The 60948-nt window shown below is 47.0% G+C and overlaps 2 protein-coding genes across 2 annotated transcripts; one reads left to right on the top strand and one right to left on the bottom strand.

Moving 5' to 3' along the window:
• Positions 1-3258: 3258 nt before the first annotated feature.
• On the bottom strand, positions 3259-17745 carry KLHL36 (kelch like family member 36). Its single transcript, XM_041400805.1, has 4 exons — positions 17192-17745; positions 12578-13651; positions 11527-11684; positions 3259-5274 (listed from the first exon to the last, which is right to left on the bottom strand). The coding sequence occupies exons 1-4, from the start codon at positions 17249-17251 to the stop codon at positions 4719-4721; spliced, it is 1848 nt and encodes a 615-aa protein (XP_041256739.1). The 5' UTR covers positions 17252-17745; the 3' UTR covers positions 3259-4718.
• A 3683-nt stretch (positions 17746-21428) lies between these two features.
• COTL1 (coactosin like F-actin binding protein 1) lies at positions 21429-42101 on the top strand. The gene is made up of 4 exons (XM_041400616.1): positions 21429-21591; positions 21916-21998; positions 32456-32613; positions 40769-42101. The coding sequence occupies exons 1-4, from the start codon at positions 21515-21517 to the stop codon at positions 40877-40879; spliced, it is 429 nt and encodes a 142-aa protein (XP_041256550.1). The 5' UTR covers positions 21429-21514; the 3' UTR covers positions 40880-42101.
• The last annotated feature ends 18847 nt before the right edge of the window (positions 42102-60948 follow it).

Below are 60948 nucleotides of genomic sequence, written 5' to 3'. Positions count from 1 at the left end.
TTCCTACCAACACGCGGATTTATCAAAGCCAAATGAGGTCCATGGCTGTGGAAATAAAGGATTGTCTGACAGCAGCCCGGGAGCTGGACAAACCACTCCCAGGGTATCTGTCTCCAGGTAATTGCTCTTTATCCTGCTGGAAATGCAAAGTGCTGGGGACTCCGTGGGACTTCACAAGGTCATGAGATCTGTGCTGGTGACAGTGGCAGGAGATGTGTGCACGTGGCTCCTGAGCGCTTCTGAGGGTGGCTTTTGGGGAGCTGAAGCACTCGGGACCCTCACACCCACTTTTTCAGGGACAGAGGGAATAGTCTAGCACTTCAGGAGGTTTAGTGCTGTCCTTGTACAGCTTCATACGGGTGCCAAGAGCTTCAGGGGCTCCCAGGACTTTTTTCTTTTTTTTCAGAGATGCAGAACCTTTATCCCAACAGTTTCTAGGTCCAGTAAGGGCTTTGCCTACATAAAGTATTTGCAAGCCCTGGCTGGATCTCAGGGAGGGTCAGTTGGCTCATATTAAAAACAGGATGTTTAAGTTTTCAATAAAGAACCAGACAGCCCTAGGTCAGCATCAAAAATTGTACAGTTATCAGCCTTGGTAATATTTTTTTAACTTTCTGAGTCCTAAATATCCCAGGCCAGCAGCAGGCACTGGGAGTGGGCAAGGGGAACCTGAGAGCAGAAGGGCAGGAGTGGTTCTGCAGGTGGAAGACTTTAGACAGGTAACACAGGCAAACAGCAGCTATTTAATTCCAAAAATGGGTTAATGCAAACCTGACTTCAAATTCCATATTCCTAAATTTTCTGGACACTTGTAAAAGATTTGCTGATGTAAAAAGCTTAAGCATGGACTAGGTCAAGCAGAAACACATTTGAAGTGTGGACAAGCCTCTAGTAGATCATGTGGATGCTTGACTCAGTGTTTCCATTATCTATGCAGAACTTCTGGCTAATTAATTGTGACTTATTCATCCTTATCTTAAATATAAGTCCTCCCTCTTCTCATTAAATCATCTCTGTCAGTTCTGGAGCATCAAAAGAACCAGCAAGTCTCCATCTCACCTTCCCCTCATGTTCTGTCACCGAACTCATCATAAAAAAAAAGGTATATTTTTTCCCAAAACTACTCTGAGTTCCAGGAGGAGCTAAAAAATGTGTGTAGCATCAACCACCCCGTGACTGGGCTGTGTCCTCCCTGTGTGGAGTCACCAGGAAGGAGGAGGAAGCTGTGAGTAGCTGAGCTGCGCTCTGACTCTCACAGCGTGGTGACAGAACCTCTCCATCTGCCCTGACCTGATCCCTGAGACACCCCAAAGCCATAAGTTCATGAAGGAATAATTAGCATCTCGCTCATTATTACATTCATGAGAACTGAAATAGCTCAAGAAGCTGAAATAAAATAATATTTAAAGCCTGTCATTCCAGCTTTTTTTTTTTTTTTTTGTCTTACTGGTCAGAGCTTTGCTAAGACATACCAGCAAGGGAAGAATCACAATTCAAATCTGGGCTTGTTTTCGGCAAGTTAAATTGCTCTCAGAAAGAGTACTGAAGGTTAAATTATTTCTTTACATTCCCTAGACACACAACCCCTTTTTTTGCTGTCATGCAAGAATCCAGAATCCTAAGCAGCGCCCAGAAAATCAGCAGTTTTTGGAAGAAACCACTGAAAGCAGTCAGATCTCTTACACAGAAAGACACCAGCACATTTTTCTCAATTTAAAATTTCTACTCCAGAACAAAAATATTTCCATCTTCTTTCTCAAGCCTTCAAAACAACTGCATCTCACAGCAGGCTGTGATTTTTCCTCAGGGTACCTCGAGGGATTTGTTATCCAACGTCAGAGTTATAGCAGCAGCTCCTTGACATGCCAATGCCACAATACAGGCATGGAAGTGTGGGAAGAACAAACCTGAGGTTTTTGGTAGCTGCTTTGTTTCAGGTAAAACGAGCTTTCCTCAGAATCTGGCAATGGAAACCTTTTTAGAAATGAGGTAGAGCAGTAGTTATTTTTCCCTGGGGCAGGAAGAAAGAGCTGTGCTTCCTGGCAAGAGTAAAACGCTCCACAGAGCTTGGGGATGAAGGCAGTGGGATCTGCAGGTTCAGGAGCCAGGCCGAAGCAAGAGAATACGCCTTTCCTCTGCCAACCCTAATTCCTCACCAAGAGGATTGTTCAGGCCTCAAAAACCAGAGCAGAAATCTGCTGGTGTCACACAAATTCTCCCTTTCATTTTTCAGAAATTCCAGCACACCAATTCCCCAAAGCCATGCAGCCCTGGGGAGCGAGGGTGATCTCCAAGGTCCCTGAGCTCTCTGCTGACACTTCCCGAGGGGTGATCAACCACATCTGGATCCACAACATCCCAAATCCAGGGCTGAGCAGCCACATCTGGATCCACAACATCCCAAATCCAGGGGCACTCTGCCAGACCTTGCCTTTAGGAGTGCTCCCTGCCATGGGCTTGGAGGTGCAAATGGGGATCACTTATTCCTTTAGTAATGGAAAAATGCTTCTGGCAGCAATAGGTAGGATCCCCCAGTGACCTCTAATGACACAGGACATGTCCCACACTCCCTCACAGCCTCTGGCTTTCGTATTTTCCCCAACACACAGGCCAGGGGAAAGAAAGCTTGCTTTGATGAGCACTGAAGCTGCCTTTTGTTCACGCAATGAAGTTTAACGTTAAGAAATTGTAAATTGCTTATCTACGCTCCATTAAATACTGTCTTTAAAACCACCCTACAAACTGGATTGGATCTTTTGTCAGACCTACAAAAATGTGAAAAGGAATTTCATAGAATTACAGAATGGTTTGGCTTGAAGGGACCTCACAACTCATCTTGTTTCACCCCCTGCCATGGCAGGGACACCTTCCACTGTCCCAGGGTACTCCAAGCCCCAGTGTCCAACCTGGCCTTGGACACTTCCAGGGATCCAGGGGCAGCCACAGCTCCTCTGGGCACCCTGTGCCAGCACCTTGCCACTCTCACAGGGGAGAATTTCTTCCCAATGTCCCAAATAAATCTGCCCTCTGGCAGTGGGGAGCCATTCCCCCTCGTCTCTTCTGACTGTCTGGAGCAGAAAAATGCAGAAAAATGAATTATCTAAATAAGTTATATTTCTACTTCATATTGTTAAATTTACCTTCCTACTAAAATGTTTCCACCATTATGAATTTCACTGAAAAATGATTACAGGATTATTTTTTTCCAATTAATCAAAAAGGAAAACCTCAATGAAATCAATACACAAGACATCAGGCTGTGATGAATAGAATATTCTAAACGGGATTTATTGTTCCCAGACATTAATGTAATACATAAACACATTAAAAGAGGGGATATAGTAACAAGCAACCCAGTAACAGAAAAAAAGCAAGTCTTTGAAATTTTTGTTCTATACTTACACATGAAAATGTTCCCAAAAAGTTAAGTAGTTGTCAGTCAACATAGCAAGGATTTCAGATATTTAAAAAATAACCCCAAAAACTTGTCAATGAGTTTGTCATAACCAAAATGTTTCATTTGGGTTTTTTTTTTGGTTTTGTTTGAAATTTATTTTTAGGCTAAAAAAGAATAACCATTACCTCATGCAGTACACAAAGGCTTTAAAATAAATCCATTAATGCAAATGAAAGATTGACTCCTGAGGCTTTTTTTTAAATTAAAGGAAAACACCAAAAAAAAAAACACCTCAAAGAGTTTCAGAAAATTAATTCCAACTAGTTTTCTTAGCATTGAAGAAACAACCTATAACCTCCTTGCACTCCAGAAATTTATTGTTACCTCTTTTGATACACACGTGCTTGTAGTAGGTTTTTGATTCACCAGAGTTTCAAATGAAATTAAGTGCAAAAATGTTTTCTTAGTGTTTTCCAATTATTGAGGTAAGTAGTTTGAGGGGGGAAGAAAAGACAAAAGAACGAGGGTAGCAGGATATCACCTGCACATACACCAGGTGGGAGAAAAGGCAAATCTGAAATTCATGGAAAGGAACGTGGGAGAGGAGGACTGAGGAAAAAATAACAGCAACGATCAACAGCTGAACTTCAAACCAAAGCCCTTGAAATCCACTCAGCAGATCAGCAGTCACTGAAATAAAGGGTGTTTATGGGCATGGCTGGCGAGCTGGGCTCTGGGGGAGCTGGAATTGTGACAATAGTCCCAATTCCAGCTGACTGCCTGACAATGCTGGGAATGCCAGCGCTGCTCCAGCAGCTGCACCGCGTCCTGGCCAAGCCACACAGAGACCAAAGATCACCACACGAGGATCCTGACACCAACAACGGGGTCACGAGCACGGAGCAGCAGCTTCCACAGTCAACAACGTAATATATGGCAAACGAGAGACTGAGTTAGCAAAATGTGGTATAAAAAAGTATAAAAGTTGTTTTTAAAAATTTCCTTAAAACGTTGATATAATACGATGTATGTGGAAATGCCATGAACCACAGAAGGAGAAGCCTAAGCCTTGACATTCAGGAGAGCGGCAGAACCTCTCTGGCCGCATCACCCTTTGTAGAGCAAGAGGGGGAGTTTTTGGTTTCTTTTGTTGTTTTTACCTTAAACATGAGTTTAATCCAAAAACCACATTCAAGTGTACATTTTCTGAGGCTTCAGAAGATGCCCTCCCCACCCTGTTTAAAAAGAAAAAGAATAAAGGTTAGATAGAAATGTCTAAATACAAGGAGCCCACCATCCAAGGGTGGCTATCCAGGAGTGGTCATCTTCCTCGATCTTGATGTTTTTTTGTTTTTATCTTTTTCTTTTTGTCCTCTGTTTTGGGTTTCAGGGCGCAGACACACGCGGACACTCCGGCAATCGCTTTGGGCAAGTCCGTCCCTTTGCACCACTTATTTTTCTCCTTATCATAGACCTGGACTGTTTTGGAGAAGACAGCCTCCTCCCAGCTGTAGCCTCCCAGGATGTAAATCTTGCCTTCCCAAACCGCCTCGCCCGACTCGCTGTTGGCTTGCAGCAGAGGGGCCACCCTGGTCCACTGGTTGCACTGGGGGCTGTAGGACTCCACGCTGAGGATGTCAAACCGCGCCATGGTCTCGATGTTGTCGTCGCTGCCGCCGATGGAGTAGATGTTGTCCTGCAGGGTGCACATGCTGTGCCAGCCCCTGGCGGTGATCATGGGCCTCTTCTCCTCCCACACGTCCGTGCGGTAGTCGTAGCACAGCAGGTTCTTTCTGTAGGGGCCGATCTGGTAGTCGTGGCCTCCCGAAATGTACACGAATTCCTTGTAGACGGTGCCAGCGTGGCCGTAGGTAAACCTGGGGCAGGCAAACAGGGACAGTCCTTGTGGGTTTTATCAAGGCACACAAGCATGCAGCAGGGACTGTGCTAAAGAAGCAAATAAACAGTAACTAAAGGCAGAAGAATCCCAGATCTGGCGGTTACCCAGTAACTCCTCTCATTCCCAGGCCTCACGCTGCACTGCAGAGTGCACAGCCTGACAACCACTTTTAAATCACCCTTTCCATAGCTGGTCACTACAGAGCACTGAGGTATGACAATCACTTTTTAATGCATCCTCTAGAGTGTGTCACACAACAGAAATAGCCCATCCTGCTCTACTGGCATGACCTTCACTCCCATATTTCTGCTCCAGTGCTCGGCTTGCATCAGTCTGAGAGGGCCTGAGAGGAAAAAAATCCACACGTCAGTAAGGGTTTCTGTGACAGAAAGGGGAAATAATCATTACACCTCTCAGATTTACCAGTAGGGATAAACCAAGAGAAACCAAGAAGAAAATCTGCTGCTGCCTTGTCCTTGCACAGCTCCAGGATCACTGGATACATTTCTTACCACGCTCTCTGCCTGATTCACCAGCAGTCCCAACACAGGCAGTGTCATTTTCATGAGCCATCTGTCTGCTCTACCACCTCTGCCCTACAGCTGGGAACTTCTTTGGTCACCCCAGGACAAGGCAGCAGACCCCAGCCCATCACAGATCATGGTAAGAGAAAATGAGATGGTAGAAGCAGCACCACGCATGCTGCATCCACAGGGCAGAGGGAAACCCCCTTGGATCATCTGTAATAAACCCACTACAAACCTAAATCTCCAGGCTGTTCTTAACTTCACGCTAGGCTATTCCTGACCAAACCCCTTTGAGCCAAGGTGATGAACAGCATCAGCTGCTTTGTCTTTGAATACATCATTTCTAGATATGTTTTTTCCCTCTTTTGGGGGAGTTGGGGTGTCAAAAGATGCAGCACCAGCCACAGCAAATTGGCTCTCACAAGGAGCCCGAACGATTCAATCCCCACAGGGCACAGAGCAATGTACTCATCAGGCTGCACTCACGAGCCTCTACCACCATCCTTTGTAGTCCGGCACCAGAGACCACGCAACCTCCACGGCAGACAAACCTCTGTTAGCACTGCTGTAGCCTTTGAACCGTGCCTGAACACGCTGCAGCTCTGTGTGGAGAGAACCTTGAGCTGTTTTTACTTCGCAGGCTAATGGTTTCTCTGAGCCACACAAACGCTATCGGAACATCTTCCACGCACCTTGAGTGCCAGCACTTCTGTGCCAAGGGAGAAGACGGACTAGGAAAGAAACCCCACATTTACCCTGAAAGCACAGTGCTTCTGAGACAAGCTAAAAGGTGGTTATTATCCTAGATGCCTACCAAAACCTCTGATCCCTGTCTGAATCAGATATTTTAATAGGTTCCTGCTACAAGAAGCAGAAAAATCCCTGACACGCTTGGGCTGACAGAGCTGAGTGACCAGGACAGTCTGTTCAGCTATGGGGGCTGCAGCTCCAGCCCTGGAGATCTTGCAGAGGTGACTTCACAGCTGTTCTGCTTCTTGGCCTCTCAGGGAAAAGATGGGAAGAAAAAAGGAGGAGCTTTGGTACAGTTATGGACTTTATCCAAAAAGGCAACTCAGAATTTCCACAGCTCTCAATGTGCCTCATGATGGAAGTGGTTAATTCACACTCAGTGCTTCTGGTGGACACGATGTACCTTGAGCACGTGAACCCCTGGCTTTCACCCTGACAGAAATACCAGGCAGGTGAAGTGCCCAGAGATGCTGCTCTTTGGCTGAGGTCTCTTCCAGACAAGAACAGGGAACTGTATCTCCAGTGGCTCCTGGGCTGCTTGTCAGAGCCTGTGTTTCTCTACATACACAGGAGTGGGTTTAAAATGCTCAGTCTGGGGATGGGATGGACAGCTTGCGTTCAGTTTATTTCAAACTGCAGCAGATTTTAAACCCACATGAAACCAAGCTGCCTGGAGGCTGTGCTGTACCAGGGAGTTTGGAGGAGTCAGGAGGAGGACAGTGTGAGGACATGGAATGTCCTCTGGCACCCCAGAGCCCTGCACTGCTGCAATCACACTGCATTCACCGTTCAGGGAAAAAATTACCCTGAGTTAATAAAAACCTGCATGGCCTTTGGAGAAGTAGGTTAAATATTCTCCTGCTCTGGAGCTCTGAACAGGTAAGCAAGCAATAGCCATTGTCTCTCAAGCACAGGCATGCAGCCCAGCACAGGCAGCTGCAGAAAAAGCACTGATCTGGTTCTTTTGCCTCAGTCAGTGGCTGTGTCCAGGAAACAGCAACAGCTAGAGAGTGCTTTGACAGAAGCCATCAGATCTGAAGCACCAAATCAACCATCAATTTGTTATTGTACAGTATAGGACAATTACCCATTGAAAGGCACCAGAGGTGTTTCACTTTGAGACTTTCACTCCTGAAAGCTCATCCAAAACAGCGTCACTTTCCTAGGAACTGCATGAAATAGATGCATAAATTGAAACCAATCAATACAAATCCTTTCTACAAGCCCTGTGATTGAGAGAGGGGCATTTCTAAATGGGCAACAGGACAGGCACATCAATACAGTGGGTCTAGACATCCTCCAACAGAGAACATTGAGCATTTTGGCAGCGTTATCTGCAAGAGTGGCCAGAAAAAAGCAGAGGCATTAAGAGAAAGGAGATTTGATTTTAACATCTGCTGGAGCCTGGTGCCGATTTTGAATGCCTTAACCCAGATACAGTGCTGAAAAATTAGTTCCTGACCCAGTAACACCATTCAAATGCCAGAAAACCTACCATCTACTGCCCAAGACAGAAGAGCACATAACTCAGTAAAGCTTTGGGAATCCCCTACTCCAACCAAAGTCCAGGTGAGCTGTGGCTGCTCTCAATCTTGGTGTCCACCTGTCGTAGCCCTGAGAGATCGTTCATGACGCAACTGGCAGAGCAGATACCATCTCTCCCCAACCTGTTCCAACAGAGCTCCTCACACAGCAGCTTTCAGTTGTTCTGCCAAACTTTAACCTAGGGCCACTCAATTAATTTTGCTGCTGTCTGCAGCAGACTTTTTTATGGTCTTTTGGGGATGAGAACAGGCTGCCCCACCTCCTGCTCTGCTCAGCCACCGCTGCTCCCTGCCGGGCTAGAAACTATGACAGAAACTGCTCCCAGTTTCTGGGAAAAGGGGCAAAAAATATAGGACCTCTCTGAAGAAAGGGAAAGGTATCCCACAAGCAAGGACCCTAATGAGCATCAGGAAAATTGAACTCCTTTGTAGCAGGCTTGGACCTGGTCCACCCTTTAGACAACTTGGCTGAAGTTTTCCCCACAAAGCATCTGCCCCGAGAGGCTGTTTGCTTCTCCAGCAAGACAGCCTAAGTTCAGTCAAAACAGCTCAGCTCCTTCCAAGAGTGTGCTTAGGGAAAACAACGTGTTGTTTTGACCTTATAGGGTGGGAAGGAGAGGGGGGTAAGAGGAGATAAAGAAGAGCTTGTAAAGCTCTTCCTTGGAGGAGCGAGACTGCGAGCAGCAGCACGGACACGGGATTTGGCGCTGGCATGTGTGCTCAAGGACACAACCACTGCCTTTCCCTGCAAATCTCCACACACGTGGCAAGCTCTGCCCCTTGAGAAGCAACAAAACAAACCCAGTTTTGGGATGTTCAGCATAGAAGCTTTAACAAACAACCTCTGGGAGTCCCACCCCACACAGCTCAAGTAGAACAACACAAGCCCACACCCCAGAATGACCTCAACACGAGCCTGTCACTCCAGGGAACAGGATTCCAGGCAGTTGCTGGCTTGGGGCAGTCAGGAATGGCACCAAAAAGCCTGCTGCTGGTGGTCATGCTCCCAAGAGGACCAAAACACCTGCACATGTTCTCTTCAGAGGGAAGAAGACAGAAAAACACAGGAAAAGAAGAGGTTTTGTTGGGATACAGTGCCTGATCAGGCAGTCAGGAAGCAGAGGACTGGAGCTTCTGGTTTCCTCTATGAGAAGTCTTTCTGCTGGAAGAGGGCTCGGGGAGATGTTGAGTGAAACAAGAACTTAAATCTGTTTGAGGAACAAAACCATGTGGTGAGGAGGATCACAGAGATCAGATGAGGAGTGTGTTGAAGGGAAGAGTGGAGCAGGCTGGAGGAACTGCAGCTGGAATGCTTCTAGTCTTGAATGGATCACAGAATCCTCTCTCATCCTTCTTCCACTGCCAGTAAATCAGAGACTCACAGGGATGGGGCAGCCACAGCTTCTCTGGGCAACCAGAGAAGGGCCTCACCATCTCACAGCTAAGAATTTTTTTCTAAAATCTGATCTAACCCTGCCCTCTGCCCGTGGGAAGCCATTCCCCCTTGTCCTGGCACTCCAGGCCCTTGTGAATTCTCTCTCCATGGTTCCTGTGGGCTCCCTTCAGGCACTGGAGTGCCACAGTTAGGTCACCCTGAAGCTTCTCTTCTCCAGACTGAACAATCCCAATTCCCTCAGTCTTTCCTCTTAGGAGAAGTGTTCCATCCCTCTGATCATCCTGGTGCCTCCTCTGGACTTGCTCTAACAGCTCCACCCCAAGTACCTCAAGGAGGGGCTGCCCAGACCCTTTTCAGCAGCCCCAAATCTGCCAGAGCCACCCGGCTCAAGCAGTGTCAGAAAGGTTCCTGTTCCTCACCTCTGAGTCTGGCCTTTTGCAACCTGCATAAAGTTCTTTTTGCCTTATTCCTTCTGTGCAGAAACAATTCAAACTCAAACAATTCACTGCCCAGCACCAAATGGAAAAAAAAAAGGCTGAAAAGACAAAAAATCCAAAAGGACCAAGAGTCCACTAAGATCTAACTAAAGACACTTAAATGTGCAAAACAGCAGCTGCATGGAAAAGTGGGGAGCTGTCACCACACAGCTGAGCTGACACAAGGACAGAGCAACAGGAAGAGAGAATGCAGAATAATTTATTTGGATGCAGGAATAATTCATCCTGAGAGGGGTCTATCCCCTAAGAGGGGACTTTTGCCTTGTCCAAGAAGACCAGCCAGGAAATCTAATAAAAAATTAACACCCACAAGTCAAAGTTCACTTTAAATGCTGCAGCTGCAGAATTCCCAAAGCCAGCACACAGGCAGCAGTTGGAATATGCAGGCAAACTGCTCCTTTTAGAGAGTCTGGGTGGATTAATCCAACTGTGTGAACTTCCCCAGGATCAGTTATGAGTAAAAATATCCACACAGGATACACCTCACAGGTGACCCCAGTTTACAGAAGGATTTAGGACCTGAAGATATTCTCCTACACGGCTTCCTAGGAAGGGCTGTGGTGTTTAGCCCCAGCTGCTGGATCTGCCTAAGTGAGCAGAAATAAAAAAGCATCCTGCTTGTGAAGAGCACTCGAGCCCAGCTGTTAGCCTGGATCAGCCTTGCATTGCAGCACCTGCCCAAAATAGAATTGGGCAACAGGCTTCTGTGCCTTCACTGGCTGCCTCTGGCTCTGCAGCTCAGGGAGCAGGGAAAAACCTGAACTCTCAAACCAAACTGCAGGATCCTGCTCTGTGGAAAGCCAGCACTGCTGCTGAGCTTTCAGACATCATGGAAACACCATCCATACAGCAAACATCCCTGTGATTCCCACAAATGTAAAACAGCACTAAATCTGAGTCACTGCTAGCAAATGAAATGCTGTCCTGCAGTCCTTACAAAGTCACTGCTCTGACGTTGATTCAAAACACAGCAATGTCCTGTCTGCTACCACAGAGCTGCAGGGCTTAAACCTCTCAAAAGCAGAACAGCCAGGTTTTAACTCAGACAGAGAGAGAGAGCTCACATTTGCCAGGGTTCTGTATTTCCAATACAGGTAAATGTGTTTAGCTGTGACGGCCATCCTGAGCAGACCAACACAAACACCCTACAAGGAAAATCATCACACCAAGGTGACAAAGTAAGGCCAAAGAAATGACCAAGATGTGAAAAGTGCTTCTGAAAATATTCAACTCCAAGTGGCCTCAGGAAAAGCTTTGTAAGAATTACAGAATGAAATGATCAGAGCTCTCCCTCCCATCCTCCAGACGCGCCTTGGGATGAAAATTAAAACCCTGCTGACACAAGCACACTGCCTGCTCAGTTCCCAACTGCTGCTGTGGTTGGTATGGCTGATGCCACATTGCTTTTACATCCCCTTCCCTCCCCTCCAGGGTTCCCTTCATCAACTAAAGCCACACAAGCTCCCTTTACTACCACTCTTCAAACACAGGGGAGCTTCCAGGCAGCTCACTTACCTGGGCAGTCCTGCTATGTAGGTCCAGGAGTCCTTCTGAGGGCTGTAGGTCTCAACTGAAGACAGGGCTCCGTTTTCATTCCTGCCACCAACAGCCACCAGCATGTCAGTGATGGCTCCCAGGTAGAAATCCACTCGTCGCTGTCTCATGGAGGCAACCTGGCAAAGAAAATGACCTGCTGGCATCTTCCAGTGTCTGGTAAGCGAGGGATTTAAGGACTATTCATGTCTGAGGATGGGAAAGTTGCTTCTTCCCCTTTATTTGGTAAGGAGAGATTCTGGCTTTGACCATTATATTCATAAAACACTTCTGTTTTTCTGCAGGAGCATCCATTTCAAACAAGGGGAAAACACGAAACCTCTAAGAGACAGGTTACTCTATAAAAGTTGGTGTTTATAGGAACTCCTTCCCAACTCTGCAAGAAACAGGTATTGGAACCACTGAAAACCACAGGTGAACCATCCAGGATGGCTGATCCATAGAGCAATCATGACTGGTTCATATGGAACCATAACTGGTCCATACAGGAACAATGATTGGTCCATATAGGAATAAGGAGTGGCTGATGCAGTAACCCACACAGATGAATGGTTTTGTGGCAGCACTGGGAGCAAAGAGCTCGTTCTAAGGGACATTTAGCACAGAGACCCTTGACAATTGTCAGAGACATTTCCTTTCTACATCACACCCATTTCTGATTTATATCAGCTTGAGGAAGATGAACCAAGCAATCAACTCCAAGTCCATTCCAGAATTATTCCAGAAGTAATCTAAAGAATTGCGGGTGGATTATGATCAGGAATTTCTCAGATGAGATGCCCAAATCCCAAACGAAGCTGAATGTCTGCCCCAAACTCTTTTGCTCTTTGTGTAATTTGAGCATTCCCACAAAGGACTCAAGCAGCTGCTTCAACTTAGCTAACTTGACTTTTCATTTGCAAGCGCTGCCATGTTGACTACGCCAACAAGCCCTGTCCTTCCACCGGCAAAGGAGAAAACACTGTCAACATAAAGGACTTTGAACAGAGAAATAATACAGCTCAAGCCTCACCTTTATCCACTGGTTACAGCGGGGATCATACCTATATAGGAGATTTGATGCCGCATCCCCTCCATTGTCCCGGGAAAAGCTGCCCCCGGCTATGAAGATGAATCCTCCCAAGACCGCCACGCAGTGATGACTCCGCCGGGCCGGCAGAGGCGTTTCTGCCACCCACTGTCCCTTCCTGGTGTCCAGGAAGCAGGTGTCATCGCAGAGCTCCAGGCAGCGCTCCGACACCTCCCCGCCCACGAAGAGCAGGCGCTCCTCGCAGGTGCGCAGCGCCGTGCGCTTGCTCTGCAGCACCGGCTGCGCCGCCACGTTGTTGTGGTAGTTCACGGCCTCCTCGATGAAGCCCTCGCAGTTGGCTTCCTTGGGCAGCAGCGAGCACACGGCAGGCTTCACCCGGTGCAGGAGGTCGCTCTTGGGGATCAGGGGGAAGTGGATGTTGTCCAGCACTTGGTAAGCCTCGTTCTCCCGCTCCGGGTACTGCGTGAGCCACTGCAGGGCGGCCTGCAGCAGGTCGTGCTCGCACTCCTGCTGCACGTCGCTGCTGTCCAGGTACTGGCACAGCTTCTGCAGGGAGATGTTCTGCAGGAAGTCCGGGGTGAAGGACAGCGTGCCGAAGTTCTGCAGGATGAAGGAGTCGATGTAGGAGTCAAGGCGCTTCAGGTTGTAGATGGAGGCCAGCTCCTGCAGGTACAGGTAATTCTCCTCGCTGACTTCGTTCTCCAGGTACTCGCAGCAGAAGTCCACCACCTTCCAGATCTGCAGCAGGTGAGCTGTCTCCAGCACGTAGTCGATGTTCCCTCCGTCCAGAGACAGCTCGCTGCCGTACAGGAAATCCACCACGGCCTTGAGACCGATGTAGGAGGCTCCGAAAAGCTCCACCTCCTTCTGGTGGGCCTCCCTCATGCCGATGGTGAACATGGAGTTGAAGTAGTCACTGCACACAGCCAGGAGGTTCCGGTGGGCCGGGACCCTCTGCTCGTCCACCACCAGCACGATGTCACAGAAGAGGCCTCGGTGCCTCTGCTCGTTCAGGCTCTGCAGAACCAGACTGGAGTGGTCATCCCACCTGTACACCTGCAAAACACAGACAGCATCAGGCAGCTGGCACCTCCACCAAGATCAGTTCCACAGTGTGTTTTCCCACTAAGTGCAGTCACAAATAAGTCAGAGACAGCTTTTTTGTGTTGTACATTCACATTTATAATAAATTCTGACATGAAGTAGTTGGCAAGTGACACAGTACAAGCCTGAGCTCCTCACCTACACTTTGAAAGGCCTATGGAGACTTTTACTGCTTCCTACTCCCCTTTTTTTATAAAATTTACTCTCCCTTCCCCCACAATGCTGCATTGAAACCTCCTCCCTGATGAGTTGTACAGGCACAATTTTCTGAAACTCTTCCACTCATTGTCTCAGAGACATCTTGCTGACATTTCCTTTCTTCCTTGTCCCCCAAATGACTCCTTGCAGAGTTCTCCCAGCTAAGCTACTCACAGAGCATTTAGAGTGGGAAGCAGCACTACTCTGAATTTTCATTCAGCCCATGTATTGTTTGGGTTACTGCTTGCTTGACAGCTACCCCCTCTTAAATCTTTCCAGAACTCTGCATTTCTAAGCCTGTTAGGGTAAAATCCCCCTCTTTCTTCCCACATTATTCCAGGCACACACACAGCACTCAGAAGTAATGGCTGTTTATTTATGTGCAAAGCCACACATGTGGAGAACCGATTCCCACAAGGCTTCTCCTCACTTCCAGAAGCTGAGGTAAGTTTTGTTTAAATGAATAGGAGCAGATATTTTTCTTTTAAAGGAAAGGGAAAATGCCCTCAGGACACATCCATTAAGTGCCCTTCTGGGATCCCTCTGGTGCTCACATTCTAAGCATCAGCTCTGGATGTGTCACCAAGCTTTTGTGGCCACCAGCATTTGCTTCTTTTCCCACAGACTCACATCAGCAGCCTTAGGGTGAACCAAGATGGAAACATTTTGTTACCCCTCAAATGTCCTGCAGAACATGAACTGAACACTGCTGGTCAGTCCAGACTGTCTAGTGAAGTTTTAGGACCACCCTCTGGAGGAATTAAATGTGTGATGGCACAGCCAGGTACCTTGTGAGGCCTCTTAGTAAAAGCCAGGTTAAGGTAATTGCAAATACCAAATACTTTAATTGCCAAATCCAAACCAGGCAGAGCCTGTAAGAACTTGTAAGAGCAGTGAAAAGGGGTGGAATGGAAGCACATCCCTGTGTCCTACCTAAGGCAGCTCTGAACAGTCCTGGCTGTCTCAATCTTGCCCAGTCCTAAACCCCCAGGCTGCATTCCCAGAGGTGACACCTGGAAAAGTCACACAGGTGACCTGAGCCTCCCAGACACTCCCCCTTCCCTTCCCCACCAAAATGTTGTTTTTCCTAGGAATCCTCATGGCCTGTGGCTCTCCTGGCTGCCCAAGCAGAGAGCACAGCAGTCTGGAAAAGCCATTGCTGGGCTGGTTAAACCACAGTGGGACCCTCTCTACCCTGGTTTGATTCTCAGACCCAAGAGGGCTTCTTGAGAGCCAAATTAACAACCAAATGTGCTGCTCTTACTGTGACATCCCAGCAGATTCTCTTTATTTCCTTATGTTCTTTTCTAAACAATGGAGCCCAAGCTGCCAAAAATCCTGCTGTTGGAATGGTTCTGAACACTCAAGTGTGCATAGTTAAACCAGTCTAAGGGAAGAGGCTTCAATAATTAAAAGGTTTCTGGATCAGAACTCTTTAATTTGCCTTCTATTCATGAACACACCTCTGAATTTAAAAAGGGATCTATGGCATAGACAACAAAGTGGCTTCCACTGAGGAATAAAACTGCCAGAGATTTGTAACAGAAAAAAAAAATTGTGTTTAAGGACCGTAAAGCTTTTTATCTGAATTTTCCTGAGGCTGGGAAAAGCTGATATTGTACATGAGCCTAAGCAGAAACCAGGGGGTGGAGAGGAGGGAGATGCAGAAAAATAAATATGGCAAAGGATAAACCACACTTCTGTGGCAGCTGTAATCAGGGGTAGTTGATGGTGGCAGATGAACAGACAAGAAACAACAACTTGCAGCACCCTCTCCCAAATCTGACTGACGGGGGATAGGATTGATCCAAACCCTTGGACTGAACCAAACCCATCCTCCCTCTCATCCCTGGGAGCTGGCTGATCATTTCTCTCTAATATTCCCTAATACCACCGTCATGCATAACGAGATTACAGCAGAATATAAGATTTGCCAGAGATCCCTCTCTGCTGAGCTGGATGTTGAGGCAGCAGCGTAATCCTGCCCTCAGATCCGCCTGGCAACTCGCTCTCCTGAAATCCTTGTTGCCATGTGGGACTGCTGCTGCTCCAGGAATCATTCCACACTGCACTGGAGGCACTCACAGCACAGCAGCTCAGAATTTCAGCCCACTTGGTGACTTCATTTGTTCAGGGAGCAAGAAACAGGAGCTGAGAGCTGCACATTTCAGAACCAAGACCAATTTCATTGAACTTGAACATCTTCCTCGAGCTATTTATATTCTGTAGAGCAGCCTTCGCATTATCCAGCGATTCTAACTTTAACAGATAGTGACAGCTGCTGTCTAAGCAAGCAAATAAAACAATGCTGTCAAGTTAATTAATTTTTAATGTGATGAATTATCATTACATTCAGACTAAACCATTTAAGTGGCAGACAGGAACAGCACTGAGGGAAAGATTATATTGGTAGGGATGCATTTAAAAATTAGTCCTATTTATCTTTCATCAATTGTGTTAGAGCAGAATTTCAGCTTCTCTTGGATTCGAAGATCTAATTTCTCTCAGACTGTTAATGCAGCACTGCTGCTCATCAATGGTGCAAAAGAAAATGAGATCTGGCTCGTTCAGCTTTGGTAAGGAAGCACTGAAAAGTTTCTTTTTCCAGCTTTTTTTCTGGTATTACAAGGTACCTGTTCTGCAGCTCCTGTAACTACAGCACAAAAGCAGCTTGCACTGGCATGAAACAAAGTGAACATAATAATTACAGCTGTTATTAGCATTTTATAAGTCATCCTGAGGACCTGCATAAAGAGCTGCCCGAGATGGATTTCCGTGAATTCACAAATAAAAACAATGTATTTGTGCAGACAGAGCTTTGATACAAAGAAAATGAACCCCACAAACTTGAGAAAGCAACCGAGGTTCTGTGAGTTCACTGGGCTAAGCACAGTTTGCAGAATCAAGGCTCCCATTTTGTACAAAACCAAGCCTGAATCTAAAGAGTAATCCCAGCTTTGCTTTTGTAACGAGCTTGGATTTTACGAGATGGATCAGTTTAAAAAACAAACACACCGCATTTCATAACAGAATTTTTAGTACAGAGAAACTACTGTGCTGCAGTGATGTGGGTTTCTAAGTTATGAGTCATGATGAGCAGATGCCCATTTGCTGCTGCTTCTTTTCCTTTTTTCCCCTTAATCACTAGGCAGCAACTTCTACCAAAAATACTTGAGCAGGTAAACCACCATTTCCATCCCTCTTTTTAAAAGCTCAGCATTCTCACATTCCCCCCAAAGGAGACCCTCTACCCCCAGCGGGATTTTTTTGGTCGGTGCCACAAACCGTACGAACCTTCGAGGATTCACTTATCTTGTGCGGGCGGCAGATCCTGCTCTGCCGGGTTCCCTCCATGACCGCCCGATCCGCAGCACTTCTGCAACAAAGGCACAGGAAGATGTTCAGCAGCTCGCCAGCCCCTCCTGAGCGCTCACACGCATCTTGGGCTGAGCAGGGAATGCAATTCCCAGCCCGGCTGATCCGGGAATGCAATTCCCAGCCCGGCTGATCCGCCCCTTGCAAATGCCCGGGTTAAAAAATATTAATTTTCCCTTCTCGCTGCTGTTCCCCGCTGTTGTCAAAGGTCGGTTGTGTCAACAAGTTGGGCACAGCCCAGCCCAGCCGCGGCACCGGGCTCAGCGCTGGCTGCCGGGGGAGCGCCGAGCGCTGCCCGGGGCCGGCCGGAGCCCCCCGGCCGCGGTGACCGACCGGCCCCGGCCCCGCTCCGCCGCTACATCGGCCGCGGGGACGAAATCCGGGCGGAAAACAGCGGGGAGAACAAAGCGGTGACAAATTCCTGGAGGCTGCAGACACCCCTCGCCCCGCGGCCGGGGCAGGAAACGCCGGCGGGGCGGGAGCGGAGCGGGGCCGGAGCGCGGGGGAGGCGCCGGGGAGGGGCGGGCCGGGGCGGGGATCCGCCCTGAGAGAGAGCGAGAGCCGGGCCGGGATGCTCGGACACATCCCGGGAGATCGGGGCCGTTCCCTGCCCCGGGATGCTCGGACACATCCCGGGAGATCGGGGCTGATCCCTGCCCCGGGATGCTCGGACACATCCCGGGAGATCGGGGCCGTTCCAGCCGGGTCAGGGATGGCGCTGGCAAGGCCTGAGGCAAGGCGGACATGGATAGCCGTGCCAGGGGCATTGGCTGCAGGGAATGTGGGGTTTTTTTTGTGTTAGTTTGTACAGCGGTAATAAACCGTGCAGCGGCTGTGGGAGGTGCAGCCTGAAATCCCATCACCATCTCCTCTTGCTTACCTGGCATGACACTCCCTGACCTCAGAAATTCACCTCCCCAGCGGGGCTTTCCCTGCTTCTGTGGGACTTTCCCTCATTCCTTATGGCCCAGGAGGCTCAAAATTAAGGACCTCCCCCTGGTGAGCAGCAGGATGAAAATTCCCTGCCCCAGGAGGAACCCAGAAGCAAAGACACCACACAGACGGCCCGGGTCCAGGTTCAGTGCAGTGGTCCAAGGAGAAAAGCCCTTTGCTAACCCAGCACCCCGGGCATCCTCCAGAGGTGACCGTGGGGACAGCAGAAGGCTGGGTGTGTGTCCAGGCTCTGTCTGCTCTCATCAAGGACAGCCCAGCTTGGACACATGTCCTGGGTGGTGAGGGGCTGCCGTGGCTGGCAGAGCGTGATGTGCACAGTGTGTGACACCAGGGGAGTGTGACACCAGGGGAGTGTGACACCAGGGGAGTGTGACACCAGGGGAGTGTGACACCAGGGGAGTGTGCCACGGCTGCCTGGTGCCAGCACTACACCTGCCCCAGCCTCTGCAGCCAGCCAGCTCCAGGGACACCCCAGGAAACCAGAGGGGATGATGGGCTTGTACTCATCTATTGATTATTGAGTCTGGAGATGAAAGTGATTTCTGCCAGCTTTGGTCTCTCCTGTAGCCCGTGTGACCATGAGGACCTGGGTAAAGACCCTCAGCTATCTGAGTGAAATCCCACTCTGCTGCCAGCCCCAGTGCTAACTGTGACCTGAAAATTGACAACCCCAATGCTAACTGTAATCTGAAAATTCAAGGCAGCCTCTTCCTGAAGGAAAGCATTGTCCTCTCCATTCCTTCCTCTGCTTCTGCACAGAAAAGACAGGGATGGAGAAGCAGGATTAGGGACAGACATATTGTCCTCTTGGAGAAGAAGCAAAAAGTGGGGGAGATGGCAAAGAGACACAGGGACAAGGCACTCTCAGGGGTGTATTTTAAGATAGAGATAATGTTCCTGGGGGCCCATGGCTGTGCAGAGCTATCCTGTTTGCTCAGCTCCCTCCAAATATTCTGAGACCCTTCCTGAATCTCATGATACATTCTAGACAGCTGAAGGTCACTCAGACTCCCAGGCCTCCATGCCTGCTGGAGATGTTTTTTTGAGGAGGTCCATAAGTCCTCACTTTCTCTTGTGCTTCCTCTCCTGTGACATGGACAGGTATTTCTGCCAGGCCAGTGACATCTTCCTCACAGGATGAAAAGCCTCATGTTCTGGAGGTCTCAGAATTGTCACACAGAAAGCAAATCAGAGCTCACTAAAGTCAAAAAGTAGGTAATTTCCTCACTCCACTAACAGCATGTTGAAACTGAGCCCAATACTTATACCATTGTCACACAGAAAGCAAATCAGAGCTCACTAAAGTCAAACAAGTAGGTAATTTCCTCACTCCACTAATAGCCTGGTGAAATTGAGCCAAATACTTGTATCTCCATGCATTAAAAAAAAAAAAAAAAATCCATGAAAAAGTGACTCCATGCATTAAAAAAAAAAAAAAATATCCATGAAAAAGTGGGAAAAGACAAGGAAGAGAAGCAAAGAGAAGAGGTTTGGTCCCACAAGGAAGATGTGCATTTCTGATGTTTGGATCTGGCACTGAAAAGTGTGAGGCATGAAGTCCCTAATTAAGAGAATTAATGCTCCAGCCACTGGGTCACAGAGACCTGCACAAGGATGAGGTTCTCTCCTCCTAAGGGGATGACATTGGAGTCACCCACCTCTGCCCTAGGAAACATCAGGGACAAGGGATTGAAGGGACAAGGACAAGCAGCAGTGTTACAGGTATAAACAGCAGCAAGTGCCAATGGATGATAAAAGCAGACTACAAAAAATACATTTATGAGCAGATAATGCTCAGCATAAAGGCTTTAGAAAAAAAATGAAAGTGTTCCTAAAAGCAAAGAAAATCAATATAAATCCAGAAGTATTAATGTGTGATTATATTATCCTCCAGAGCCTGCAGATCCACCCGGTGTCCTACACTTGCACTGACTTCAGAAACATTTCCCTGTTCCCTATGACCTCATCGGCTCAGAGATGCACTGCAGCAGTGCCCCGGAGCTCCGGGAGCCTCACGTCATGCAGGGACGGACGGGGATGCAGCTGGGAGGAGCTGCGGGCAGGACTGGTGGCACTAAAGGGTCCCTGGCAGTCAGGGCTGGCTCTGGAGCTCTTGTCCCTCGGGTGTGACAGCTCTCAGTGACAGCGGGGTAATGAGGCTCCTACTGCTCAGCCTTCACAGGGACAGCACTGATGGGAAACGAGCAACCGTCATCCCCTGCAAACGTTAAAAGAAACAAAATGTGATACTTTTTATCAAGGAATGCAGATTTTTTATTAAATGGCAAATCCAACCCTAAAAAGAGGGTTAGTTTTAACGGGTTTTGAAACCCACTGAAATGCCGAAGGACTGGTTAATAAAACTCCAGTCCTTGGGCACGACATCACCTGGTGCTGTTTATTCCCAGCCGGGTTCTGCAAAGCAGAGACCTGTCTCTATTTCCGTGGAACTGAAACGCAGCCCCACAGGCAGCTTCAGCCTCTCAGCCCGCATCTCCCCGGAGCGCAGGGACTGGCGGGGATGCGGGATGGCTCCCGGGCATCTCCCCGGAGCGCAGGGATGGCGGGGATGCGGGATGGCTCCTGGGCAGCGCCGGGAGCCCGGCAGGGGGAGATCGCTGCATTGGAACGGGGCGAGCCGCTCAACACAGACACGGACACACACACAGCCAGACACACGGACAGACACACGGACAGACACACAGCCCCCCGCACACACCCGGCCCAGCAGCGGCTGTCACCACCCAAAGTCACCCCGGAGCCGCCGGTCGAGGCCTGGGCCGCCCTGAGCGCTGGGGTCCGGGATGCGAGTGATGCTCAGCTCCCGCTGTTCCGCACATCCCCGGGCCCCCATCCCCATCCCCATCCCCGGCCCCGATTCCCCGCTCACCTGCTCCGCTCCGCGCTACCTCCCGTGCTCCCGGCCCGGCCCCCGGCCCCGCCGCGCCGCCGCCGGCCGCTCCATCCCGGGCGCCGCCTCTGCCTCCTTCCTCCTCCCGGCCCTCAGCGCCTGCCGAAGCATCGGGGCGCTCCCAACACGGCGGCGGCCGGGAAAAGCATCCCCGCGGCGGGTCCGTGCCGTGCCGTGCCGGGCCGAGCCCCCCGCGCCCCCGTGCCCGGGCTATTGCATCACCGCGGTCCCCCCGCCGGGCCGGGAGGGGCCGGGCCAGGCCCCGCAGAGCCATTGGCGGCGGCGGCGGCGGGGGCCAGCGCGGTGCGGCAGCAGCGGCGGCCGCGGCCCCCCCAGCTCCGCGCCGCTCCGCGCTGCCCCCCCTCCCCTTCGCCCCCATGGCCACCAAAATCGACAAGGAGGCGTGCAGGGAGGCGTACAACCTCGTCAGGGACGATGCCACCGAGGTGAACTGGTAGGTGGCCCCCCGGCATCCCCCCGGACGGGCAGCGGGGCGCGGGGGTTCGCCGTCCCCTCTCCCCGCTCCCCAAAGGGTGGCTTCTACAGATCTTGTCCCCTTCTCCTCTTCCCCTCTTCCTAAAGGATGGGTTTTCCACAGCCTATTCTTCCCCATCTCCTCCTTTCCCTTCCTAAAGATTGTGACCGTTCGATGTATTCTTCACCTTCCCTTCCCCCGTTCCAAAGGGTGACTTTTAAACGTGTAATTCCCCTTTCCTTTCCCCCATTGGAAAGGTGACTTTTAACTGTATTATTCCTCTTGTCTTTTCCCTCCCCGAAGGGTGACGTTTAAGTACAATGGCTCTACAATCGTCCCTGGAGACCAAGGCGTAGACTACGAAACCTTCAAAAGGAAGTGCACAGGTAAGCTCCGTCTGCGGTGCTTTGGCACCTTTCCGCCCTTCCTGCTGCCCGCGGCGAGGGGGAAAGGACGGCAGGAAATTTGGGGGGACTGGGATTAGTGCTGCTGCTTCCCCGTGCCCGCCTGTCCTGCGGGATCGCCTTCCCAGCTCCACACAGTGCAACTCCCCCAAGTCCATAGTCCAGCCGGTCCTTTGTCTCACCCTTAGACTTCCCGTCCTCTGGGCTCTTTCTCCCCTCTTTGCACAATCTTTCACTGCTCCTCGGTTATAAACCAGATAAAACGCCTGATAAGCAACGGCCGCCTTGTTTGGCAATGCAATTTCGGGGCAAAACCGGCTCAGTTGTCGTGGCTAGAAAGATGCGGTCGTGCAGATCGTTGAGAATGAAATACTTATGAAATCCTTCTGAAAATCATGGCACGAAAGTGACTGCAGTTAGAAGGCTTGCTGGGATTTTTTTTTTAAAGACACGAAACCTGAGCGGAGGGTGGTCGTTCAAAGCTGGGCTGAACAATACAGCCATGCAAACAATCCAGCAATCGCAGATGTGGCGTTGCACAACCACAACTGTTGCGGCTCCAGGTTTAAACGTGGCAGTGGATTGTTGGGCTGCCGGCTGTGGGACGTGCAGGGCAGGAACAAAGCCTGGGGAAAATGAAGATAAATTCAGGAGTGTTTAACTGCGTCTGATCGTGACTTTTGATGAGTTTCACAAAAGCGGGTTTTGATTTTTATCTCAGTTTTAGTCAGTTTTCCTCCTATCTTGGCTGCTAGTTAACAATGTCACCAAGCGAGGTGAGATATGGAGTATTTTTTACTAATACTGGGTTACAACAAAGACTTACTCAGCCAGTTACTGTACAATCCAGTGCTGTGATTCACCTGTATTTTCAGAATTCTGTGTCTGAGCTGTGGAGGAATTGTGTTGAGCAGTCTCTGCCCTCCTAAGGTGGGGCAGTTCCCAGGGACACTGTGGGGCTGGGAGTCCCAGGGCTTGGCTGTGCTTTATTGAATGGAAAGGGAGAACTCCCAGGAAAGTAACTGAGGGTGGGACAGCTCTGATCAATCACAGGAGAAAAGTGTATTTTAGTCTTTGGAAAGGAGCCCTGAAATGAAGACGGTTTAGGCTGCTCTGCTACAATCTCACTGAGATTAATGCAGCCACTTGTTTCCAGCTGTTCCTGAGAACCTGCAGGGAAAATTCTCAGAATTAGGAAAGATCCTGTTGTGGTTGGTGTCAGAAGAGCTGATCCTGCACTGCAGGAACTCCTTCCCACTCAACTCTTTTTTAGTGGGCAACAGAAGGGAATAGCAATTACCTGGAACCCAGGGAGTCCCGGGGCTCAGCACTTTGCAAGTTCATGGCAGTGGTTAATTGTTCCCTTGGGAGGTCAATGACTTCAGGATCTGAGTTCTCTGTCTCCTCTCTTGGCCAACATAACTGAGCATCTCTGGTGTTTCCAGATATCTGAGGCTTGCAGGGGAGCCTTCCCATTTATTTTCTTTCCTTGCCTTTATACAGTCCCTGTCTTTCTTTTCATCTGAGCTGATTTTTAATGCTTTTCTGGAAGGGAGCCCCTTAAGAACTTCTTCTCCTCCATCCTGTGGCAAAGGGAATCCTTTTCTGGAGTGGCTGAGCAGGCAGAGGGGCTCTGGCAGAGCACAGGCAGGGGTTGGGTTGGGTAGGGTGAGGATGACAAATAGTGGAGGCACACACTGCACTCTGGAGTGTGGCCACATCTGTGTTCTTTACACACTTATAAACAGGGTGCTCAAACCAAGCTGGCCCCAAGATAGAAGAAAAGGAAATGTTCCATATTTTATAAATAAGCTCAGTAAGGAAAGAGTTAAATATAGGGCACTTGTGGGGTATTGTTAGCCTTTAGAGGGGAGCTAAATCCTTTAGAGCTGCTGCATTGCTCCCTGTTCCTCCTTTCCCTTTCCCCTGGCATGCACCTGCTGAGGGCTGTTCCCTGCCAGACCAGGGCCAAGAAGTTGTCCTCAAACCCACCTCTGGAGCACAGCTGCTGGAGGCTTTAAAAAAAGGCAAATTGAGCTGCCAGGTCCTTGGCTGAGAGCTGAAAAGGATCTTCCTCCACCCACGAATTTCGGTGCTGCAGTTGGGAAGGAAGAGATGCAAGTTTTGGAGGCTCCATCTGTGCAGCAGACCTTCACCTGGCCTGCTAGACATAGTCAGGAATCAAACCTTGTGCCAGCAGTGAAGTTGGAGCTTTCCTTCCCATCTGGAAGCGAGTGGAAGTAGAGTTGGTTGGAACATTTCTACTGGAACAAAGTCAGTGAAAAAGAGTAGCAAGGGATGGGGAAAGCTGTTGAATATTGTTTATTCTTGTTGCTACATCTCTTTCATCCTGATCTCTTCCATCTCCTTTTACATTTCATTGGAGAGGAGAAGAGATACTATCAGTGCAAACAGCTTCAGAAAATGCAATTAAAAATTTTAAAAACCTTGGTATCAGAACAAACTTCTTTGCTTTGAATTCCTGCTGAGAAACACTGCCCTGAAAGCCACAAAGTGCTGCAGCTGCCTCTGGTAGAAGCTGAGCATCATTTGGTGGTTGGAGGTGAGAGCAGGAGCTGGGAGTGCAAATCTCAGCGTGCAAAGAGTCACCGTCAGAGCTCGCTCTGCTCCACTTTCTGCACAGCTCTTTCTGAGCTGCAAACACCCGTGTCCCTGCTTTCTTTGAGAGCCATTCTTATGAAAAGCACCTTGGTACACGCTGCTCCCCTGCCGGGCCCTGGGCGGGGTCGCTGTTCCCTGGTTCCTGTGGCTCTAGGACCAGGAGGAGTTTTTGTAGCAGTTTGGAATCGCTTTGCCTGTGGTGGATGTCTTGCCTTGTGCAGTGGCAGAGGTCAGGGGGCTGGAAGGGGCTGTTGGTAACAAGGCTGTATTTTTGGTTTTTTCTCCCCTATCCATAACCCTTTCCATGCCCATCACTGCCTCTGCAAACCTGCTTGGGGAACCAGAGTGGCTGGGGACAAAGAGAAAGGAGAGAAACTGAAATTGCTGCTTTTAGAGGAAGTAGCAGCTGAGGGAGGCTGTGTCAGAAACCAGCTCTGCACACCTCTGGGGCTGCTGGGGGATGTGACACAGGTGCTGAGCTGGGCCAGGGAGGCCCATGCCCTGAGCCAGGAGCTGCTGCTGGCCCTGCTGGGTTCTTTCCTCTGCTGTGCTCTCACATACACCTCCCACATCAGACCTGCATCTTACAGATCCTGGCACAGGATCTTTTCTTCCTTCCATATTCACTAAGCTTTGTGTAGGAACAGAAAGGTTGAACAAACAGCATCATTAACCTATCACATTTTCCCCATCCCCGTTTGGGGACAGCAGTTGCCACTCCTAGAGGAAGGAAACATGGAAAGAAGAGCTCCTTCAGTGCCCTCTTGTTCAGGGTCCTGGGGTGATGCTGCAAACACAGCCTGACCCTGGACTTCTGCATGTCAGTCGCTGTCATGCTGTCCCTGTCAAGGTCTGTTTGTCTCAGACAACTCAAACACTGCCTGGGAGGCAGCAGACCCTGCTCTAGAGCCAGGCATTCATCTTCCCTGGCCTCCAAAGGCAGCCCTGCGTGTGTGGGACCTCTCCTCCTGCCTATCTCAAAGCAAAGCCAAGGAGATTGGTTTAAGCCAAGAAGGTTGGTTTAAGCCAAGGAGATTGGTTTAAGCCAAGAAGGTTGGTTTAGGCCAAGGGGGTTGGTTTAGGCCAAGGAGGTTGGTTTAGGCCAAGGGGGTTGGTTTAGGCCAAGGAGGTTGGTTTAGGCCAAGGAGGCTGGTTTAAGCCAAGGGGGTTGGTTTAGGCCAAGGAGGTTGGTTTAAGCCACTGGCACATCCTTGGGTGATTCAGAGGTGGCTCCTGGGGGTTCTTCCTCTTGCAGTCCTGCCTGATGGCCAGTGTCCTGTTCAATGGCCAGTGTCCTGCCTGATGGCCAGTGTCCTGTTCAATGCCAGTGTCCTGCCTGATGGCCAATGTCCTGTTTAATGGCCAGTGTCCTGCCTGTGCTGGCCCTGCTCTGACCCACAGAGTCAGGAGACCAAAGCTGAGGACATTCATTGTGTCAGGGTCACTGAACACTCTGTGTAGACCCCCCTGTCTCTTCTGGCTCAGGACTGTTTTGGTTGGGTTTAACAGCACAGATTATCTCTGCATTAAACAAGGACTTGATTCAAGGCTTCTGATCCATTTTACTTCCCAGTTCCAGCTCTTGCCCCTGCAGATGGCCTGGCTCCAGAGGAAGCATTAATTTGGTGGTTAGTACTACGTGCCATCAGTACACTTTGAAAAAAACCAGCTGAGCTGGTGCATTTGAAGCCAGAAAGAGATAAGAGTTGAAGGTTATTGTATGGAAGGATGTGACAGCTCTTAGGATTTTTTTTTGGATGTTTTTAATTTCAAAGTCAGCTGGTGATGCTGTTGCTGAGAAGAGCAGAATGAGTTACAACTGAAATGACATCCTGTGGAACTTTTGTGTGTGTGTGTTGTACCTGACTGCCCTGGACATTGCCTCAGTGTCTGTATTATGAAGCAGCAGAGCATCACATTGGCTCTGTCTGTGGTTTAATTTAATTTCTTTTTTAGTGTGTATTCTGCCATTAAAAAAAAAATGGAGTGGTCAGAAGGCTGGATTTCCCCCCACCTCCCCCCCTTGCCATATGTGAACAGCTGTTTCCAATGCATCTCTGACAAAAGAAATAATGAGCCTTTTATTTGGAAAGCCTCAGTGCAGATAAATAATTGCAATGACAGCATGAAATGGGATAGTTATTCATGTGTCTGAAAAGATCAGCCCAAAACCACACTGGGCATTCAGCAGCAGGAAGAACAGAAAAGCTTTAGAAGAACAGAAAATAAATACCCTGTAAAATCATTTGGGGTTGACATAAAATATTAGAAAATAGAAATAGAATTGGCTCCTAATAAAAATACAAGTTTTTTGGGGCTTAGATCAGTTGTCCCAGAAAGCCTGGGCTGCACATTAAAAACGTAGGAGCTGAGTTGAGAGATCACCAAGGTTACGTTGGCACCTGAGGTTGTAGGAAAGATTTGTAAAAACACACGAGGACATATAATGAGATAGGTGCTTATCTGCATTTGGCTGCATCTTAAGTTGCTAAAATGGGCCTTGTAAATCAATCTCCTACTGCTTTTGTTTTTCCTCTTCAGTTCATCTCTCCTGCTTTCCCTTACTGGCTATTTCAGGGAAGACCTGGGGCCACGGCTGGCTTATGGAGTTTGTCACCCTGCCCCTGTGCCCTCCCTGCCTGTGTGGACGTGCTCTTGGCAGGGTCACAGCGATCTCCTGGCTGCCAGCTGCAGCCCAGGCTTAGCCTGGCCCTGCTGTGGACAGGGTGTGGGTTTAGGGAATATTCTCACTGATTTTTGTGGGAGCAACTCATCAGGTCAAGGCCTGCAGTGATGGTAACTCTTGGGGGTTTTTTGTAACTCTTGGTAACTCTTTGGTTTTGTGAAGGTAACTGATGGTAACTCTTGGTTTTGTGATGGTGACTGATGGTAACATTGGTTTTGTGATGGTGACTGATGGTAACTCTTGGTTTTGTGATGGTGACTGATGGTAACTCTTGGTTTTGTGATGGTAACTGATGGTAACTTTGGTTTTGTGATGTTTAATTAAAATGTCATGGCTGTGGGTCTGCCTTTGCCATCCGTGATGGGCACAGGAGCAGGGAAAGAAGAGCTTTGTACCTTTTGCCTGCCCTTTGTTTTGGGGCCTGCCTGGCCCTTCTGGCCAACCAACAGCACCATTCCTTCCTTCAGGGAAGAGCTGGGTCCCCTTGCACTCCACTCTGCCCCCAGTATCCACCCAGGTCAGGAGAGGAGCCGTGACTGTCACTACCCCCTGGAGCAGAAAAGCCACTGTGGGGTCATTGTCCCCGTGCACTTGTGTCCCTGCACTCTCATCAGCCACCCCGAGTCACCTGGAGAAGGTTTGGTGCCCCAGCAAAGCCCTGTGGTGGGCTCAGACACGTCTGAGATGATTTAATGAACACGCTGGGGTGGAGCAAGGCAGCCCTGCACGAGAGCTGTGGGCTTGGTGCAGGGTTTAAGAGGAAAAAAACAGTGTAGGAGAGGTAAAGAATATTTCTGTCTGCACTTGTAGCCACGTGACCACAGGGCTGACTGAAGAGGTGGAAAATTGACAAATTAATCTAAGATTAATCCAATTGAAGCAAACAAATTAAATCTTCATGGAACCTATCATGCACTGTGGTACTTCATGTTGGACAGAAGACAAAAGCAGGTCAGTCCATCACCTGCCTTGCTGCCTGTGACCTTGATTCAGCAGGCAGGTGAGGCTGGGAGCAGTGTTTTTATCGTGGCACATCTCTGGCTTGGCCACTCAGAGCCCTCAGCCCGAGAACTGTGATGGTTTGGCAGTGTATTTCTTTCCTGCAGCTATTATCTTTTACTGATGACTCACTGCATTTTAATCTCATGGGGAATTTTTCAGTACAGCTGAACCAAAGCACTTGAGTGGATGTAGAAAAAGGGAAAGATACCGTGAAGGAAATCTCTGTAGCTTGGCATCAAGCTTTGTTGACAGCCAAGGGCAGCTTAATCAGAATATTTGGAAAATCCTGCCTTAGTGATAAATAAAGAGTTTGGAGAGAAATACCAAGTGATGCTTGTTAAGGCATTCATTGTGCCTCTCATTGTTTGTCCAGCCATTGTGAAGGGAGTCGTGGTATTAATTGAATAAACATTGTTAATTTCTGCTGTTTGGATCCTGTGCGATCTCAAATAAAGCTGCTATTTCCATTCTCCCCAGATCAGTTATTCACTTCTCTCTGCCCTGAAATTCACGTCTCGGTGGCTGGGAAGGGGATGGCACAGCTCTAGGCAGGATTTCCTCCTTCAGGGCAAATCTGTGCTGTCTCTCTCTGATTTGTTCTGCTCCCCTCACTCCCAGCAAATTCCTAAAACCACCGTGAGTGCTTTTGTGTGAGCAGGGGCTGGTGAATGTTAATGCCCTGAGATTTCTCGGGGAATTGGCACTGATGGCATTGATGACTTCCAGCGTGGGGAGTTGATGTGGTAGGGTAGAACTGATTAACTGTGAAAGAGGAAAGCTGGGAGTAGGGCAGAACTTGGTTCTGATCCCCTTATCACTCCGAACACGCTCCAGACTAATTGTGAAACTCAGCCACTTCTGCTCAGGGATTTTGACCTGCACTTGGAGAGGCTTATACCCAGGCTGAGCTAGCGCTAAAAACCTCTCCATCCGTCCCTGATGCCCTTTTAGGAACTGAGACATGTTAATTGCTCAGGGCTCCAATTCACATTCCCTCTCGGCTTTGTGTGCAGCGATTCACACCCGGCACTGCGAGCTGAGGCATCACGTTTGTGCTGAATACCCTGTGGCAGCTGAAGAGCCTGCTGTGCCTCCAGTGGGGATCTAAACCCTTGGGGAGACAGGAGGAGACAGCACCCAGCTGGGGTGTGAGCCCTTCAAGCCCACACAAGTGAAGCAGCCCCAGGAAAACCTGCCCAAGGTGACTCAGAGCCCCAGTCCAAGCTCAGGTGCTCATTGAACTTACTGGGACTGAACACGGTGGAGTCAGGGTTGTTCATGCTCAGGTGATCTCATGGATAAAAGCTGGAATTGCTGGATTTGGTTCTCTTTAGTGTCATGGAGCTGCTTTCAGCCAGGATGGGCAAGCACTGAAAGTTCTGCTGAGAAGCAAATCCTGCTGCTGCCAGGGAGCTGTGGGTTAATGTCAAAAGGAAATTATTCTGACAGACAAATTCATAGAATCCCAGAATGGTTTGTGTTGTAAGGGCCTTAAAGATCATTTCATTCCAGCCCCATCATAAGCAGAGACACCTTCCACTTTGACAGACAAATTCATAGAATCCCAGAATGGTTTGTGCTGGAAGGGCCTTAAAGATAATTTCATTCCAGCCCCATCCTTGGACACTTCCAGGGATGGGGCATTCCTGGAACTTCCTCTCTGTGCTGCTATGAAAAAGCACTGGATTTTCACATTCATTATTTTTTCCCCACTATCTTTATTACAAAGGGCACGCTGCAGTGTTCAGGCTCTGTGACAGCCTCTGTTAGAGGGGGCAGGGATGAAAAAACCCACAGGCTCAAGGTGGGGACAGACGGCTCCATGGGAAGGACAGTTTATGTTTAATATGCATGTGGTATGGCTTAATGGATGACAGCAGGAAATAAATTTTGCCTTGCTGCTGGTACCAAAACAGCGACCTAAGAATTCACTCTATCCTTCAGCTGCTGCTGCAGTGCTGAAATGCACAAATTCTGGACACTTAAAATTTTTTGAGACTATTATTTATTGTAAATATTACCAACTTAATGGCAGCAGATGAGTTTACTTCATTGCATAATCCCAATGGCAGTAGTCTCTCTCCCAGAGAGAAAGGTTCTCTAAGTGAGCAGGATTAGTGCAAGGTGTGATTTTTCCTGCAGCATCAGTGTGGTACCTTCAAACTTGATGGACCATGAAGAGAGCCAGGGAGCCTTTGTATTGCAACAGATCAGTGACACAAGCTGGGGAGTGCTAGGGCAGTGACACCATTGCAGTGCAGCAGCTCCCAGCACCCTGGGACTTCCAGGACTGTTCCCAGAGCAGCCACAGGACAGTTCTGGGCAGAGCGTGGCCTCCTTTGCTGTCAGAGCTGGGGAAGCAAGGCTGGCTCCTGGATCTGTTAATTGTAACATTAGGGGATTTACTGTCTCGCTTCACCTCGGGTATTTCCTGGCTGTCGCTTCATTTATGGTTCTAATCAATCTTGGGAAGAGGATTTACTGTCAGAACCAGCAGTCTCCACGTGCATTTCCTACACTCACAAGTAGCAGGGCAAATGAGAGAGAAGTTTTGTTTGCCTGCATGGTTGATACACGACTCTATCTCTCCTTCCAAAGATCCATCTGGATTTTTCCTCTGAATAAGATCTTTCTTTTTCTTTCTATTTTGAAATCTTCAGAGGAGTTTGTTTTGAACATTGTACTGGCTCACACACCCCCCCTACATCCATTCTCCAGTTTGCCCAGTATTACTCTGTCAGTGACAAAAAAATAAAAAAGAACAAAGAGAATAAAACAGAGAGCGCAGAGGTGGATTTTTTTCAGACTTAAAAAAATATTCTCTTTTCTCAAGGAGAATTTGTCTTTGTCCACACTTTGGCAAATCAAAGTGTTAAAGAAGCTCTGAGATCTGTTAGCTTGCAGAGAATATCCCAATTTTTTTTTTTTTAGCATTGATTTCTAGCAGCTTAGTTTCTGGGGATGAGCAATTTAGAGCTGCTTCTCCCCTGTCTCCCGAGCTCCTAGGGCTGTCCTGGCTGCTCGTGGAGCCTGCTGGGGATGTTGGCAGTCATTCCTACACCTGGAGCCTACATTTTCACCTGGCAATTAGTCAACCCAGAAAATCCCTCTAAGGCATGTTGAACTGGCCACAAGAAGTGTGCCAGGATTACAGGACTCTTCTCAGACAGCAGGTTTGTTCTTCTGGTTTGAGTCACCTCCTTTAAAAGGCCTTGAGTGACCTCTGAGAGATGAAGAAGCCGTGATTAGAAATATCCCACAATTGCACAAGTGTCCATCTGCTCTGCTTTCTGCCCTCCTGGTGGAAGGCTCCAGCATCCCTTGGAGCCTGGGGATGCAGGGGGATGGTGCTTGCTCCTGATCAGGAAGCTTCCAACTGCTCCATGAGTCACAGGAGGAGGAGGAGGAGGAAGGAGCTCTTTGAGATAAGAGTCTGCAAGGTTGTCACACATATGGCCAGGCTAAATTAGTCCGGTGTGAAGTAGCACAAACCAGCTGTGAAACAAGGATCAGCACAGCTCTAAAGTCCAGGACTTTTCCCTCCAGGGCTTTGGAATGAGTAGAAAAACACACCTGGGCAAGTAATTGCAGGTTTTTCTTTTCCTCCTTCTTCTCCCCTCCTTGTTATAAACTCATACTACAAGTGAGCCAGAAATGGATGGAAGGAGGGAGAAAGATCAGACTTGCACAATGGCCAGTTTCTGGTAATGCTATAAAATGTGACCCTAATCCTGCTATTCTGTAAGAAAGAGACACCAGGATATCACTGCCTTCCCTTCTTCACCAGACCTGCAGATGAATCATTTGGCTGAACATGTAACTGGGGTTAGCCCTGTGCTCTTGACCTGCCTGCTGACTGTATTTTAGCCATTTCCACTGTGCTGTGGGGTGTCCAGCACAGCCAGTTTCCTCCCAGTAACCCAGAGAACCCAGAAGGGGCAGAGCACATCTTGCAAGCACAGGGCATATCAGCAGAGCCCTGAAATGCCCCCTGATTCCCAAATGCTGGCACTGAAGCACGGGATCAGTGCCTTGCCTTGGTGTTTGAGAGCAGTAGACTCACCCTGGAGAAGGGGAAGGCAGGGATGTTGCTGGCTTTAATCCCTTTGTCCCTTTTTTGCCTCCGCAGACGATGTGCGATTGTTCGGCTTTGTCCGATTCACCACCGGCGATGCCATGAGCAAGAGAGTCAAGTTTGCCCTCATCACCTGGATTGGAGAGGATGTCAGTGGCCTGCAGAGAGCCAAAACTGGCACTGACAAGACTCTGGTCAAGGAAGTAGTACAGGTAACCTCTTCCTTACGCTCCTAACCACCAGCTCCCATCGCTGTTCTCTGTACCAGCACCAGCAGGAGGGAGAAAGAGGGAAGGGTGGCTCATGCTCCAACTTAGCAGTTAACCCCTTAAAAAGAAGACAGTTTCCTATTGCCTGTCTTCCTCCTAGGAAGGCTTGACATCTGCCCTTTGAGCACTCAGGCATAAAGAAGTATCTTTTGAGCTTAAGGCTGCCTTAGCTGTTTCATGAGGAGGGAATTTATGCATTCCCCTCATGGTCACCACTGTCTCCCATCCCCTTCCTTGACGTGGAAATAATTCACTATTGAATGATCATGAGCAGAATTAAGTTAAGCAGGTAAAATTAAACAGGAAAACCCACACCCTTGTTTAAACTTCTCCAGAGGCCTTTTGCCTTTGCACAGTGGATTTGTGGAGCTAATCACCCAAAGTCTGAAGTCCCTATGGCACCAATTAACTAACAGCTCTTAATGGCTAACTAGATATGAACAGGCTTTGTTTGGCCTTGGGCGTAGCAGGGAAAAGAGAAACGTGCTCAGTCCAAGTGAGAACAAACAACAGGCAGGAGAGAAGTGACTGCTGGGAGGCACAGCTGAGATCTGCCTGTGATGGAGAGGATGCTGATGCTTGGAATGTTTCTTCTGGAGGGGTATTTAAAGCAGGATTAGCTCTTCCAATGAAACATAGAACCAGCTCGCCAGAGCCTGAGAAATGGTTTTGTTTATGCTCTTGGAGAATGGGCTGATGATTAAATGAATCTCCCTCAATAACTGAGCTCTTGCCAGTGTAAAGAAACCTCCCAAGAGGACAGTGTGGAGGGTGAGAATGAAGCCCCCTCAACTCTCTGGTAGTTTATATGATACAGAAGATCACATTTAGATAAGAAGAATGAAAAAGACAATACATTCCTGTCCTTCCAGAGGATAACTCTGGCGCTAAATGTTTCAGAATGACGACTCAGAGGGGCCTGTTCACCAAAGAAACTTCCACAATGACACCTGAGAGACAGGAAAGCAAGTTCCTGCTCATGGGAAGCAGCTGAAACTGTAATTGTAGCTGAAGATGAAATTATAGAGTACTAACGAATGACTCTTATATGAGTCACTAAGCCCAAGATTTTCTTAAAAATCTGTTTAGACAATGTATTCCTGTTGAATTGAATAGCATTCCTGAGCACTGTGCTCAGATCTGTCCCTAGGTCTGTTATATATAATTTGCAATTTCACTTGTTTCATCTTTGATTAGTAGTCTGTACAAGTTAATAATCTGGTGGAGCTTTAACCATTCCTGGCTGTTACTTAAAAGCTTTCATATTCCAATTAGTCTATACTAAAAGATAAAAACAATACAACTGGTGCTTGATACACTTTTACTGAGCAACCTTGTCTATAAACCCCTGCAAAAGCATTTCTGAATGTCACAGCAATGGTGATCTCCTGTCCAGAAGAAATTATCTTGACAAGTATTTTGAATAGTTCTTGATATGCAACTGAATCCCTCTGAGTGCAGTGAGATAAAAGCAGAACTATTTTCTTCTTTTTATGCCTGTGACCTTGCAGGTAATCTGTCAGAATAAACAAGGACAAGTAAATCCAACTGAAATTTAATGGAGGGAGTTTATCCCAGAGCTATTTCACTCTTAGCAGTTCCCTTGACCTTCAGGTACATTCTCAGCGTTGTGTTTTTTACAGAGATTATTTGAAATGTGACTTATACATAGAAGAATACACTTGGTTTTTGTTTTTTGTTTTTTGGTTTTTTTTTTTCTGTAATGATAAACTACAAATCTTAGCCAGTGTTGGTTCATCATTTGGAATAAGCAGTACCCTAAGGTGGGAGTTTTTTGGTCTGAATGGGTGCAGGTGCATTTGGGCCCACAGGTGCACTCACCCTATGGAAGGGTGGCACAAGGAGGCTTTTTGTACGGCTTTGAGCTACTCAAGGGACAGCCTGGATTCCAGAAGAGCACTCTTCACTCTGAGAAGCCCTCAGCAAAACCTGAAGGGCTCTCACAATCTTGTGCTATTTGCCAAAGCACTTGTGGGTCTTTATTTAAGACCCAAGTGTGAGGGATTCCTGCTGTATTGATGAACTGGGGCTGAGCTCTGCTCAGGGCTGAGCAAACACCAATAAATGTTGCTGTTCCTGAGACCAAGTGACAGCCAGTCAGCTCAGGCACCTCCTGCCAGCACAGCCCAGCCCAGGGATAACGAGGATCCCACCCAGGGATGGTTCATGGTCACCCAGAAGCACCTGCCATAAGGAAAACACAGGGAACATGAACTGGGGAGGAGTGGATTAGGGGCTGGGAACAAAGGGATGAACCTTTACAAAGCACAGGGAGGAACTGGGCTGCCCTGGCTCTTGTGTTCCTCCCTTGGAAGGAGGAGCAGGGGCTGTGAAATCAGTGGGGAGATGGCTCTGGAAGCAGTGCTGATAGTGAGTGCAAGAGGTTGCCAGAAAACCTCTCAGGAAGAAAGGACAATTGATTTTTAGCTGTAATAACTGTCAAATGACAGGGGTGGATCTCATCTGCTACAAATAGCTGTAGTTCTTCTGATCTGTGCTAGATGAGAGCCAGGTCTTCTGGCCCTTCTTGGACCTGTGCTCATTACCTCTTTAATGTTGTTGGAAAATGGGTTTTGAATTTATTGTATTTCTTTTGGATTGTATAAAAATCTATTTAAGGAACTATTAGGAGCTTTTTTTTTTTTTTTTTTTCCCACAGCCATTTATTTTTCCATCCTTTCCTCCTTAACTCAGCTGGAAATCTTGGCTCCAGCTTTCAGCCTGTTCCAAGCAGTTCAGCTGCGAGCAGATTTAGAAGTAAGGCCAGGATGGGGAACAAGTATTTATCTGTATAAATGGGTCTAGTTAAGTCCTACTGTGTGAGACTGCTGTGAAATGGAGGCAGGGAGCAGGGGGATGCACAATCCCACCTTCTACCCACTGGGCTCCTCTCCATGCCAAGGCCAGATCTAATGGGGGAAGAATGGCACAGAATTTCCCATTGCAGGTGGCTGCTTAAGATGGTTGGGAGATCATTTCTGGGGCAGAGTCTAAACCTGCCCCTAGAACAATCTAAACAACTGGGAACTTCGTGGAGCAGTGACTCCTGCATCTGTTTGGCAGCAGCCATGTGGCACCTTGTGCCCAGGGTGAGCTGGCAGATGAGTTCAGAGAGCCACCCCACAGCACTGGTGTCCCCTGTGAGCACTGGGAGTGGCACCTGGTGCTGCAATGGGGTGGTTTTGATGTAAACACGAAAGAAATGGAGGCAGGACTTGGTTTCCCTCTGAGTGTTCCTTCCTCTCTGTGAACTCGTGTCTCTTTTTGATTGCATTTCCTATCAGGAGATTTTAACTCTTCCTCAGGCAGCCTTGGGGTCTTTTTCCTGACAGGGCTGAATTCATGTCCTGCTGGACTCTCCGAGCAAAGGGACTGCCCAATCCTTGCCAGTTTGTCAGATTTTCCATGGATTTTGACTCCTTTCTGTTTTCATCAGCACTCCTTCCCCCACAAATCATGTGCTCTGTTATTTCCCTAATTCATATTCAGGGTAAAACAGCTCAGTTTCTGTGAGCAAATATTCGAGGCATTTTATTCATCATTATTTTTGGTGAGGAATTCATCTGGCTTTCATGATGTCAACAGCTCTGCTGCGTTCCTGTTTTGCAGCTTACACCAGATCTATTTTTTTTTGCTCACCTTTCCCTTTTCCTCTGGATTTCTCACTGCACTGATGATGGTGTCCCACTGATGGGGGCCCTGTCCCTGATCTTGGGATCACACAGAATTCCCTGTATGTGCTTTGGTTTTCTCGTATCAGTACCGAGTCCTGACCAGAAGATGAAATAGCTAAATTAAAGCAGAAGGTTTAATAGCTTTGTTAGAGGCAGAAAATCAAACTCACAGGGAACAGCTATGTCATGGTGACTTTAAGAGTTACTCATGAGGGTGAGTGAGATCCTGCTGGGAGGGCAAACTAAATTCTGCTTTTGGGCTGTTTTTCCTGTTCTGGTTTACTGTAATGACCATAGCAAATGGATATGGATTTACAAGAACTCCTAATCTAGAGAAGAGGGTTAGAATCAGCAGCTTCTCATCTCCCTGTGTCTGACACATAGACTTGTGACTCTTCCAGTGGGATGAAGCACAGCAGGGAGAATTTGCAGAGCAGCTGAAATGCAGCTCCCATTGCTGAGACAAGTGTTTGCCAGAGGTTTGGACTGGCTTCTCTCAGAGTCTGGAACTGGTCCATGTAAAATTGGCAGGGAGCAGGTTTGAAGAGAGGGTTTTTGCTGAGCTTGGAGTCTGACAGCTGAGTGCAGGAGCAGGTTTGCTGTAGGCCTGGGACTCAGACCATGCTGGAGAAGAAACCTGGGAGATGCCATCTCCTCTGCTCTGCATCTGCACTGAGGGTGAGGTGACCAGTGGCTGGGAGTGGTGACATCAAGCACAGTAGAACTGAGGATTCTGAACATCAGCAGAAGCTGCTGGAAGCCCCTGTAAAAACAAAATAAATGGCAAGAAGCTGCTCAGCTACCTGGCACCATCTGTAGCTGCTGGGAATTGTCTGTGGACTATCCAAGGATTTTACTCCTGGCTTCAGGCTTCCCAAGCTGGGATTTTAAAGGGCCTCTGCAGACCTGGTTTGGTACGATATCTGCATCACACAGATTTTCCCTTGGGGAGTTTAGGGAAATTTTATAGCCCATATGCTAAACATTCAAGGCTTGGAAGAGAGGAAGAAAATCTACTCCACCCTTTTTTCCCCCCTTTAAGTTGGCTGGAAGAGAAGGATTGAGCTTTCTGCACAAATTCCATGCTTCCCAGGGAGGGATGCAGGCTCCTTCTTTGCTCCTGCATGCTTGGAGCCCTTTCGGTGCCTGGTGTGTCTGGGACAGGGGATGGCATTCCAAAACTGTGACCCTCAGGCACAGAGAGGTGCGTTGGAGACCCAGGAGTGAACCTCAGTATTTCTGTGTGCTGTTCACTGAATTGAGAGGCAAAGCAAAGAGACTGTGGTCACTGTTGTGTTGTGAGAGTGATAAAGATAAATGGCATCATTGTTTTTGTTATCTGGAGGCTGCTGCTGACTGGGATGAAGACAAAGGCTAGAATTCACTGGCAGGGCTTGCTGTGGTTGTAGGAAGCCTGGGGCTGGGGGGAGGAGAAGGGAAAAGGAAGTGGAGGATGTAAGATGAAGACACATGTCAGCAAAGCTAGGGCCCAAGCATCAGAGTTATGCACAGTGCCTTAGGATTTGCACACTGAACAAAAGCCCAGCCCCAGAGAGCTCAGACAGTAAATTCAGGGTGATGAGGGAGGCTGTGGCTGGAGAAAGTCAAGCAGGATGTTAAAATCAGAAATTCCAGGCACCAAACTCACCAAAAGCATCTTCCCTACTTGGGGCCAGGCTTGAGGAGACACTGTGGTGGGTTAGAGCTGGTGTGAGGAACCAAGGAGGACCCTGAGAGAATGGAATAAAGCAGAGTTATTAATAGCAGTGACCCAGATTGCACTCTGAGGGTACAAATCTGGCACAAGAGGTGGCCCAGTCAGCTAAGAGGATATTTAAGAGTGGCTGGGAGCAGAACCCATCTGGCCACTGCTAGGGGGATGCTGTTCATTCCTTGCAAGGCGTCTTGGTGGTGCTGATGTGAAATGGTGGCTGCTGCCCACAGATCATCACCCAGGAGTCATCTGGATAAGTGTCTACTTGAGAAGGCATCTGAGTAATTATATTTACTTTGTGGCATATGTAATTAGTTCTCTCTGTTTGGGCATGAGTGCACTTGCAGTTTCAATTTCAAAATCAGCTGGATTCTGCAGAGTGGGCATTGAAGAAAACCCTCCCCACACTTATAAAATACACTTTTCATGGAATCCCTCTCAGAAATGGTTTTATGGCCTCAGTTCTCACAAAAGCAGAGCAAAGACTCACCCTGAAATCAAGTAGTCCTGGGTAATATGCTCCCAAGGTGAGGAAAATTTGTTAAAGCTAGTACCATAGAAAAGGAATTGGAAAGGCTCAGCTCAAAACTCACATAGAAGCATCAAATAGCTGAAAATCCTGGGGCTGGTCTTAGCAAGAGCTGAGCTTTGCAGAGATGTCACCCTGGAGACCTGGAAGTAGGACGCTCGTGAGCATGACTAAATCTGATGGTTTGGGCAGTTTGCCTCCTTATTTCTATCTTAAAAAAAAAAAAAAGAGAGAAAAAAAAGAAGAAAAAAAAAGAGAAAAAGTAAAGGACTTGTTTTTCTCTGCAAAGCAATGTCTTTCCCATTTTCCCTGGACTCTGCCAAGCCGTGGATGAGTGCCTGTGCTGTCCCCACGGCCAGAACAGCCCAGCGTTGCAGGCAGTGCAGCAGGGCTGTCACCCGGAGCGCTCTGTGGAGCTGCCCATCAGGCAGAGCAGAGCACACACGGCTCCTGAGTGCTCCCAGGATTTCCTGCAGTGTGAAACAGGATCAGCACCAGCCCGCCGGGGGGAGGAGGGAGCTGTTTTCCTCTCCTTTCCATTTCTCCCAGGCATGAAAGAGGTGCTGAGGCTCCTTCAGGCTGCATCCTCCTCCACCCCCTCCTTTATCCGACTCTGATCCCAAACTGAGACCCTTGAGATGCTGCCAAATAAAGAGCTCTCCCATGGCTTAGAGGCTGAAACCAATTAGAAGCCCCCCTTCCCGTTGTGCCAGGGCTGTGCCAGTGCCAGGCAGACCCACACAGGATGCCTGCTGCCCTCCCAAAGTGTTCCCTCCTTCTCCATCACATTTTGGGGAGCTCACTGCCCAGGGATTCGGGCATTGCAGATTCCCTGAGATGCCACAGCAAAAGTGTTGGCATTTTAATTCATATTTTTGCTGGAGTGCAGTGGATGCTTGTGTTTGTCATGTCTGTGGGGTGGGGGAAGGGAGACTCATGCAGTGCTCTCAGTTGTGGTTAGGAAGGGGAGGAAAATGCTAAAGCAAGCAGCAAACAGGCTGTTTGCTGAGATGGCTGTGCTCACACAGGGATGCCATGCCAGCCCTGCTGGGAGGCAGGAAGGACAGCCCCCAACAAGGGAAAAAATCCCCGAGCTGCCACTGCTCTGACCAGAGCCCTAAAGGCACCCTGAGATCCCATTCTGCTCCCAGCAAGGTTTTCTGTATCCCCAGCCTCACGTCCCAGTGCTGCCCAGGGCTTGCCCTGATTTTTTAAGATTTTCTAAGTCTTCTGATGTTTACATTCTTGTAGCAAACTTTCTCACACACTTTATGTAAATTACTTATTGTTTTGCATCCTTTTATGGAAGAGGAGAAATTTGATGGGCTGTTGGTTTGTCCAGTGTCATTGGAGAGGTGGCACTTTCACCCTCCAATCCACTGCCACCTTTGGAAATAAGTGTTGGAGTCAGAAAATCAACTTCCCTTTTTAACCTTGAGAGCAGCAGCGTGTTGGTGCTGTGTTTTTTCATGTCCTATAACAACATTGCCCAGCTTCCAGGGGCTGCACAGAGCTCTCCAGCAGGGAGGAAGCTGCCCTGCAGCACACAAGTGCATCCATCCAGGAGGTCCCTTGGGACACAAAGCACAGGGCACAGCCTGTGGTCTGGCTTTGGCCACAGCGTGGAGATGAGGGCAGGAGGCACTAACTCCACTGAAGGAGCTGTGTTTGCTCCTGGGACCATCCTGTGCTGCTCAGTCCTTCTCAGGTGTGACACTGTAGTGTACTGTGGCATGGTGCTGTTCTTTTTTTAGGAGAAGGGGCCCAAAAAAGGGCACAGAGAGGATTAGTGACTTGGCCAAGATTATGCTGAGGGTCAGTGGCGGTCAGCAGGTCAATAATTTTGAGGGTTTCAGTTCACATACTGCTTAGGGAACTTGGCCTAACCTGGCCTGTGCATCTCCAGGAAGAGCTGCTGCACCCCTGCATTGGGTGTGCAGTATCTACTGTGGAAGTAGATACATCACATTTTTCCAGGTTAAGCATTGGGTTTTGCCTTCACCAGCCCTCTGTCTCATCCACAGCTTTGTATTTATCATCCCAGCCACAGGAGATCAGGGTATGCAGCTCAGACACCCAGGGAAGCTGGATAACCCATCTTCATTCAGCTACTTAAAAATATCCCCCTTTGCTAACAGGCTTTTTCTTTATCTCTTGCAGAACTTTGCCAAAGAATTTGTGATCAGTGACCACAAAGAACTGGATGAGGATTACATCAAGAACGAGCTGAAGAAAGCAGGGGGGGCTAATTATGATGCACAGACTGAGTAAAGGCAGGAACCTCCTGGCACCATCACCTGGATCTCCAAGGGAGGGCAAAGGCACAACAAACTAACACACCTGAGACATGAGGCAACTGAACTCCCCAGCTTTCTGTGGCTGCACCTAAGAACTCCCTTTTTTGCATTCAGAGGACTTTTATTTTCCATTCTCTCTCATGAAACATTCCTCTCTGGGGCTCTGTTTTTCTTTTTTCCCCCTTTTTTTTACTCATAACTCTGTCTCGCACCTGCGGAATTTAGGTTTGGCTCTGCTTTGGTCCTATTCAGCCCTGTGTTTGTAGAGGCTTGCCACTGTGTCCTTCTTCATGTCTGTGTGTTTTACTTGGGCTCAGCCTGGTCTCTGAGGGAAGAAAGTTTTTGGGGAGTTCTGAACATCGATTACTTTAATTTTGGAAAAATTTGTTCTGACTGATATTCTTGGGAATAACATTATTTGCTGTTCTAGGCTCAGATCAGCTTGAGATGACTTCCCTCAAACTTTGATTAAATCATCTAAGCAGAAATGTCCAGCTGAAATGTTATCTAACAGCTTCAACAACAAAGCCAACAAACAAAAAAAGTATTTGAGTCCTGATAAATGGGAATAAATTTGCCTTAAACATTGCTTGACAGTTGCTATGCTCTGTGCTGCATCTCTGTCCCTCCCTGTTAAAAAATAAGATCCACCACAATCCTAAAGTGGCTTTTGTTGCTTTTTGGAGGTGTCACAACACAGTAAACTGAGGGGCTTAGAAATGTCTGGACGCTTGGTCACTATTTTGTGTACGTTGGTCTCTGGGTTTGTATCTGACTTTGCTAATGCTGGGGCTCAGGAGGTGAAACTGAAATGCATAGATTTCCTTTTTCAATGATGTCTGAAAAAAATAGCAGCTGCTGAATCCTTCCCTGCCCCTGTCCCCACTGGTTATTCTGCAGTTCAACACAACATCTTCAGCTCCTTGGGGCCTTTGGCAGTGAACATCCTCCAGCTGGGACCAAGGGATGGGGCAGGGCAGCTCCATCCCAGCTGGGGTTAAATATTCAACTGCAGAAGCCCACAGAGAATCTGGGCTCACTTTGGTACCAAACTATTTGTTTGTGGGGGCTTCTCTGTATGGCTTTTGTTTTTCCATCCAAGGTAACTGTCCCCAGAATGCCATGTTGGGAGAGGCTGTGGGGCTTGGGAGTCAGCGCTATAAATCCATTCCAGAAATAAATGTTTTTCAAGAACAGTTCTCAGCGACTCTGTTGTTCTTTTACCTTCCCTGCAACAAACCCATATTAGGAGGTTTCTTAATCCTTGGTGTGAAGCTTTGAGCCCCTGCAATCTTGGGGCTATTAGGAGAATTAAACACTGGCTTAGAGGTAAAATGATCCCAGTGCCTGCAGCCCTGGTCTGCCCCTCTCTGCTCTGAGAGGCAGAGGTGACCACAGTGCACCTGACACACTTTTTGTTCAGCAGCTCTGCTTCTCCATTTCCAGTGCCAGAATACCAAGTGGGAATTGTAATTAGGTCAAAGAGAATTTCACAGCCACGGAAAATAAATGTAGAGAGGTCAGGAATAGATTTGGGAATAAGAACAACACTTTCAGACAAGTTTTGCAGCTTCCTGCGCAGGGTTACCTGGGGCATTACAGTTCTGGCCAGGATGTCCTAAACCTTGCCCTGAAAGAAGGGAAATGATTGTTTTTTACAGGACTGACAGCAGGGACAGGCATAACTAATGGGAAGGAGCTTTGCAGAGAGCTTGTGATGCTCTGAGGCTTTGCCTTACTGGTTCAGTGACCACGATAAACTTGAATTAGACACCCTGTGGCACAAATCTCTGCCTGGTTGTGAAGCCTGGCAGCACCATCACAAGAAATTCATCAGCACCAGCTGTGGTGGGGGCTCAAGAAAGAGCTCAGCAGAGGCAAATTAGCTTTCTCAGCCTTCAAAGGCATCTCAGCAAGACAAATGGAGCACTTGTCTTGCCTTTGGCAAGCTGGGTCCAGGGATGGAGGAAGAGGAGGCATCACCCCGGCTCTGGTTGCTTTGCTATCCTTGATCCAGTCCTTAGAACATGGAAAATCCCACATTCCCTCTTTGAATAACCTCTGTGATGTACTGGCACGTGGACTCTCATGCTGAGCACAGGAATATCAAGTTTGCAGGCATTGCATGGTAACACATGAGAAAAATGAGAAGGAATTACTGATTTGTAAGATGAGGATAAATCCTTGTGGGGAAAATAAAAAAAAAAAAAAGTAGCTTAATGAATGAAGGTAATAGCAGAGAACCAGTGGGGTTGGGTTTTTTCCAACCTCAGTTTCATCTTTTAGGGCAGGCTCTGTAGGCATACTGCCCTGGTGATGTTATGGAGAACTTTGTGGGGAAAAGCTGGGGTGAGATGCATGGGAGCATTGCTGCTCTGCCCTGGCCTCACTGGGTCAGTGCTGAAAACCACCTGGGAGCTCCTGTTTGTACAGTCCTGTCCCTCTGGCAGCACTGCAACAGCCAAGTGAATCAAGTCCCTGCTTGTCAAAGCCTCAGTCAAACAGGAGATTATCTTGGTCACAAAGAATGTCCTGCAAACACAACCCAGCCCAAGCTGATGAATGCACATCCCAGGGGGATGCCTGGGAGTGTTTGGGGCAAAATGTGCTTCCAGAATGAAATGTTTAATTTTCTCTGTACTTCTCATTCCTGAGGAGTAATCTGAATTAGCCATTAAATGGCGTTGTTTCTGGAATGTTGATTATATTTCAGTGTAGGAATGGTTTTCATTTCCCTCAGGAGAGTGACTCTTCTAGTGTTATGTCAAACCCTTACATTGGTGGTAGGAGCAGCTCAGCTGGTCCAGGGGCTGCACAAGCCTGGCCTAACTCACAATCTGTCCTGCAGCCTAAACCTCATCTCTGGGGTCTGCACCACTTGGCTGGAAATGTATTGACCCCACAGTGCTTGCAGGAATTCTCCTGCTGTGCTTGCAACTAATAATGCAAGGAACAACTGGAAAAAATGGAGCAGCAGAAAGGCTGGGATGTGAAGAGCAAAAGCTTGAGATCAATTATTTGTGCTGTGTTTGGGGTCTCATGCTTGGCATATCATAAGAGCACAAAACAAATTGGAATTTGTCTCTGTTCTGAGACCCCGGGGGAGCTGAGTGTCTGTGAGTGGCTGCTCTGATCTGATGCACCAGGGACTCTGCTGTGGGCTGTGTTCCCACCCAGAGTGGTGCAGACAAAGAAGGAATTAATAATGTCTAATGTTTTTGCTGTAACACTGCTCATGAGGAGTTCCCAGAGTATTTCAGGAAGATTGGAATCACAGAATCATTAAGGATGGAAAAGACTTCCAAGATCATAATTTCCAATCTTTGGCCCAACAATACCATGTTAGCCAAGCCAGAGCACTGAGTGCCACCTCCAGTTGTTCACTGAACAATTCCAGGCATGGTGACTCCACCACTTCCAATGCCTGACAATTCTTTCAGTGAAGAAATTCCTCCTGAAATTTGTAGTTTTGCTTATTGATAGAAACCAGAGTGCACTAATGCTCCTCCTGGAGCACAATATCCTTGTTCAGGAAGGGCCTTTCACCGTGGAACCGGAGCAGGAATAGCAGCCTGTGTGTTCCAGGGAATTCAGGCTCTGGGTGTGTGCACTCCTCCCCTTATCACAGCAATGCTGATAATGCTGCATCCCAGGATCGATGCTAGTGACCACATGAGACAGGCACTCCCTTTTCTTCATTTTTAGGGCATTTTTTTGAGGGTCAGATGCTCTGGTTTTTATCCATTTAGCATTCAAAGCCTGCTTTGCCTTATCAGCCCTTTCCTCAGGCTCCAAGGGCTGCTGAGGCTCGAGGGCTGTGTCCTGTGGTGTCCCTCGTGGTGTGGCTCAGTGTGGGGACCCGAGGCTGGGACACCCTGCTGTGCCTCCCCCAGAGCTGGGACAGTGTCAGCAGTGCCAGCAGGGCTCTGGGGGCTGCGTCTGGCAAGGAGCAGATGGAAAAGGATCAATGGCTGCTTTATATTTGGATTTGCTATCCCTCCCCATCAGGAGTGAGGCAGATCTGAAGCAGAATCCAATTTTAGCAGGGAGGAAGCAACAGAGCCGAGTGAAATAGCCTCCAAAACTCTTGATGAATACAGAGCCACAGAGCAGATGAGTTCCTTCCAGCCAGCCCTAACTGGGGGGTTCTGTGCAGGGCAGGCAGATGGTGGGAAGGGAGGGGATGAGTGGGGGACACCCCAGGATGTGTTTAGGACACCAGGGCAGCCCTCAGGCAGGGAAAGGTTTGGTACCCAGGGGCAAAATCATGCTTGGAGCATGGAGAAAACCAGGCTGCAGTTAGTCAGAGCAGCCTGCAGCATGTGAGCAGCAAATTCCCACTGGGAGGAGGAAGGAGGCCTTTGGAGATGAGGAAATCTCTGAGGCAGGCAGCACTGGCTCCTGGAAACTGTCACCACGTTTCTCTTCACAGAGAAAAGCAAGGCACAATTCTTCCCAAGAATATTTCTGAGATTCACATTCTCTGAACCTCAGAGAAAGGTAAAACAATTCTTATCATTTGCTGTGCCTGTGTTTGTGCAAAAGTAGGATGCAATATGGAGATTGTTTACCCAGAGTGATGGTGTTTTGTTTCCTTGGCCTGTCAGGGCCAGGGGTATGTGTTGGGACTGTTGGCTGGCAGTCATGAGATGAGGGCAGTGGAGTGCAGTTGTGAGCAGAGTTGGGTGCTTGGCAGATTCAGTTTAGATGTAATGTGTCACCATGATATTTTATGAAAATCCCTTTGCCAGGGTTTTTTCTCCTGAGAAGCTGAGAAGCCTCAGAGGAAAAGAAAAACAATAATTATCTGCTGCTGTGGAATGCCACAGGTGCATCTTTGATTGGTCCATGTAGATTGTTTCTACTTCATGACCAACCATGGTCCAGCCATGTGGACTCTCTGAGAGTCATGGGTTTTTGTTATTCATTCCATTCCTTTCTAGCTTTCTGATGGATCCTTTATCTCTGTTCTTATTAGTGTAGTTCTAGTATAGCATTTTAATATAATATATATCATAATATAATAAATCAGCCTTCTGAAACATGGAGCCAAGATTCTCATCTCTTCCTTCGTCCTGGGGACCCTCAAACACAACCACAGTAATGTAATATAGAGTAATATAATATAGAATAATATAGTAGAATAAAGTAATTAATTAGCCTTCTGATAAGATGGCATTCTCCTCATCATTCCTCCCTTGTCGGGGGTGAAAATATCATTGCTAGGAAACCCCCAGGATTTTACAGCCTGCTGTTCCCAAGGGTGTGCAATGCCAGATTAGCCCAGGATTTAAGGAGGCTCTGCCTGGGCATCCCAGGGGGATGTAATCTCTCCAGCTCGAGGTGGTGCAGTGGTGAACAACAGGGCAAAGGAGAGGGGTCTGCAGAGAGGAGAAGGGACACGTGGGATATTTGGGGAGTTACGGGATGGGACTGGCTTATAATTACTAATGCAAGAAACAACTGGCCAAAATGGAGCAGAAGAAAGGCAGGGACGTGAAGAGCAAAAGCTTGAGATCAATTATTTGTGATGTGTTTGGGATCTCATGCTTGGAGTATCACACCAGCATAACATAAATTAGCATTTGTCTCAGTTCAGCTCAGTTTAATGCTCCACCACACAGCACAAACAGGGATCTTGCTGCAAGGTGTAAACTCAGCTCTAGTCAGGGCAGGTGCTATAAGCTCAGCTCTAGTCAGGATATGGGTTCTAAGCTCAGCTCAGTCAGGCCAGGGGCTCTAAACTCAGCTCAGTCAGGACACAGGCTCTACCCTGGCAGTGCCCAAGGCCAGGTTGGACAGAACTTGGAGCACCCTGGGACAGTGGAAGGTGTCCCTGCCATGGCAGGGGTGGTACTGGATGAGCTTCAAGTCCCTTCCAATCCCAGCCCAGTCTGGGATTCTGTGATCTCAGGCTTGGCTTTATGTCAGACGAGGTTTAATTGCAGCCTGTGTATGGCTTGGTGGGAATGAGGGCAGTAAATGACATTCACAGCCCACTCAGGCCCCCATCCCTGCCCTCTCAGTCTTTCCCAGACATCTGTTTCTGGCCTGGAGTTGCTCACTCTGCTTGTCTTTCAAGGGCTGGTTGATTTGTGTAAGTTTATCCAGGCTGGGAAACAAAGAGAAACCTTCCAAGATATTCCACCTTTCTCCCTCTCTCTACCATCAAAATGTCCAATAAAATTTTTCATTAACCTTACGACTTCTTCAAAATGAGAGCAAATTTCCGTGGAAATGAAGCTGAAGGGAACAAACAGCATCTGCTGTGCAAATATTAAATGCAGGCAGGAGATGAATAGACTTATCTCCTTTATCATGATTAGCCACATTTCGGCCTTGTAATTTTGGTCTATCACTCAAAAGAAACTGTAATCAGGATGTAATACATCCTATTGGCAAATTACAGCCATGCAGCTGTTGGAGGCAGCAGCTGAGCCCTTCAGCAATTTAAACTTGGTTTTATTACACCAGGGCAAGGCTCCAATAAGTATATTAGTGACATGATTTAAAAATAATAAGAGTTGAATCTTGTCCCACTGAAGACTGTAGAATGATGTTGGTTTTCGTGGGAAGAAGTGTTTTGCCAAAATCAGGAATCCAGGAGCTCTCAGGGGCGTCCTCAGCAGGGTGAGACTGTGAGAGCAAAGGAGCTGTGGTGAGATCAGCCCCGAGCAAAGGTGTGAACTCCTCACCGGGATTTCGGGGTTACTATGACCCAAGAAAATTTCCGTGTGAGGAAAGTTAGATGAAATCTGACTACAGAATACAGGGCTCAGACAAGATTTAAAGTGTGCTGTGGCAAAGTGTGAATTTTCAGCTCTCTTCTTGAATGCAGCAGTGAAGGGTGTGTTACCATTACAAAGAAGCCCAGAAGTGTATTTAACTTCAAATGTCAGTGTTTCAATTTTGCTGAGTTCCAAACCAATACAAAACTAAAAGCTGTTACAATTCTTCAGAGCAAGAATCCTACAAAAGTCCCTAAAGTTTTATGCAAAAATTCCCAGTATTTTTTCAGGCAAGAACCACAACTCTTGGTCCTAAAACAGATTCCAATTGCAAAATCACAAATTATTCTGTGGGCTATTAGACACACCTGGTAAGAGTAAGAGAAGCACTGTTCTCTTTTCTAGATGCAGAATGACTCCTGTCTAATTTGCAGTGCCCATATCTACGTGTCAATATTCCCTGCACTACCCAGACCAGCAGCTGTTTTCCATATCCATGTGCTGGCTGTCACCAGATACCATATTCTGCTTGAGAATTATTTCCCTTTTTTTCCCCTAACGCTTTTAGTTCAGTTGGAATGACAGGGTTGCTGAAAAACTTTTTGGGCTGAATCACAAAACTAGTTTTTAAATCAGAAATCAGCACTTTCCTCCTCTTTTAAGCTGTTTTCCAGGAAGCATCATGCATCTGGCTGTATCTTCCTTCTAAAACACAAAGTTTCTGGGCAATCCCACTTCTGGATTCCCACTTAATGTAAGAATACTATATTTGCTAATGTGGATACAGCTATGGAGTGATTTGATAGGGAATCTCAGTTGTGATCTGTAGAGAGCAGTCAGCTTATCTCACATCAGAGCTGTAAATCAGATATGCTACAACATTTATTATCTTTATCTCCCTCATTTCAGAGCTCAAACCTGTCAGATGAAACCATAAATCTGCTCCTTGCATCAAGCCTCTTAATATTCTGGTTGATGTTTGTTTCCTAAAACTCTCTGCCAATATTTCATTTTCCTCTCATACTGACACTTAATGCCTTAAGTGCTTGGAAAGATAAACACTGGCTTTAAGCAGTACAATCTCATGATCAGTTTATCTGAGGATTATCACACGGGTGCACGGAGGAGTCAGTCATAAATTGAGCACTTTTTGCCCTGGCTGCTGCTTTAATTGAGTGAATGGGATGGAATATTCTGAGAATCACTGACCTGGGACCTAGAGGAGATTCAACTTAAATTTTACCCAGTTAAACCCTGCTGGGGTGGGACACCAGGCTGTAATTGGGACCCAGGCTGGGGGTGAGAAGATGAATTTACTGGAGGCTGAACTGGTGTCTTGCAGCTGAGCACAGCAGGACAGACCAAGAACCAGTGGCAAAAGGCTGCAAGCAGATTAACTGAAACATCAAAGTAGACACAAACATTTTATAAGGGAAGGTGATTAACCTCTGGAAGAAATAAAACAATTGACTGATTCACCTTTTCACTGCGACACAAAGCAAGAACTCTCTTCAGAAGATGCTTGAATGAAACACCAACAATTGGATTTAGCAAATGGGAAATACAATTGTCTGCAGTGCACAGATGATTAGATTTGATCTCAGATCCCTTATGAACTTTAAGCATCTTCCCTGTCTCAGGTACAATAACACAGGAGATGATTCAAAGTGCATTTTCACAGAGCTCAGATGCATTTTCAGTGGCAAGGCAAAAGTGAGGCAGCTCTGCTGCAGACTGGGCAAACAGCTGGAATAAAAATGTCTTAAATTGTTAGAGGGCTCCAAGGGCAAAACTCATCCCTCAGAGCCATGGGATTCTCAGCCTTAAACAAGGACACACAAGCTTTTGTTTGCTATAGTGCTCTTTTTCCTTTTCAGCCTCATTTTGAATATATTAATTTTTTTTGCAGCAGGGTTTATGGCTTATACCGAATGCTACTTTCAGCACAGCCAGAAAAGCTGGAGTCTTCCAGTAGGAAAACTTTTAGAACTGATGTTGTATTAAAATAAACCAGCACAAGCTCATCCACTTAAATGTAAACCAGGCAAGAAACCAAGAAAGTTTGATTTTAGTGCATGTTGGACTGAAATGTAGAAAAGAGTCTGCAAATGTGCTGGGAAAGTGCTGTGACAGATTAAAACAAGGTATGAAACTGGTCAGCTCTGCCCTCGTGGCACCCCAGACAAACAGCTCAGAACCTGCCTGCACATCACTGAGTGTTTCTCTCAGCACAGGAATAGAAATTAAAAGGCTCTGAACAGGATAAACAGCAAGAAATAAGAAATCCTTCACTTAACAGAGGCACAAACCAGAGCAGCCACTCCAGGGTCTGTAGAGCTGGTGAGGGGTTCTTGTTACACTCCTGCTCCAGACACCACCACTAGGACACTTCACTCAAGGCAGGAGGGCACAGTGCTCAAAAACTGAAGTAAAACCAGTGAAACGTTAGCTAAATTTTTCTGAATTTTCCATTCAAGGCTTTCAAGTGCTCCCAGAGAGTTGATCTCTGCAGAAAGAATGAGGGTTACTTACCCATCCCCTGGGCAGCACAGCAGGGCAGGGAGCAGGTGCTCACTGGTTACTCTGCATGGCAAATCCTGTGCAAAATGATCATGGATAAATGTCAAACTAAGCTCAGAAGGGTCCAGTTAGGGCAACTGCCAATTAAATATTGCCCTGCTAATGCAACTATCCCTAATATCAGTGCACAGCTCTCAGCTTTCCATTCCACAAGGATATTTTTTGGTGAGTTTAAAATCTGCTTAGTGGAGCAAGTCCCTATTCTGCTTTCACCAAATTGCAAACACCCCACACAGGCCAAAATCCTCCTGGATTTTGATTGGAAATGCAAATCCCAACAAACAACAAAACAGCTTTCACTGTAAAGTTCCTTTCCAGGCTTAACTGCTCCCAAGGTTGCTCCTGGTGACACTCCCATGCCAGTCTGACATTTCTTTTTTTTTATTTTGTTGCAACTTGTAAATCTGACCTGCAAGAGTGATCGAGCAATAATCACAGTGTTCCTTTTCGCTGGCTTCAGTATTTGAACTGAGTGCAGCTCTGCCTGTATGAGCAGGTTGTCAGAATCACCACCCAGTTGCAACTCTTCTCAAATACACACAAATAATTCTTCCAAATTCACATTTTACTACATTATTTATACCAACAGATGTCAAGGCAAGAACACACTGGATTGCCTTCTGAAAACTGGCACTGATTTCAGTTTGGGAGTGCATTCTCCTAATGAAAAACATGTTAGAGGCGAGGATGTTTTCAAAGCAACTGGTTCTGGCATGTTAGATGTTGAAAATAAAGATATGCTTTTCTGTATTCTAAAAGAATTCCACAAAATTCACACATACTTGGGAAAACAAAAGATCTTTTTGTATGTGTGTGAATATTGACCCATTTCTGGAGCAAGAAATTCAAGTTAACAAAAAAGCTGCAGTGAGGACAGATAATTTTGGGACTTTACTGCGTAGATTCTTGGACCAGTCATAGCAGTGATTTTTGAAATTCTTTGCTTTTGAAAGGTTCTTTGTGAGGGAAATGTGTTCTAGATGGAATCAGGGCTTTGGGAGCTGGAATAGAAACAGAATTTACTTTGTTATCAAACAGAGCACTTTTCATGTTCTAAGCATGGCAGACCAATACAAATCACAGACAGGCCTGAAATTCAGTGTTAGAACCCACAGGCAGATCTGCCCTTCCACTCTGTTCCAAGGGAAAGGAGGAAAAGACATCTCCAGTTTGTGTTTCCTGAACACTGAGGGGACAGAGAGCTCCCATTCAGCAGCCTGATGTGTGAGGCTGACTGGGGCGTGAGATGGATTTGGGGTAAACCTCAATGGAATCCTGGAAATTCTCCTCCTAATGGATTTGGGAGTATCCAGATTCTCCCAGGGACCTCTGGCATTTTCCAGGACAGAACTGGAGAGCTCTTGTCTATCTCCTCACACACTCACAGCTTCCTTGTGCCTGGAAACGCTAATTAATGTGCCTCTGCAAATTACTTCATGCAAGGAAATTACAGGCACATCTCCTCTGCTGGCATAATCTGAGATAAACTCTGCTACCCCAGGACTGAAATTGTACCTCACTCTCCTTTCCTACAGAACAACAACCTTTTTACTCCTCCAGGCTTTCCAGTCCAGGTTATGTTTCAACAGTTCCAAATGTGGTGTGGTGAAAGCATCACCAATGAAAATGTCTCATAAATGGTAACAGGGTGCTGTGTTACCCTCTCACTCTTCCAGAGTGAAAGATGATTTCATTTCAGCAAAAAAGTGCAGAAGAAATGGTAAAAATCTTTTATTACAGGTCATCTGCTCCTTCTCTCTGTTCCTGTTGATTAAGCAGACAGGAAAGTAACAGACTCAGAACTGTGATTTTTTAAATTTTTTTTTATTGTGCATTCATAGCTTTGTGTCGGATTCAAGAACATGAATTATTACTGAGCTACATCTGTTAGAGAACACTGTCCAGGTAAAATCAGCTTCTACTGGCTCCTGTTCAGATGAAATCAATAGGCTTTTTGCCATCATTTTTATAGGCCCAGATCTTGCTGTAAAATGTAAGGGTAAAATATTTGGACAGGCAGACACATATGATGTGTCTGTGCAAACTGAAGCCAAAGCTTTTCAGCCTCCAGCAAGATTGTGTTCTTAATTAAGTACAAAGAGGAAGGATAATTTGATTCAGGAATAACATTATCTTTCCTGCAGCTCCCCTCACACCAGAAGGTGCATTTGTTGTCACCATCATTAATAAAAGCCCAGAGCATCAAAGATCCATGGCAGTGCCATGGAGCTGCCCTGCTGTGCTGCTAAAAACAAGCTCTGATTAGTCTGGAGCACAGGCCAGGGGTCCTGAACTGGTTTGCAAGCAGTGAGTGCTGCAGAAGGGGTGGCTGGAGGTTGGGGAGCAACCTGGGGATCTATTAAAAGGAAATGGTGTTTCTCTGCAGGGCCAGGATGTCTGAGTTGGTGAACTCTGGAAGAAATTATCCCTGAAAGGGAAGGAATGATCCCTGGAAGGGAAGAAATGATCCCTGAAAGGGAAGGAATGATCCCTGAAAGGGAAGGAATGGTCCCTAAAAGGGAAGAAATGATCCCTAAAAATGATCCCTGAAAGGGATGTATCCCACTCTGGCATTGGCAGCTTCATCACTGCAGTTTGGTTGCATTTTTACCCCTCTTTTCTGTGTGATAGCTGTATACTAACTTCAGGCTTAGCACTGACAAAGGGCCATCCCCACAGGTGGCATTGCTCTGTAGCTGCATTTTCCTCTTTGATGCAGCTCCTTGAGCAGAATCCTACATGAGGAAGCTGTTTTTGAGGTTAACTGAAGAATGTAGAATGATGATGGGTTTTGTTTTCTTCAGTTATCAATCTTTGCCTGAGAAAGGCTTTAAAGAAATCAGTATTTTCTATATTTGCTGGCTGCCCAGTGATAAAGGGAAGGACATCCAGAGTTCCTGTACCTACTCAACACATGGACATCCCAGTGTAGCAGAGGACAAATGATGGCACAGGCTGGATCACCTTCCTGCCCAGTTTTTATTCCCTTTGGCTCACACTTGGTGCAGTGGGAAGAGGCAGCTGAATTCAGAGGACACAATCAGAGCCTCTAAATTAGCATTAAACTCTTCTCTGGGTGCTTGTGATAATCCCTTTGGACACTGACATGGTCAGGGATCAGTTAGGGATCCCCAAGCTTGAAAACACATGAAAATAAAAGTTCTCAACACAGTTCCTCAAAATGAACTCCTCATTCAGGAGCTTGTTCATACTTGGAGATTCCTCCACAAGCAGTGTGGGTTTTCAGTGAAAACACAGCAATGGTTCCACGTGAGGCAGCCTGGCAAAGAAAGAAACTAAGAAAGAAAAACTGACCCCAAAAGCAAAGATGATAAAGCAGAAGATGAAAAGAAAGTTGGTTTCAAAGATAAAATCTTTAGAAGGCTTTTGGAAACACAGGCGAGGAGAGGAGACTATTTGGAGTTGACTGGAATGTTTTTAGTGAGAAAATTAATTCAACAGCCAGAATTCTCTGTGTCTCCAACACACTGGGACATTTCACATTAACGTTTATGAGCAGACATATATTTTCTCTCTCATTGAAGCATTTTCCCTCTTCTATTTTCAGAGCCCTCTGGAGTGCTCAGATAAAGCCTCTCTGTAAGTCAATCCCAGCTGGAGACTATTTAATAAGACTCTTTTTAAGATAAAATATTTCTACAAAGGTGGTAATAATACTATACCTACAGTCCTTTTCAATGGAAGCAGAACAAGAGAATTTTGCTGTGGAAAACCCCTTTTTGATCACTGCAGTCCCTGTCTCTTTACTACAGGACACAGCAGTGACAGAGCTTTGTGATTTATGATTATGGCAATCACTTAGACTCATCTGGAGACCCTGAATTTCATTATTCAGTTCCACACCATTCCCACTGACCCTGCAGTGTCCTTGTACCTGCTCTGACCTGTCTGAGGGTGCTGTCAACTTAATTTGGTTGCTAAAGGACCTGAGCAAGAGCTGGAGCCTGTGCTACAGCTCCTCTGTTTGCCCTCCTGCACCTCTCAAAGGCAATGACAGGGTAAGGAACAGAGAACCTGCTTTGTGTGCTCCAGTTTAACAGAAAATCCTCTCTTGGTGTCCCAATGTACTCCTCTCCTGAGTGGGCCTGAATGCAAAAATAAATAAAATGTGAAATATAAAATCCCATTCTGGTAGGGGCTTTAATTTCCTTCTGTACCACGGAGAACTGTCCATGTTCATGTAAGGCACGTGGGTAATTGAGCTGTTCATTTATTTGTCATGTTGATTTTGGGCCTGTTCTCTCCAGCTTTCAGAATTTTTCTTAAAAGCCAGGAAGAAACATTTGGACAGCTCCCCTCAGCAGGTGTTTATTTCTGGCCTTTGAGTGGTCTGAGCACCCAGCTCCTGGAAACCAGGGCTGCTGGGCTCTCCTGAGACCTGCTTCTGCTGCTCCTCTCCCTCCAGCTGGGCTTTACATTGCGGAGAAACCTCAGCCCCCATCAGATGAGCAATCTGAGCCAGACAGGAAATCCTTCAGGGGCAGGAAAATCAACAAAGAGGAAAATGCTCAAGGTCTCCTGTACTGTCCAACAGCCCAAAGTTCCAGAAAACAGGAACTGGAAGTCTTTTCAGTTTATTCATCAGTCCTGCTCTCTCTGCCCCATGCACCCACAAGATAAAAGGACAGCAGGACATATATTCTATATTGACTATATATTCTATATTGACTATTCTTTTTTGACTATATTTCAAAAGATGAAAGTTTTTAAACACAGCCAAAACTTTAAAAAATACTCATTGTTTAGAGCAAAAAAAAAAAAAAATACAAAAAGTTGATGTTTACAACAAAGCAAAATATTTTTTTACACAACCAAACCATTTTGTGTTGATTTTTATACACTGCTTGAATATGTATAAGAAATTTTGTCTTACCACTGACATTTCTTTCTTTGCTAATTCTTCAAAGATTAATAATAACAAGTATTATAAAAAATGTAAATTATTCAACTCATCTTTTTTTCTTCTCTGCTAAACTGAATTGATGCATTCCCAGGAAAGGTTTTAGTTCTGCAAAATCAGCAAGTCCCACAGAATTTTTGTCCCATAGGGAAAAATTTTATCTACCTGCATCCGGTAATTGTTCTGCTCTTCAACTCCAAAAGACTCCAGTTGGATCAGGTCAGCTTTCCTATTCTGGTTTACACTTATTTCCAACAGGAAGCCATGTCTGTCAACAGCTGAGTATTCTGCTAGCAGTTAGAATCCCATCCAACACGTGCACACTGCAAGAATGGAAAAAGGGCATTTTGGATGAATTAGAGGCATTAATATGAATGTGTGTCACACACTTGGCATTGTTGATTTGCCATGACAATATCTCCATGGAGATTTCTAAAATACCAATCCCTGGTTAATGTTTGTTCTATTGATCAGAGACTAATTCCCCAAAATTTGGGGTTAAGATGGGTATCCTAGGGGTTCCAAAGGAAGTACAATTAGCTTGGATGCAATTTTCAGAGAGTCACAGAATATTCTGCGTTGAAAGGGACCTACAGGGACCATCCAGTGCAGCTCCTGGCCCTGCACAGACACCCCAACAATCCCACCCTGGGCATCCCTGGAGTGCTGTCCAAACTCTCCTGGAGCTCTGGCAGCCTTGGGAATGTTCCCATTCCCTGGGGAGCCTGGGCAGTGCCCAGCACCCTCTGGGGAAGAGCCTTTCCTGATATGCACCCTAAACCTGCCCTGGCACAGGTCTAGAGAGAAGAGATCAGTGTCTGTCCTTCCCCTCAGGAGGAAGCTGCAGACTGCAATGAGATCTTGACCACCCCAACATTTCTGTAATCTCCCTTCCCTTCCCTTCCCTTCCCTTCCCTTCCCTTCCCTTCCCTAAATATTGATTGTGATTATTTTACATACTCAGGTATGTACTCTCTTTTTTTCCTGCCTCTCTGATTTTGCTTTATTACCAGGAATCCATCCACTCCAGGAGCTCTGCTATTTTGATTGACTCTAAGAAATTAAACTACTGTCTTTCATTACACAATTTAATTCTGTTTGCTTTTGGAAAGGTTTTAGGATAATCTGCCTGCTGACCTTGGCTTGAGCAGAACAAAACAGCTCCAGGGGTCAGTGCTATGGCATGGGAAAGCTCCTCGCTGGAGCTCTCCTCCTGTGGGCAAAGTCTTGGGGGTGCACTAAGCTGTGTGCTCTGCACACAAACTCTGCAAGAAAACAATGAGCATTCATTCACTAATGAATTCACCTCCATTTTTTCCCTTTCAGCACAATTATATTTAACAGCTGTAAAGCCAAAACAGCTGTAGGCGAACCACAGCAGAGCTCAGAACGGACTCTGGCCCTAAAAATGTCACCCAAAGCCTTCAGATCTGCAAAGCCCCTTGCTCACTGACCATCAGGATGGCTGGCAGGGCTGCCACAAACTGCTTCAGTTCTCTGGGCTCAGGGTGGACTGAGCTCACTGTGAAACGGCTTTCTGGGAAGCCTCTCCCTTGTTTATTGCAACTCCTTGTTTTCTGGAAGAGGCCCTGGGATTGTTCTGGCTATTGTGAATGTGACCTCAGATGTCTCAGTTGTTCTTTCTCTAGCTGGGAGGATTTAGCAGCATGGTTCAGGGGCTAACAAAGAATGTTCCCAGTTAGTGTGAAATGTTCACCTGGTGCCTGTGTCAGTCAAAGTGCCCAGATGGAAATGGATAATAAAGTCATGATAAAAGAACACAACTCACAGAGAAAAAGTGTTGAAATAGTTAAGGCAAATGTATGATGGCTTCAGGTCACAAAAAAATAAATCAAAAAACTCAAGCAAATTTGCTATCAGGGATCCATCCTGTTTCCTAAAAGGAGCTCAGTCTGGAACTTCTAGCAATGAATCTCCAGGATTTGCTGAGCTTCTTGATGGGACAAGGAATTTAAACTATTTCAGGCCTGACTTCAGGCATTTACTACCAGGGCATGTTTGGCAGGGGCCAGCTGAGGGAATCTTCATGGGATGGCCTGGGGAAAGACAGCTCCCTGCTCCACCACAGCTGGAATGTTACACAGCTGCTCTCCCTTTTGGTGATATCTCACTGCACTCCTGAGTCTCTCTGTGCTTCAGGAAGAATTCTTTGCAGCGATTTGTCCTTTGCTGACTTCCCTGATGGAAGGAGCAGGAGAAATGAGTGCCCTGATGTTGTTCTCTGAGTGCCTCTGTGAAAACACTGCTGCTTTTTCCAAGCATTTTCCAGGCTGCTGGGGCAAGGCCCTGGGTCTGGGATCATTGATAGCAGAGCTCTGAAATAATCAGAGCCAGAAATACCCACTGGATGTGGATCAGCCATTAGGATTGTGCTTCTGGTGAAATGCTGAGTGCAGGACACAGCATTCACTCTCACTTTCCCTGCCTGGAAGAGGACAGACCATTTCTGATAGAGGAAAAATGCTGCAGCAGTAGCTGCAGGAGATGCCTCATCAGGACAGAGGCTTCTGGTCCAACATAAACTTCTCATTACCTTTTAATACATTCAAATAGGCAAGTTTGCTTGCTCTGGATCAGTGTGATGTGATTCTGTGTCATGACTTTTCTGAGCTGGCACAAGGAGCCCTTAAGCTGGATTTATTGTTTTGTTGAATCATGACCTCAGGGATTTGTGAAAGAAATGAACTGCAGCCAAGTGCTGGAGATTTTAAGGCAGTTTACAAGTGCAACCTCGGTCAGGCTGAAGTTAACAGCAAATCTCTGTTATTCTGTTTTGGAACAAACCCTGATCTCTGAAACATGAACTTTCTGTGACAACATATGGACCAGGTTTGGTGTGGCTTGAATTTCTGGCCTGAGACATCAAGCAGAGGATGTTCATTCTCTCAGAATGATGGAGAGGCCATCCCACCTCCTTTGGGATGGGGGCTGGAGCAGGCTCACACCAGGATCCTGAGCATCCTAAACTTTCCCTCCCCCTTCTCTGCCAAAGCCACTCTGCAGTGTTTCTGCTCCACTGCTCAGCTGATGCTCCCACATCTACCCTGCTTCAAGCACGAGGCAGGAAACACTGAAATGATCCTTGTTTTGGAAAAGGATCTTTAATCCTCCTGTGTCTGCCATTGGTGTCCTTCCAGCCAGTGACTAAGTAGTCAGAGCTGGATAAAAGCCACTTCTCCCATCTCTCCCCCAGATTCTTTCCAAGACATTTTGAAAGGCCTTTCTACTGCAGTATGGAATATTTTGGAAGATGAAATATAATGTGGTTTATATAAAACTGCAGGATGCAGAACACAACCCCATTCAGATCCAATCAAAACTTCCTTGAATATTGACATCCTTTGGAAATTTTCAAATTTTTCACCAAATTTTCACAATTACTAAACCAGCTGAATTACGTTTTAATGTTACTTTGATTAAAAAATTAATTTTCTTTCAAGAAATAATAGCCAGAAAATAATTTGCATTAGTTGAGCATATGGGTTGACTCAAAGACAAGTTAATTACAGAACACAGTGCAGAGAACCTTTGCCTACTTGAGGGAGACTGTACAAAAAGGAAAAATGAAATAGGTGCTATCTCTTTTTAAATTAAATTGCCTGTTACAGAGGATGTACTTATTCAACATGAAACAGAGTCTAGATGAAATGAGGAAGGAAAAGAGAAAATGAGATTGAGAAAGCATTAGGAAAAAAATAAGAAAGAACACCTAAATAAAAGGCTAAAGGAGAGAATGAGGGGTTTTTTTCTGTATTTTTCAAAAGGTCCCAAAGGAACTGAGGTAACACTGAGAGACATAAGATGGAAGAGAACAGGACTGAACCCACACTCTGCTGGGTTAAGAGAATTTCTGCTGCAGTTGCTGCAACTAAGTCAGAGCTGGGCTGTGACTGACACCAAGAAAAGCAAGTTCTTAACCCAAACAATTCCTACCCACACAGCACAGACGCCCTGTAATTGTCCTTGGGAGCAGGACAAAGCCAAGCCACAGCCTGACACACCAGGCTGAGCCTTGCTGTCAGCTCAGGATATCTTCATGCACACCATATAATTTCAAAAAGCAGCTTTAAACACCGGGATGATACAATTTGCTCTCTGTGATTCCTTCCAGATGATATATGTGGATATTAACTATGTAAATAAATTTATCATTCATGTAATAACTACATATGGTGATGAATATAAACATGGGAGTCATGCCAAAGGCCAGGGAGAGGCTCTGTTGGATTTCAGAACCAGACCTTCTGGTCCCATTTCAGGCTCTCTGGTAAGATCAGAGGAGTCTTGGTGCACATCAGAGCTACATGTTCCAGTCTGAGACCATCCAGAACTGGGAAGCATTTCCAGGCTTGATTTCCAGACTTGACACACTTCCAGGTGTGAAAATGGAATTCCCCCAGAGAAGAAAAGATGAAAAATGCAAGGTACAACAGGTAACTTTTTCCAGCCATGTGTGCAGTGCAGGCTTGCAAAGAGCCCAGAAATTTTCAGGGTCATTCTCTTTAATCTCAGTGTACAATCCATCTCCAAAAACCTACAGGATCTGAAATGCTTGGTGCATGAATTCAGATCAATACAATGAATCCCAGGTTGTCATCTGTGTTTCCTGACGTTGCTTGTGCAGGATAGAAGATTATAACATGGGAGTTATGATTATGTTACCAAAAGCCTTGGATTTAGTGAGTTAGTTGGGTACCTACAATTTACTCTCTTACTGATCGTTTCTCATTGAACCTTTTATTTATCCCATATCTGGAAAATGCAGAGCACATGAACCAAACACCAGCTCACATTTGATCTCCCTCCAAAAGCTTTGTTTAGTTTGATTGATTTTTGAGTACACCTTCAGCTCTGGGTCACACCAACTGTGGCAATGCCAGCTCTTTAGAGTCATTTCAGTATCTCATAAAAAGGGATTTAAGTCCCTGCTCCTCACAGTACATCACTTTTATTGTCTGTGTGAAAGGTTTGGCCACGGCAGGGAGCAGCCAGCCCTGCTCTAAAGCACTGTTTGATCATAGGTAAGGAAAGGAAACTGTTCCTGTAAATATCTGCAGATTTATGAGGTCCAGGAGTGCAGTGGATGTGTTTTATACAGTGAATCAGTACATGGTTTATGGCCCAGTCACAGACACAGTGCTGTTAAAGCCTTTCCAAGGCATTCCACACATTTGGATTGTCCTGTTTGTGGTAGGGATGAGCTCCAAGAGAAAACCTAAACACTAATTTCCACATGTTTTCATGGCTCTAAAAGATTAATATATCATCCCATAACCCAGCTTTTGGATGACACCTGTAAATGCACTTTCCTACTGAAGCTCCAAATCCAGAATGTCTTCGTAACTAATTCTTTGGACAGAATAAACTGATTCATAGATGTCATTAAGGGCATAATTTAGTGTAATGAACCATAATTACAAGATAAAACCCAACCTGGCTCAGCAATATTCCCAATTTGAGTCTAGACTTTCCTGGGGTCTGTATTGGCAAGGAAGTGTGGGTATGGGTTTGGGGCAACATGGGGAGATCTCTGTGGGGAAGGGCAGGACTGAGCTCTGCACCAAGGGTGCAGTGGTACTGAGGCTTTCAAAAGGACCCTGACCTGTCCCACAAGGATAGAGGGAACTTTAGATGTGGAAAGCTTGAGAAGCCATGCAGGAAATTTTTAATTTTTTTTTTTCAAAATCCATCTTGTTCTAAAAGAATTCTGAACACGAGCAGAATTCTGAACAGTCAGCATCTAAGGACTGTAACCTAAAGCAGGGACATCCCTCACCCAAACAGATGTTGAAT

Source organism: Onychostruthus taczanowskii, unplaced genomic scaffold (assembly GCF_017590055.1).
Source record: "Onychostruthus taczanowskii isolate IOZ18803 unplaced genomic scaffold, ASM1759005v1 scaffold18, whole genome shotgun sequence".
Lineage (NCBI taxonomy): Eukaryota > Metazoa > Chordata > Aves > Passeriformes > Passeridae > Onychostruthus > Onychostruthus taczanowskii.
This window is presented reverse-complemented; position numbering and strand designations above follow the sequence as displayed.

Bases quoted from the DNA above. Each gene is read 5' to 3' on its own strand.
- KLHL36 (XM_041400805.1), bottom strand. From the start codon at position 17,251: ATGGAGGGAACCCGGCAGAGCAGGATCTGCCGCCCGCACAAGATAAGT. The intron at 13,652-17,191 runs GTTCGTACGGTT...TGTGTTTTGCAG, and splicing joins AGATAAGTGAATCCTCGAAG to GTGTACAGGTGGGATGACCA. The intron at 5,275-11,526 runs GTAAGTGAGCTG...TGCCTGCCCCAG, and splicing joins TACATAGCAGGACTGCCCAG to GTTTACCTACGGCCACGCTG.
- COTL1 (XM_041400616.1), top strand. From the start codon at position 21,515: ATGGCCACCAAAATCGACAAGGAGGCGTGCAGGGAGGCGTACAACCTC. The intron at 21,592-21,915 runs GTAGGTGGCCCC...CCCTCCCCGAAG, and splicing joins GATGCCACCGAGGTGAACTG to GGTGACGTTTAAGTACAATG. The intron at 32,614-40,768 runs GTAACCTCTTCC...TATCTCTTGCAG, and splicing joins TGGTCAAGGAAGTAGTACAG to AACTTTGCCAAAGAATTTGT.